Source organism: Aedes albopictus, chromosome 1 (genome assembly GCF_035046485.1).
Source record: "Aedes albopictus strain Foshan chromosome 1, AalbF5, whole genome shotgun sequence".
NCBI lineage: Eukaryota > Metazoa > Arthropoda > Insecta > Diptera > Culicidae > Aedes > Aedes albopictus.
In genome coordinates, this window is record NC_085136.1 from 128,836,544 (window position 1) to 128,908,632 (window position 72,089).

At 42.8% G+C, this 72,089-nt stretch overlaps 1 protein-coding gene across 1 annotated transcript; it reads right to left on the bottom strand.

Moving 5' to 3' along the window:
• Positions 1 to 25,504: 25,504 nt before the first annotated feature.
• LOC134291306 (uncharacterized) lies at positions 25,505 to 55,147 on the bottom strand. The gene is made up of 6 exons (XM_062859082.1): positions 55,068 to 55,147; positions 53,651 to 54,766; positions 28,246 to 28,579; positions 27,544 to 27,734; positions 25,589 to 25,750; positions 25,505 to 25,546 (listed from the first exon to the last, which is right to left on the bottom strand). Exons 2-6 carry the CDS (start codon positions 54,494 to 54,496, stop codon positions 25,505 to 25,507), a joined length of 1,575 nt encoding a protein of 524 aa, XP_062715066.1. The 5' UTR covers positions 54,497 to 54,766; positions 55,068 to 55,147.
• Between the last annotated feature and the right edge of the window lie 16,942 nt (positions 55,148 to 72,089).

The following is a 72,089-nucleotide window of genomic DNA, read 5'->3' on the forward strand; positions in this document are numbered from 1 at the left end:
TTCTCGGCACATGTCGGCTTGTGGCACAAAGCCTCTGCGCGAGCGGTTCAGCTTCTCGTACAACTTTCGTGTGTCCTTAGCGTGGTACAGCTCTTCCATCGCTTCGCGATCTCGTTCTTCCTGCTGGCGCTTCTTCATCCGAAAAACTGAGTTCTGTTCCGCGCCTGTCTGTAACGTGCCTCATTCGCTCTCGTACGGTGTTGCAGCATTCTCACCCATGCTGCATTCTTCTCGTTTTTCAACTGTTCACATTCGCCGTCGTACCAATCGTTTCTGTGATTCGGAGTCGCGAAGCCTAGTGCTGCAGCCGAGGAACTACCTATGGCGGATCGGTTGTTCCTCCAGCCATCTTCAAGTGTAGATGCGCCAAGCTGCTCTTCCGTTGGTAGGGCCACTGCTAGCTGCTGCGCGTAGTCTTGAGCAACTTCTACGTTACGCGATGTTGAGCCGCGGCGTTCGGCTTCGACGCGTGGTGATAACTGTCGAAAGTTTTGAGCGCATGCATACAGCGACTAAGTAGTGATCCGAATCTATATTCGCACTGCGGTATGTGCGGACATTGGTTATATCCGAGAAGAATTTACCGTCGATTAGAACGTGGTCGATTTGGTTTTCTGTTTGATGGTCGGGTGATCTGCAGGTGGCTTTGTGGATATCTTTGCGGGGGAAGAAGGTGCTTCGGACTACCATACCACGGGAGGTTGCAAAGTTTACGCATCGCTGGCCGGTATCATTCGATACGGCGTGCAGGCTGTTTCGCCCGATGCACCCGCGCCGTTCATGTCGCCGACAACGATTTTCATGTCATGTGGCGAGCAACCATCATATGTTTGCTGTAACTGCGCGTAGAACACTTCTTTCTCGTCATCAGGTTGTAACTCTCTAGCTCAGGGATTGGGGGATTTAGGGATTCTCAGGGACGTTTTATAGGATGGCTTGAACTTTCACACCTACACACTGATTTAAGGGCTATCCTGAAACAGGAAAACTGGACATTGACTTCACAGACAAAATATGAAAATAGCAGAGTAACGGTCAAATAAACATTCCTAGTGACGTGGAAACCATAAATTCCAGGATCTGATGGATCACACGAATAGCGAGGCTTGACGACTCCTTTGTGAGTCCGGACAAAGCGGATAACGAACGAAAATATGGTGAAACTATAATAACCAGGGCTGCGCTCTAAATAAATGGCTTTCACTGAGGCTATTTGGGTGGTGTACTTGCATGCTTTAAAACCGGGATCCGGATCCAGAATTAACGTTTCACTTATCGGAACTAGCTTACCGGGAGCCGGTGGACCGGTCTGATGTTCTTCGGAGAAAGTTCGTGGTGGACCGATAATAGTAGCGGTCAACGGATGCCAATGAGGGACACCGACGGAATCGGCGAAATGCTGAACAGCAATGACCGTCGTAGAATGGCCGTCGCTGATGGGAGCCGGCCTCGAACGATAACGGCGATTGTTCCCAGTCGGGATTTCTGATCGTTGACGATCGGTTTCGTCCGGGAAGTCCCCGTCCGGACGTTCATCTGGAGAGTAGTTTTAAAGATGGGAAGATAAAGGCCCATTCATCGGACCTAACCACTCGATTAATACCCCGACATCACTCTACATAATAGCCTCTTACAATTTGCCACATCTTGCACAAACTAACAATAGAATTTACCTTTTTCTTATATCTTCTTTTTAACTTGTGTTCTTGTCGTTTTTCACTAGGTTTTTTGTATGTTTCAATACTAATAGAAAAAGAATAACACATTAGCTTTAGGTCTATATTGCATGATTTTAACTACTAACCATACTAATTTTTGCATGCTAGCACGTTTACTAACTGTTTTACTAACACTTTTTGTAACATTTTACTTTAGACCTATTAAAGAGAACAACACTAAATTATTACAAATTCACCACACAAAAGGTCTTACAATAAACCTTACAGAACAATTTAAAATAACACGCGCGCACTACTACTCTATTCACAAATCACGATCAGAAAGAACATGGAGATTTCAGGTTTCCTCTTTTATAAGAATCGTCAGTCTTAGAAATGGAACTCGATCAATTACACAGAAACATGTAATATGCATGATTTGTTCTTTTAATGCCAGAAATTTGATCATATACCCTAATTTTACTAACTCCATCTGGAAGTCAATAATTCCTGGCTGCGTACTCTTTTGCCATGACAGCTCAACTGTTATACAGTAGACCGCCACTCAAACGGTATGCAGTGCGAGAGTGGGACAACGCTCTTACTCTCAGCAAGCCACTGAGAGCAGCCACTGTCCCATCATAATGTTAGTTGGTTCTTTCTTCATAAAGGGCGTATTAATGTGAAGCGGGAAATTTGGGAAAGGAATTGAAAAAATGCAAAATAGAAAAATACTAAACTTGTGGTGGAGCTACAAGCACAATTTGGAACCGACGGTTACAAGGTCTCCCTTCGTGTGGGCAGTGGACGTTAATGATGCTGTAGTTGAAGAAACGGACTTTAACTCTTAACATGTACATCCTTGCGTTGATCGGCTGCCACCCGACCACACGTTGTCGCATCATGCACAACACTATGAATATAAATCCTGTTCCCAGTTCATTGGTGGTGCCGCAGCTTTGGTAGAAGGTAGCCGCTCGATGCCCGCTTTTCCACACTTTCTGTCCAGTCCAACAAAGCTCCTGCAATGCCACGATGTCGAAATTGCGGGGATGTAATTCGTCGTAGATTATCCTGTCACATCCTGCGAAACCAAGTGACTTGCAATTCCATGTTCCAAGTTTCCAATCTTAGTCCTTATTTCGTCGCGTGGGTCTTTGCTGATTGTATCGAGTCGTATTTTCTCCTAAGTTATTCGCAATTGGGATTTTTACGGGTGGCTTATTGGGCCTACGCCAACACTCCTGTCTCGCCGGAGGACCATCGCGCCAGTTCTGTTTAACGTCCCAACCAACACTAGGACGACCACGCTGATGGGGCTACCACCTTGGATCTAGCTGGGCGTGGTGCAGCGTTTCTTATTCAGTCGCTGGATGCCAGAACAGACGCTGTTTGAGCCGCACCTCCTTGGTGAACAGACGCTCGGGTTGTACCTCCTCAATCTAGCTGAAGTCAGAAGGACAACAGTGCCCAGGCTGCACTACCAGCTAAGCACACAACTCTTAGCTGGCGGTCTTTGTCATCGTTTGGCCCGTGGAAGCATGAGGTAGGAACTTGTGAGGACCAGAGCTATGTTGGATGCTCTCCTTATCGACTCACCGTATTGCAGCCCACGCTCGCCAGATATCTTTCCACCTAATCCACCCACCTTGCATACTGTCTTGCAGGTTTTCTAATACCGCTAGGATCTTTTGTGTACACCAGTTTTGTAGGGTATCCTCCCAGCTTTTGCCACCTCTTGGATGCTAGGTTCACCGTAGAGTGCAGCATGCCCGTGGTTCGTCCTTCTCCGCCACGCAGGGGCAGCAGGAACAATAGTCCAGGGGCTTGATGAACCCAATTTCTGCGAGTCAGATGAGAGCTTAAGATTCTTTCCTAGGCGAACCATATCCACCCACCAGTGTGGACTTACCACCTTTGACACCGGGAGGTGACCGAGCTCCGGATACACGGGTAGTCCAAGCGAAGTAAGTCTAGGCGTGGCGAGGACCCAGCAGTGGGCTCTCCTGGGCCTCTTCAGAAATTCCACACATCCGAAAGCAACTCTGTACAAGCGGCATGGCACCGCTTCCAAAGTGTCACACCCCACAAAGGATGGCCCGAGCACATCAGGTACGACGCCAGTAAGTTCCTGATTATGGTGTACTGGTCATGTTTAGTCATTGGTAACTAAGATGGTACACGCTTAGGTAACTATGCACAAGTGAGCTGGTAGCGACGGCATTCTATCCTCTTAGTAAGGTCGGGTAACACTGACTTGAAACGGCGGATGGGCTAATGTCGGCGCTGTCTTCCGTCCCATAAGACTGTGGCGTAGCCTTAGAGTATGTTCCTGACCTGTGTCCACCTAAGGCAATGAACTGGGTAGAAGTAGGTTCAGATGAACAATCCTGATTAGCGTTGATCCGGCTCTGAGCTCAGTCCCCATAAGGGCCTGGGCCAACCCTAGAGTGGCCTCCCTGGTGGTGGTTGCATAGAAAACCACCAGGATCATTGGCAACTACTTAAATTGAAGTGAAGGATAACGGCTCAGGGAGTCCGAACAGAAATGACGACTTCTACTATGTAACTGCCGACTAGCTCAATAGGGGAGCATTCCTTAAACTCCCTGAAACAACGCCTCAGGGTTGGCATGCTTCCCGACCAGTTAATCGCAGGCAGGGAATCTTCGCACTTATTAGGTGGATTTCCAAACTCTCCGCTTTGATGACCTGCGGGATAGAAATGGTGACTTGCTCAGGCCCTGCTCAGGTGTTCGAGATACCAATTACGGCGACGGATTCGGTTGACGGTGGGACTTGTCCGAACTTCCTAATGCAGGGGGAGGAGGTTCCTTTAGCAGACAGAACCGAAATTCTGCCCAAAATAGCGGGTTTCTGCGAAAGTGCGGCATTAGCATCTCACTCGTTTACAAAGACATAGCAAGATTACCAGCTGTCATTCTAAACTTCACACTCTTTTTCTGCTCCATCTTTCACACTTTTTATGCGGGCACAACCTTCTGCACTACTCGTAACTACGACCTTTTAGGTTGGTGGTCCTTTTGCAATTCATCTCAAGCATTATGGAGGGAAGTTTACTTGGGTCACTGGGTCTTCAGTGTTCGGGCAGCGACCCGAGGTAGTGTGTTGCAGTTTTCATTAACCCGTTCTTGTGCAGACATCCTTCCATCTTGGTTCTGCATCTGCCACCCCTTTCAGGCTACCGAAAGGACTTCGTTTTCCCTGTGGGGGTGGGTTTTGAAAGTAGCGTGGACGGTGGCGTAGTACGGCAGACTACTAAACTATGGACTAACTGTAACTGACGCAGAAAACTGCACGTCACTTACGGATACTAACTGCACTATTTTATAACAAATCACGATTCAACTTCCAACAAAATCTCAAAAACACTCCACACTGAACTTCGAACACTTAGGGGCCATCCATTAAGTACGCCACGGTCCTAGGAGGCAGGAGGGTTTGTGAAAGTATGATAACCAATTAATTAAGTATACGAGAAACCCGTATGAAGGGGGAAGGGGGTGGGACTGAAAGTTCCCAATTTAAGCGTGACGTACTTAATGGATGCTCCATTACAAATCAATCCATGAACATCATAGTTCGAGTGCTCAAGATGACAATATTTTCAAGATCATTAGCATCAGTCTAAACCATGGCTCATACATCACAGGATATGAAGTTTGCAGATATTCCCTGCGTTATACACGTGTTATCAGCATCGAAATATATCTCTGAAACCTGCAACTTTTATCTGCACTCAATTTCCCAGCCCCTTTTTTGCTGTGTGATATAACGATCCCCAAAACAAAATCCAACAAATGACGCAGTGCAATGCAAATTTGCATCGTCGTCGTCTGATGGCGACGCACACACACCGCATCGGTGCGCAAAATGATGTTCATTTACCTTTTTACGTCCCTTTTACGACCTGTTGCTAACGTGCGCTATCTAAGCCACGAGATATTCGCGAACCAATCTATCGGTAGCAAATCATTTTCACTTGCCCTCCACCGGAGAAGATGCATCCGTAAAAACATGAGTCGTCGTATATTTGTGATGATGTTTACCATCGACAGTGTCCCCCGAAAATTGAAGGCGAGCAGTGCGACTCAGGGTGTATCCTCCCACCCACAATTTATGCGGCCACTTTCACTTCTGCGAATCTGATTACGTGGGTTTAGTGTCACTAAACGAGGTTACATCAAACACAGCACAGATTTCATCGTAAATCGAGTGAGAGTTTTGTGGTTGAGTGTCAGGTGTTTAAGCGAAATTTTGATTCGAGGGGTTAAACTTTTACACGTACAAAGTTCAGATTTGTTTGCCAAAATCTTACTAAAATATACTAGAAACTCACAGCTAAACAAATTATGATAGAACGTCATTTTATCTATACAGCAGTCATGCCGTGAAAATGGTGGATTGTGATATATGGCAGAAGCATCAGTTTTGGCCAGCCCGGAGTTTTGGCCATAGTGAGGTATTCAGCATGCTGCGATTTAACTCGGCATAAATTTGTTTTTTTACGAGTGGATCCTAATATAATATGATGACTGCAGCTGCGAAAATCATACATTTTGATCAATATTTTTTCTTCAGAAATCAGCTCTCACATATCTTTTTTTGCCAGGGTGCTTCTAATTTGGCCACTTCAATAAGAAATACACGTGATTGGCCAAAATAGAACTCGAAGTTGAGAATATGGCCAAAACGGGTATCAGAAAGCCGGTTCCACAGGCACGTTATACTCCATTTGGGACATTTGTGCCATCGCCTTACATATAGGCCTATTTCATCATTTACCTGAAGGAGAATAGGACAAGGAATGGGAATTAGGAAAGGGAAAGGTGATGAAATAGGAAGGGGTGCCCTAGAAGAGGGAATGAACGCATAAGCGCAACGACAGTTCATAGCCCATACCTCAACGGGTTTAATCAATGCCCTGAAAAGGACACTGTAAAACGCATAAGCGTAATGAGAGCCTATAGCTCATTGGAGGTAGCTTGTGACGTCATGCGACTTTCAATATGACATTGAAAGGCACGTCATCCCAAATTGGGAGGTATGTGAGTTTACTTCACATGAATAGGCATGTTAGCCAGACGAACATCACATATGTGATAATCGACAATGCGTTTCAAGCATTTCAGAAAGAACGAGGTAACCAGATAAATCTGGAACTCCTTCCTTCTTTATACAACGCACTCACCCTTTCGGGATGAAACTATGGAGTAATTTCACGCCATGAAAATATCCAATAGAAAATTACAAGAGTTCAAAACATTAAGGGTATGCGGTATACCGAAATATTTCGCCAAATACACCTCGAAACGAAATTCCGCGGAATTCCACGGAATTCAACTAGGCGAAATTTATGATTTTGAATTTCGTTTCGTTTTGTCAAATTCTAAAAATTTCGCCTTCAAAAAATATAATTTGACGGAATTCCGCGGAATGTCTAATAAATTTCGAAAACAATTTCATAACGTAAATGTCAAAATCATCTATCGGAGTTCTTACTAATCTGACTAATTGATGCAGTAGTTGTGCGGATACTACGGGGTCAGCTTCGAGCATCTCAGCTGGTATGCGATCGACCCCTGGGGCCCTGTTCAATTTCATGCTACGGATGGCTGTTTCTATCTCCTGCACTGAAAGAGATTCGGTGTTGACACGGGTTCATGTTGGCGGATCATGCCGAAGTGTTGATGGCGTGGCCGACACTTGAAAAAGGTTTAGGAAGTGCTCGAGCCAGCGTTTCAACTGGTCAGCCGGATCGGTCAGTAACTGTCCAGACGTGTATATCACGGGTATCGTAGCATTCATCTTAGTCCCACTAAGGTGACGTGAAACATCGTAGAGGAGACGTATGTCGCCGGTGTTTGCCGCTTTCTCGCCTTCGTTGGCTAGGGAGTCCGCCCACGCTCTTTTGTTCCGTCTACATGAGCGTTTCGCTTCTTTCTCGAGAGCCGGACGCTGACGGGCTACGGCTTTGGCTCCTCGTGTGTTCGATCGCTCTATCACGGCTTTGGCGTTCCTTCGCTCCTCTGTCTTCATCCAGGTATCAGATTCTGTGATCCACTGCTTTCTTGATGGCGGTCCATTGATCTTCTACGCTTCAACCTTCTGGAATATACGCAGTACGGTTCTCTAGCTCCTTGACGAAGGACCTTTTGACCACAGCGTCTTCCAGTGGGCGTGTGTTGAACCGGCGCCCGATTTTCTCCTCCTGACGCTGAATCCTGGCAATGCGCAGTCGGATCTAGCCGATTAGGAGATGATGATCGGAAGCAATGTCGGCGCTACGTTTGTTCCGCACATCAAGCAGGCTCCGTCTCCCCTAGATTCCTACTTCATGAGCAAAGCGTCAGCGTGAGCGGTGACGAAGAGCGTGTTCACCTCGTATCAGAGAAGATAATTGTCGACCAAAAAGGGTCAAAAGAAACACAAAACAAGCAACAAAGAAGGCGTGGTGATTACTCTTTATTCCAGCTTGAAGCAGATAAAGACATGATCTAGAAAATGTTTGTTGGTGCCAAACAGAAGCTGAACTTGTAGCGTACTTTTTCAATTCGTAAATAATCGATTATTGCCAACCCAACATCGAAACTTTTTGGTGGTAGATCTTCAACAGTATTGCAACTTGAAGAAACCCCTCGAAAATCGCAATGCACACCTTAAAAATCTCTAAACTCATGAAGCATTCCAACTAACAATCACTCATTTTACAAGCACCTTTACGACGAACTGATTCAGCATGATGCTGAATAACATTTGCATAATTTTCAGGTACAACCTTTGTTCGTGTTTTGTTCACACAAATTTGGAGAAACTATAAAGTATTGTGTTGTATATCAACTGAATTGATTGATTGATTTGTCTTTATTTGAGAGACTTTCAGCCCTTGGCTGGTTCGTCTTATATCAACTGAACTATTTGTTGTTAAATCGTTTAACAACTATCTACTAAAGCTGTTATTCAGCTTAAGCATAAATTATTTAAAATAAATAAAATGCAAAAAAAAAATTTTTTCAATTTCTACGAGAGTTTATGATTGGAACTTAATGCTGTGAACAAATATTGTGAAATAATAACTACACATGAATTTACCTAAATCCAGATTCGAACTTGAAACCCGTCGAGTACCAGAAGCATGCCCTATTACAGATCTTAATAAGTTTCGCTTAATAAAGATCAAATTCTCCCAATCTTCTCAACTCGCTTCATCCAATTAACAATTTCGGTACCACGCAATTAGGTGATTGAGATTTGTAACATTTGTATGTCCCTGCCCGGCTATGGCGCTCTTACAGTTTTGGAAATTCTCGCTCAGCCAATAGGTGGCCGTTAGAGGAGGAATGAATAAGCATAAGCATTTTCAACATTATCAATACAAAATCTATTTTGATCAGGATTTCTACATCTGCCCTATCTAACATAACAGGTACTACCCCTCTGTTATTCCTCTAGGTGTGCCGACGTCGGTCGACGGTGCTGGGACGTTGTTGCTGCCGATGAACGCTGCTGCTGGGGCCCCGCATCGATGCACTGATGATTCTCTTCCTTATCGCTGTTCAGAACGCGATTTTCTTCGAACGCTCAATAATCGAACAGTTTTAACTGGACATGCACTACCACCAGAGAACTACCACACTGTTACTGCCAGCAAGCTGTCGACGACCCTCGCTGTGGCTCACACCTCTTCGCCCCTCTACAGGAATGCACACTCACATACCATCTTACTTCTCACTACGTGAACCGATCTTCTGCCCAGACTCACCACACACACTATTTCCCACACTGACTGCATTCTTCATCAACGATCACTTTGATTATTCGCCACCGCGTGGCATGCACTGTCGTGCAGTTATCGCCTGCCAGCGACGTTATCTCCTTCTTCCTTGTACAGGGGATGGCCAAAATGTTTGGGATAGGCAACTTTTTTTCTCTCACAAAAAAGTTCAACAAGCTATAACTTTTCATAGAGCGCATCAAAAATTCTCAAATTTTGACTGTTTGTCAGCCTATTATGTGTGCATCATTGGTACAAATTTGGGCTCGATTGATTAATATTTCGCAAAGTTAGAACCGTTCAGGTAAAACACTATTTTTCAGACAACTCATTTTTGAGGTGTCATATGTCGGAAACCAGTAAACCGAATTGAATGAAATTTTGAACGAACACTAACAATATGTAAATGCTTCACAAACTATTAAAACATAGATACTTTTTGAACGTTGAAAAAAGTTATCATGGATTGACACTTTTTGGATTTTTCTTGAAAAAATGTATTTTTTTTACATCAATGTCAATAAATTTTAGTGTTGATATCCAGAAACTTTCCACTTCTGTTCTCAAGTTATCTCTAATCAGATATATTAGAGCCTATTTAGATTGAAGGAAGAACACATTTAGTAATTTTTGTGTGGTATTGTGAATTTGACTTATTTTCCTCTGTATGGGTAAAAATTTCAATCCGGTATAACTTAATTCGCCGTGAGAAAATATTTAATTTTATAACGTCGTATTAGGTATCAATATATTGTTGATAAACGTTAAAAAATTCATTCAATTCGGTTCACTGGTTTCCGAGATATGACAGTTTAAGAATGAGTTGTCTAAATAATAGTGTTTTACCCAAACGGTTCTAACTTCGCGAAAAATTAATCAATCGAGCCCAAATTTGTACCAATGATGCACATATAACAGATTGACAAACAGTCAAAATTTGAGATTTTTTTATGCATTCTATGAAAAGTTACAGCATGTTGAATTTTTTGTGGGAGAAAAAAAGTTGCCTATCCCAAACATTTTGGCCATCCCCTGTAGCTCGGCTGCCGCCTTGCAGCTCGAGGATCCCGCTCGGTTGCGGATTGAATGTATGCTTCGGTGGTGGGTCGCTAGGTCTACGTTGTGGCTGCTGATAGTGATTGCGTGATGGTGGTGGATCTCCCTCTCTCGCTCACTCTGGGTTGCGCATGGATTGGTCCACCACGGCGAGTACACACGACGGAAAGCTCCAAACAAAAGGCCCTACAGGACAAAGCGGGAATTAGAAATCAATCCTATTGGAATTTCTAGTGGGTTTTACCTCCGAGGAGAGCCTCTTGATTTTCCTTCCTCTTCCTTCGTGTTGAGCTGGATCGGACTTGGCTGCACCTCACTGCCCCAGCGAGATTCTCGTTTCTGCTGGCTAATTTGGAATTCAGATTTTAGTGGAATTCCATACATAAGCTGCAATTGCTGTTACATTGGGTTAACGACGTTCGACTTCGATTGATGATAGTGGCGAATTTGATGATCGTTGTGGCCTGCTCGTGGACGGGATCTAAAGGCAAAAGAGCATTATGGTCTGGTTTCCACTGTGCCGTGACGCCATTATACCTGGCAAGTGTCAAGACAATGGCAAGCGACGCTCCACGATGTTCCTTGTGGATTCCAATATGATCGTCTTTTCCTTGATGGTTGATTGACGAAGTCGTTCATTTGAACGTTGAGCTGGATTAGATGATGATTTTTAGCACTATGTATGATTTCCTGCACATGTAGCTCAAATTACCTGGCGACTTTAACTTGTAGACGGAATTTCTTTTGTCTACCCAAAGATGAGCAGGTCTTGCTGGTCGTTTTTCTCACGCACGTCCACGTTCGAAGCCGGCAGAAAACGAGTGATTCGCAACCTTCGGCAAACCGGTGCAACAGTCGAGGAGATTAAAATCTCTTTCAGAGCGCATGAGAGTGCGAGAGTTTTCGTGTAGTTTTATCAAATTGCTCCGAAAGCAACTTTATCTTTGTGGTAGTGTGCAGTGTTGCGTGATGCAATTATTGAAGTTCATGTTGCGAATAAATTGTAACAGCCTTCCTATCTAAGCCATCCTAGAGATGATGATTTGCAGCGCTCAAATCAAAACATAAACTTCCCGTGGTTTAATAATGATCAGACTTCGATTCATATTCAGCTGTGGTGAATTAGCACAGAACATTATGGTTAACGACTTTTGGGGTCCTTCGGATTCACGCTTGAGCGGGAGAAGATGCGTAACGCGTGTTCTATCTTCTGTGGTCGGTTTATTACTAAAGCATATGTACAGTTATTTACAGAAGGTTGCTCGGTGGCTTCACTAGTGTGTGGTGTGTTGGTGTGTACCTAACGATCTTGGATCGGTTGTGATTATGTGTGTGGTTCCGAGATCGGGTTGGAGTGTGGTACATAGAATGTGTTTAGGCAGAGAGTGAGTTACCTGACTGGTGATGATGATTGTTCCGTGTTGCCAGGGACCGCCACAGACTGAACAACAGATTAATCCAGCTGTTGTTCAGTAAAAACACGTGTCTTTCATCATGTACTCTGAATCGAAGTTTGATGAAACGAAAGCGCTTATTTGACTTGTGAAAAACACATTATACAGATACATGTGCTAAGTTTGACATGAACTTAACAAGAAGAAGAAAAAGTCTTGTTGAACTATGTTGTAAAGGAATTACTGCGAGTCGAATAAAAATCTTGTTAAACGTTAGAAAAGTATTTTAAATTTATCATTATTAATACCAATACGATAAGTTGAACATTGGTTACTTTTTCAATTGAAATAGCATTTGTACAGTAATGTGTACAGCATAATTTCAGTTCAGCTATAATTACTGTTATAAAGCAACAATTTAGCATGCATGCTTGTTGTATGTAAATGTATGTATGCTTGTGTGCGGCTGGCGATTGTTAGTTGGGATGATCTTTATTCCACTCTATTCAAGTCAGGACAAATCTATATCGCATTGGGTGAATTGTCGCAACAAATGCAGTCGCCGTTGAATTAGACCGTAATCTTTCATTTTCTCTTTCTGTAATAGTTTTTGAGTTCCGGGGACAGTAGGTTGTTGGTCCCCTATCCACCGTGGTGGGCTTGCCACCTTGGGTATAGCTTCCGGAGGAGGATCATTTCATACTCAAACGCTGTATGCCAGAACTGACGCTGTTTGAGCCGCACCTCCTTGGTGAACAGGCGCTCGAGACGTACCTCCTCAACCTAGCTGAAGTCAAAAGGACAACAGTGCCCAGGCTGGACTAGCAGCTAAGCACACAACTCTTAGCTGGCGGTCTTTGTCACGCGTCCAGCCGTGGAAGCATGAGCTAGGAACTTGTGAGATCCAGAGCTATGCTAGACGCTCTATCGACTCACCGTTTTGCAGCCAACAGGCTCATACCGAGCGTGTCTTAATGGACGAGCAGGCCTCATGGTAAGGTGAACTTTCACTCGAAACAATTTCTGTCGGGCCATGGGTTCTTCAGGTAGTATCTGCACAGATTCGGGCATACAGGTTCCCACGCATATCCGAAATGCGCAGACTGCGACCGGACCACGGAGTATGTGCTCTTTGGATGCCCACGGTTCCTGGAGCAAAGGTCGAGTATGCAGATGATATGCGGTAGAGATATCACTCCCATATAGCCGAGGCGGTAAACGCACGGGTATTCAGCATGACCATGCTGAGGGTGACGGGTTCGATTCCCGGTCGGTCCAGGATCTTTTCGTAAAGGAAATTTCCTTGACTTCCTTGGGCATAGAGTATCTTCGTGCCTGCCACACGATATACACATGCAAAATGGTCATTGGCAGAGGAAGCTCTCAGTTAAAAACTGTGGAAGTGCTCATAGAACCCTTAGCTGAGAAGCAGGCTTTGTCCCAGTGAGGACGTTACGCCAAGAAGAGGAGAGGATATCACTCTGGACAACATTGTTGAAAGGGTGTGTACTAGGCCTGTCCAGCTTTTCAAAAATGGTCTCTGATTCTCAAGTCCACCCCCATATTTTGATTGGCATCCTAAAAGAAGTAACTGGTCAAAATTTCAGCCAAATCCATTAAAATTAAGAGGTGCATCAAATCAATTTTGTGTTTTTCGACTATTTTTGAACTTCAAAAAATCATAACTACACTAAAACATGTCAAAACTTAATTCTTTTGGCAGAAATTGAAAGCTATACTTGTCTGCTACAACTTCTCCGAACAACGTGTGCCATTAAAATTGAAGGAAACATGTGTAATTATCACATTTGTAATCAGAAAAACCTTAAAAAGTTGATTTTTTGATAGATTTCGTTCTGGAACACTCTAATATACTCAATAAGTTGGATTTTTCAAAACGGCATCATATTCTCCAATGTTTTTTGGTTATTTGCTTCTTTGACACCAATGCTGTAGGAGTTGAGCAAAAATTACTAAAATTCGTGAAAGTCAAATGTGGCCTAAAAACTAGCTTTTTGGAGGCAATCACGTTGTGGCGCGAAATTGTACTGAACGTAGTAGCTTTGCTTCCTAGTAGTTTGCCTTGGCTACCCCCTACCACGAGTGATAACAAACAAGCGCGATGACAGGTGTTGGCTATCATATCAGTGCTGACGCGATGCCACTTTTTGCGCGCCAAAGCGTGATTGCACCCGAAAAGCTAGTTTTTAGGCCACATTTGGCTTTCACGAATTTTAGTAATTTTTGCTCAACTCCTACAGCATTGGTGCCAGAGAAGCAAATAACCAAAAAATATTGGAGAATATGATGCCGTTTTGAAAAATCCAACTTATTACGTATATTAGGGTGTTCCAGAACGAAATCTATCAAAAAATCAACTTTTTAAGGTTACACTGTGTACGGGGGCAAGTGGGATTCCGTTACTTCTACGGTTTCCCAAATCTTATTTGAATTACAGAGAAAATGGCAGGCCGACCAACAGAAAGGTGAGTTGGCCCTCTTCCCAAGCGGGAGCTTGAGTTCAACGGGTAGTCTATAGTACTAAATAGCCAGAACCTGATGGAACGCTAACCAATCAGTTGAGATTACTTATGTACATTCTTGTGTACGTCATATGTACGGGATGTCGAAGCCATCCCTAACGGGCGTACCGCGAAGGTAATGAAGAAAGACAATGAGTTTTCAGTTGGTGAAAACCCACACCTCTTGGGCATCTGATCAGCAGATTTTCTTATTCTTATATAGGTATATAAGTCTCGCTATAGACTACAAACCAACCGGAACAAGTCACCGAAGGCAGTCCCAGAGACTTCTGGCGGCGCAGAAGAATATAAGGCCGACTAGAATGTATATGGATTGTAGTCTTTACAAACCCAAATTTTCATATTTCAAAGCAGGTTGAACAATGGTTGCTCTGCCGTAATTCTGCAAAGTGACGTAAGCGCCATTCAAAATCTCCATATTTTTTGGTATATTATATATAATATCTGGAGTAAAAATAACACTGTGGTATGCCTGCTGTATTAGAATGCAAGATCTAGTCGTAATCTATCATCTACGGAAAGAAACTTAAAGCATGAGCAAGAGTGTTATCCATAATAACCAGAAAATGGGTCAAAACTATCAATGTCGCTTACGTCACTTTGCAGAATTACGGCAGTGCTGGGGTCACTAGTTTGTTCAAACATGGGCCATGTTTTGTCAAGTTCCACAATGAAACCAATTCCGTTGATATGGTTATAGCTAAATAGAACAAACGATATGGATTACCACTTGTCAAATAGATTTCTCCGGTCTTGTTCCACCGTAAAATCAATCGACTCCAATGTGCATCTCAACCTATGTTTCCCAATAACATTCTCACCCAATTGTGGAACACCGGTCGGTGTCTGAGTCAAACAGTCCCAGCCACAACATTAAGTGATCAGATCAATCCCGAACGGACGACGACGCCTTTTATCTTATTGACATTTATATGCTACTCGATTTCGATTTTCCGAATGGCTCCTAAATAATAGCCATCTGCCAACGTGTGGGTATATCGTGTCTCACAGTACCTACTCTTCCAGCTTCCTGCATCAGGACCGAGAGAGTCACGTGCACCTTGGTAAAGCTTTTCATCTTCATCATTGGGGCTCATTCCAGCCCAAGTAGGTATACAATACACAGCATCATGTCCCTCGCCATCCTGCCGAACCCGTTGAGCGTCGGTGTTGCACAGTGGGAGCGTCGGTGCTAAGAATTTCCCCAAGAACATAACACTTTCCCCGAGACTTCATCCCACTGTGCGTCACCATCGTCATCGTGTAGGATTGCAGGTCTCACGTTCACCATATTATGGCCAAATCCAACGTGACTGGCCTTGCACTCTGCAGAAGGAGGAGACAAACTTCAAAATCGACAGCATAAGGAAGGCCATTTGCTTGTGCTAGCACAACGAGCCCGTCGTCGTCCCATCGGTAAACGAATGCTACAACGACTACAACGAAATATGGTGACGATCGGAATCATCTCCTCCTTTTGTAGGCTGGGGGCAAACCAAACCAGCGGCGATGCATCAGCACAGGGCACTACTGTTCCCGGTTGGCAAAAGCAATCAATTATTCAAATTTAAGTTCGTTCCAACAAACTGGGTAGTTTCCGTTCTGTCTGGCTGACTGACTGGTGGGATGTGTGTTGTGACAATCGAATCGGAACGGACTTAGTGGTATCTATCCAGCAGTAGTGGCTAGAGGTGCGATAAGGTCAAGGATGAGGTTCTCTTAGGTTGGATTGTTGGAACGAAGCTCGTTGATAACATTGAGTGACAATGGTTGCGGTGTGAAAATCAATGCCAACGAAGAGGTGTAATATTTCAGATTTGTAGTCTATCGTTTCAGTTCATGACCAAGCATGGAGCTGAAAAGAAGTGTCTTTTCCGATGAAGCTCAGCGTGAAGAACTCTTCCATGCCGTAGGTCTGCTAATTTGGTATCGTGATAACACCTACGGATCGTCTGCACGTAGTGTGTATGTTTTAGGTAATAAAGAGACTATACGTTTACCGGTCGACTATATATTGTTAATCCATAGGACCCATCATCAATTTTTCGATAACCTTCACTGGTTCGTTCGATTACAAGTAGTATTCAGGAGTAGACATTACCTGTTGGCACAGAAGCTACCTACGTCAAGATAAAGTTTCCTGTAATCTGACTTCATTTTTTTTTCTATTAGCAGCCAGGAAGGCACGGCGTCAAATTAGATTTCTAAATGTTATTGCTACCGTATGAATACTGCGATGATTCAAAAAGAAGATGTTCATTGCCTTCATGCCCCACAAGCTTTTCTCTTCGAGCAATAAATTGCAGCCATGGTTGATCTCCACGCCAATCTCCCTCATTATTTCCCTTAAGTTAAATGGCCAGCGAATGCAATTGAAGTACGAATCTGGCTAATGACTATTAATCGCAACGTTGCCCATTCACCTGGAAGGAAACCATCCTCGAGTCCAAGTGCCTGCAGCCTGCAGCATAGCTTGGCGAAAATAAAAAAAAAGACGCAGAACAAACCACTTCTCGGATCTTTGTTCTCTCGTCCATGGTTCATCTCATTAGCAATCACAGAGTCCCTCCCGGGCGGAGGAGAGAACGATATTTACCTAGGGGCCATCCATTAAGTACGTCACGGTCTTAGGGGGGAGGGGGGGTTTGTGAAAGTGTGACAAGCAATGTTTTAAGTATAGGAAAAACCCGTACGAAGGGGGGAGGGGGGGTCGAAAATTCCTAATTTTAGCGTGACGTACTTAATGGATGCTCCCCTACCACATTTACCTATACCATCACCACCACCACCACCAGTTGCTTTGCTGCCGGAATGATTACCGTCTGGCGTTTGCTGCGGGGATCTATTTTCGCTCACTTTTTCACACTTAGCAGATTTAATCCATTATTCATCCCGACGACGCCACCACCCAGCGACTACTAGTAGAGAAACGCGCGCGCTCGGTCGTCCTGTGTCCCATTCGCCGTCGTCACCTTCATCGTCATCGTTGTCTTTTGCGTAATACATTTCACGAATTGATGCACTCATTTCCAAATTCATATGATCATGACCACCTATTGAAAGTTTAACAACAGATAACTTTCGATCTGATTGTAAGCGATCCCAAGCATCACACATGTCATATAATAGTTAGTCATATAAACTTCTATACAACCAAGACCTTCGCTGCCGTAACTCTTATATAACATGTGTGTTGCTTGTAGATAATGGGAGGGGCATCATGTAGTTTTTAAAGTTCTTTGCACAGTGATCCTAAAGTAGATAGAGGAGAAGAGTGAATTCAGGAAAACCATGAGGGGATAATCTTATTAACAGACTCCTGAACAGGGAGGTTCAGATAGTGTAGGATTAACCTTTCAGGACGCGTGTTGTCGTGCAGCTGATACTGCAACGCACTCGCGCTGTTTACGACGTACGAGGTTTTTTGGTAGTGCTGTACTTTTTTACAACGGCGCGCATCCCGAAGGGTTAAGACCGTCTTGTACAACAAAAGTAAAATCCGGGACTATTCTCTCCTCGACTCACTTAACAACATTCCCTTGGTCTCCAAATCCTCCGTCTCTCCGGAACCCCAAGAAGGCACTGCTTCAGAGAGGGCCTAGTGTATATCGCACCCTCAAAGTTAGCTGCGTAACCTGCAGCAAAGAACATCGATGATTCGCTTTGGGGAGTCCACCAAGGTAGCATGCTGGCGCTTAGTCAGTTTCTCGAATGGTCCTTGCCACTCCCTTTGTCCTTGAACCAACCATCAATGTCCTTGGGTCAACCATCATGCCCACGCCCAACTGTTCTTCCATAAGCTATCACCAGTAGGAGTTGCTGGTGACCCTTTTCCAACCACAGGCTCAGATCCAAGCTAGAAGGCCGACGCCACGATAGCAACGCTACCAGGATGTTCTTTTCGCGGCCACTCAATCGCTGTAAGGGTCGAATTCGACCGCATGTTACTTCTCCATGGCGCCTTTTAAACCAACTATTTACCCTCGGGATCAACCTGTGGATCCACTTTCCTTTGATGGGACTGTCCCACGTGCGTTGCTATATGACGCTATACTGTGGCAAAACCAGTAGTGGCAGTAATGTATTGATCTAAATTAGTATCGCTCTGATTTTCATTGCATGGTTTTGTAAACGCATCGATTTTTTTTTGAAGAATGACCCAGCATCATTCTTGAACAGTTGTTCATTAAGCAAAATAGAACGATCTGTGAACACTTATGATCTTTCGATATCTTTAACGAGATGTTCTACCAGTGTTCTAAAAAGAATGGTTTTCAACCCCGATGTCAATTTCAAACATTGTTTCAATTGTTTGACAAAAATATCTTTCATGCAAAAAGCATAACTCAGAAATATATTGGGGTGTTTGCAATTGTAGTCAGTTTTTCTCAGTAAAGAAAAGCGTGTGATCCAAACTGACAAGCTTCGTATGGAATGGAGTACTTCCTATATTATATTATTATTAAATAAGTAGACATGCAGCAGTCATTTGCAGCAGTTTTGAGGGAATTTAACAATGAATTTCTGGAAAGTTTTCAAACTTACTCTTAGTAATGCAAAGTTTGGAATTCATCCAGGAAGCTTCTCTGAAATATTTTCAAAGTATTATGACGAACTTCATCCGAAAAGTGTTCTGTAATTCGTCTGAAACTTCATGTTTTTGGTTGAAGATTTCATGAAGACCAATGAATTAAAAATAAAACTTTCTCGTTAAGTCAAGAAACCTATCTCCTTACATAATTTTGATGAAAATCAATCAAGAACAGTGAATCAAAATTCAACCATCGCGCAACAATAATGACAATGTCGCAACCTGTATTTGTTGCGACATTCCACTCAATGTGACATAAGATTGTCCCAACTTGTTAATAATAGGATAAACATCGTACACCAAGAGTTTAGAGATTTTTCAGCCTTGCGTTGCGATTTTCGAACGGTAACTTCGAGTAGGTAAACATTGTAACTCTGCTGAAGATCTATCATCAAACAGTTTCGACTTTGAGTTTGTAATAATTGATTATTCACGAGTTGAAAACTACGCAACAAATTCGGCTTCCGTTTTGTCTGCAACAAAAATTTTCGAGATCATGTCATTATCTGTTACCAGTAGGGATAAAGAGTAATCGTCGCGCCTTCTTTGTTGCTTGTTTTGTGCTTATTTTGTCTGACAATTCTCTTCACTGATTAAGAATGTTCGCCATAAAAGTTTTTTGATGTATGTTTGTTAGATTTCCAGAAACCATAAAATTTGCTTTGGAAATTCATGTAGTAGTCCCACTACTCTCACTTTACTTGTTTTCTAGGAATTTTTGCAAAAAGAGTCCACATGAACACCAAAAATTCTGTAAAATTCCAATCATTCCAATCATTTGAAAAATCGCCCCCCTTGTTAGTATTTTCGCCCCCCAATTTTGGTTTTTCAAATTTTCGCCCCCTTTGGTATGATTTTCGCCCCCTAGGGGGCGATTTCACCCACTTTGGGAATCACTGCTCTAAAGCAATGTTAAACAGCAAGCACGAAAGACCATCACCTTGCCGTAACCCTCTGCGAGAACCGAAGGGACTCGAGAGTGTCTCTGGTACTCGAACTACGCACATCACTCGATCCATCGCCGTCTTGATCAATCGTATTAGTTTATATCGGGGAATCCGTATTCGTGTATAATCTGCCATAGCAAGCTGGTCTCGATCGATAGTATTATACGCCGATTTAAAATCGATCATCAAGTGAGTTGTTGGCACGTTGAATTCGCGGCATTTCTGCAATACCTGGCGGATAGCGAACATCTGGTCCGTTGTAGCGCGTTCACCCATGAATCCAGCCTGATATTGCCCCACGAACTCTCTTGCAATCGACGATAGATTTAATTGATTGATTTATCTTTATTATAGAGACCGGGAGAGAAAAAATACAAGTTTCAATTGCTGCATAGTTTTAGGGCATGTCTCGCTGTCTGTTGCTGTCGATGTTGTTTGGCCCGTGGGCCTCGCTAGCTCGGTTGCCATGACTGGGTGTCTGCGACGGAGTGGAGTCTCTTCTTCCTCGTATCCGACCGGGCTGGTCGCAGATGTGCGCTGGTTGAGTGGCTGGGTCGCTTGGGGTGGGGCTTACCACTCGGGTCCCGGGGAGTCCGAGAGTCCGAGGTGCCCACGACCAGGGGTGGCTTCATCGCTTGAATGTTTGATTGATGAGGGCTCCGGAGAGTCCAACGGTTTGTCTCTTGTGTGGGGTTGGGGCCCAACCTCATAGTTTTTCGTCTGAGGGGGCCCCTAACCCGGGGGGGCTTGTGGGGTGGTGTTAGTTATGTGGGTACCCGTGGTGGGGGCACCCTCTCCTCCTTATTCGACCGGAGTAGTCGCGGTGACGTAATGGCTGGATGGGTCGTGTGGGCGCCCGAGGCGGAGCCACCCTTTCCTACTAGATCGGCCGGCTTGATCGCGATGACGTGGTGGTTGGGTGGGTGGGCCGCTTGGGGTGGGCCTTACCGCTCGGATCCCGAAAAGTCCGGGGGGTCCGAGGTGCCCACGGCCGGGGTGGTTTCGTCGGCTGGGTAATTAATCCTTGGGTAAGCCCGAGGCGCTCGATGGTTTGCGTTCTCGTGGAATGTTGGGACCCAAACCCAGAGTTTTTCGTCTGGGGGGGCTCCAACCCGGGGAGTTCTGAACGGTAGTGTTGTGTGAGTGCCCGTGACGGGGGCATTCTTTCCTCCTTGACGATCGGATTGATCGTGGTGTCGTGGTGGAGGGGTGGGTTGTTTGGAGTGGGACTTACCACTCGGATCCCGTGGAGTCCGAGAGGTCCGCGGTGCCCAGTCGACGATAGACGATAGAATTTGATAGTTCCGTAATAGTTCCCGCAATCCAACCTGTCGCCCTTTTCGTAGATGGGACACACGATACCTTCCATCCATTCCTCTGGAAATACTTCCTCCTCCCAAATCTTGATAATGACCCGGTGCTCTCACCAGTGTTTCTCTACCGTATTTTAAAAGCTCGTTTGGTAGTTGATCTGCTCCAGCGGCATTGTTGTTTTTCAACGGCTAACCTCCTCTTCAATCTCTTGGAAGTTAGGGGCTGAAAATCTTTCGTCCTGCGCACGTACTCCTAGATCTGTTACTACGCCACCTTCGGCTTCGGTGCTTGCAACGTCGCCATTGAGGTGTTCATTTGAAAGCTGCCGCCACCTCTCGACCACCTCACGCTCGCTCGTGAGAAGATTCCCGTGATTTTTTCGGCACATGTCGGCTTGTGGCTCAAAGCCTCTGCGCGAGCGGTTCAGCTTCTCGTAGAACTTCCGTATGTCCTTAGCGCGGTACAGCTCCTCCTGCTGGCGCTTCCTCCGGAAGACTGAGTCCAACCTGTTTCGCGCCTGTCTATAATGTGCCTTATTCGCTCTCGAACGGTGGTGCAGCATTCTCGCCCATGCTGCATTCTTCTCGTTTTTCAACTGTTCACATTCGCCGTCGTACCAGTCGCTTCTGTCATTCAGTCGCGAAGCCTAGTGCTGTAGCCGAGGTACTACCTATGGCGAATCGGATGTCATTCCAGCCATCTTCAAGTATAGCTGCGCCAAGCTGCTCTTCCATTGGTAGGGCCACTGCTAACTGCTGCGCGTAGTCTTGAGCCACTTCTACGTTACGCAGCTGCTCGATGTTGAGCCGCGGCGTTCGACTTCGACGCGTGGTGATAACTGTCGAAAGTTTTGAGCGCATGCATACAGCGACTAAGAAGTGATCCAAATCTATATTTGCACTGCGGTATATGCGGACATTGCATTGGTTACATCCGAGAAGAATTTACCATCGATTAGAACGTGGTCTAGATGTTTGATTCTTGTTGTTATTACTATACATGTTTGAACCCCATGAGTAGCGCCGGAAAAAAGGTTTACGCCAGAGCCCTGCATTAACGCGGTAAGGGACAAAATAGTGTGGGGGAGTGCCCAGGTACCCCACAGACTCCAGTATCGATCGATCATCTTTTTCACCCCATCGGTCACTGATTCCTCGGTACGGGTCGCTTGACTCATTAAATTGGGATTAGTAGCCCTATTCTTAGCCGGCAACTACACGGCTGACTCACAGAAGGGGGAGGGTGAATCGTCAGGCCCCTAGACTAACGTCCTTGCTGCTCTGCTGGCTCTAACTGTCATGTTCAGAATGACTATTTAGAGGAGCCTGGGCCGAAGCGAATTTCCGGAGAGGTGGAAAAGGCAAAGGTCGGTTCTGTTGCCTGTAAATTTCCGCACTACAGATTCGGCCGATTGCCGCAAAATTGCCTCCAGCCTGTTTTGGATGACACGTGCTTGCTGCCCGGTTGCTGCGATGCGAAAGGGGGCGATCGTCGGCGGCGCGGTCTCTCCTGACCGACCGGCTCGAGTCTTCGTGTCGCTGACGACCGACGACGTGCGCTTCGCGACGTCGCGAAGTCGCGATGTCTGATAGGGCGCGAATATTGTTGTCGCGGTTGGATCGCTGGGTTCGATGATGCGCGAATGCTGACGATTCGCATCTCTGCGCATAGGGTGCTAAACTGGTATGCCACATTGCCGAAACACGAGAAGACTCCTGGTGACCAGTCGGACCTGCTGGACACCACCGGCAAACAGTTGCAGTGCGTTACTTTGTCAAAGTTGACGGTTTATACCGAAAGGACAACCGGCCTTTAGACAAGCAGTTTGGTTTCCAGAAGGAACCGTTTACGGTTGACGTTATAAGGACGATGATCAAAATGTCCGAGATAGCGGACTCCCCGTTGCGTTGTTTCTTTTTCTTCTGGTGCGCTAACTCGTCGGTGATCCTCTGTACCATTATTACAAATACCATTAATAGAATTGTGTGCTGCATTTGTTGAGAAAGGGACAGATTAAGGACAAACTTGTTAGAATCCCAAAATGACCGCCACAATGGCCAACTTCGGCACCTACTAACGATTTCGAGCAGGAACAGAATAATAACATGAATTGTTGTTTGAAGCTTGCTTCTTGAGATTTGTGCGTCTGAATTCTTATGCACTGTTGAAGCGGGATGTGAAGGCGTTTGTCCTAAACACATAAAGATTTTCAGTCCGCAGTGGTCACAACGTAATGGAAACCAGTATAGTTGCAATCCCCACTATCCTGTCTCCCTAGTGTTCGTTTATTTGCTGTTCTGTGGTGACTGGATGATTGTCGAGACCCCATTCAACAGCAGAAAAAGAAGGAAGGAGGAGAGGAAAGATGAAGTTCTTAGTATGCACTTGTCACCTCATTATGAAAGTTGCGTCCCTCTGCCTGATGCAACACCGTTGCGCTGCGCTGGGGATCGTCTTCTGCTGGGTGTGGTGCCGTTTAAGCACTTTCCAGAGGTGTTTCCTAATCCCTTCCCATCGCCATCGCCATCGTTGCTGGTTGCATGAGTTGTTTGCTCAACTTGATACAGAGCTTCGTTGCTGTTTTCATTCCCGGAAAGGGATGGAATCGCAGTTGAAAGTTTAGCGGGGACGCTCTCCCGTGAATTGCTAATACCAGAGAGGGCAGATCGAGACTAAGGTCGCTCTGACGAACGTCAATTTTGCAGCAGACGTATTAGTTCGCTTGTCTATGATTTATGGCGATTTTTCAGCTGAGGTTGCAGAATTGGAAGCGCAAAGCGTGTTGAAAATAGGAAAGTAAACACTCGTTTTGAGGTGAAACGGCTGTTCTTTTGAGCACCACTTTTAATGAGCAGTCGTGCGCAAAACAAGCCATTAATTTATTTTAAGTTGCACTTTTCCTGGTAGAATGGCTGTCGAAGCAGCACCAATGTAGATTTTGATGTCGTCAGTTTCCGAACCGTAAACTTTACGAGTGCTTGGGCAATTAAAGTTCAGTGGAATAGCCTCTAAATGATGTGGCAATCATCGCAACAAGCATTTATCGCACCTAAAATATTTCAATTATTTTAGAGTTTCCCCGAGCTCGAGTTGACAGCGCAATGTTTTAATCATAAGCGGGAAATTCAGCGCCGAAAGGTTGTCCTATAAATGCATCTGAAATTCTTTTCGAAAATTGCCCGCAGACGAAATCAATGAAATGCTCGTTTGCATTCGCGCATTTAATGATTGCCTGACTAAAATTAAGGGTTTCGACGCAGGTACCGTATTGTGCTCTGATTGCGGAGCTAAATAATATGCAGTTTTAGTTCGAAATAAGACCTCTTTAGCATGGTGACAACATGTGAAATCAAAATGTTCTTCCAAATCAAAAATAAGTCAAAGTGTCCAAATAATGCTTCAAAACCGCTCGTTATCATATACTGCACACTTCGCAAAACTCCAGCATGTTCAACCAATTCTGATGTTAAAACAGGAAATGATTACCAAACAAATAGGCCCTCGATTAAATCGCAAATAAATGCATTGCCCTCTTCCGTCGAGTGTCGCCACCAAAGGCTCCCTCTGCTGCCAGCTGTGCGCATCATTGGCAGGCATCCAAAATGATTAATAATCTCTGCTGAATATTTAATCTTTCGCCGGCAAAACTGCCAATAAGCATTCATGAATTCACGTTTGTATTTTCGATGCGACAGCCTTGCCTACGGGATGCGAGAGAGACCTTCGTGAATTAATCAATGCATAAGGGTGCCTCCTCGCTGGCTCTGTCGCACGTGGATAATCAATCTTTTACTGATTTGAAACCGCAGCAATGCAATCAGACTCAATCATCTTGTTTTTTTTTTTTCAAAAATATTGATTCAATTAATTTCCCGAGACGGAAGAATACTTGGAATTTGTACTAGTTTCGCGAAAGTACGAATGGGAAAACTAATAAAAGGCACCTTCCATGAAAAATACAACAAAAATTCGTGCAACAAATTTTGGATGAGGTTGTGAGTTATCCATCAAATACTGCAAAACTTTTAGTTAAAAAGCACAAAATGGTACCTAATTGACAAATTAAGAGATGAAGAGATTTTTCCACAAAATCGCATTCTAGTGAGATTCAAACCCACGACTCCGAATTCGCTAGCCTGGCGCTTTAAACAACTGAGCCAAAGAATTATGAACACTGTCTTTTTCACAAATCTACCACTCTTTCGGTTTAGATGTCAATCCACAACACACTCGCGTTTGAGCCCATTAACTACAAATGAGAGCGAATTGTTTTTATGAAGCTGAGACTTACTCTCGCACTCCGCATACCTAGCCTAGCCACCAGCAGCATGTTTGCTGGTTTCTCATTTCGTATGCGCCGAGAGTTCGGCATAGCCGCAAGCTTGACGCAGATCGAGTACGGTATGGCTATCGACATCGGAGTCAAGGTGGCATAGTTCTGCTGGAGGATTTCCTCATAGGAATCGCAAAAGAAAACAATTTAAGTGGATGCTCGGATGAACTTGTTGGAGGATTCAAAAAAGGAATCGCTGTAGGATACTTCGGAAAAAATTGCCGGTGAATTCCCAGGAAGGGATAGCTGAAGATTCAACAGAAGGGTAACTCTCGCTGAGACCGGCCCACTATTTACACCTTGTCTTCAAAAATGTTTAAGGTGGCGATTTTCTGAAAGTCCTCGCTAAAAAAGTAAGGAAAATGCATTTGGTTACTCAAATTGATGGAGGGTCAAGTTAGAGCTACAACAATTTTTACAGACCCATCGATTTGGTCATTTAAACCGTTATAACTCGAAAGTTTCTCCAAAAACCACATCAAAACGAACTGCTGTTGAAAAAAATAGAAAGTTAGAGCTACTATTTACAATTATGAAAAAAATGGGTCGTCCATATTGATTTTGGCCGCCATCTTGGATTTTTATACCAAAACATTTTTTCACCACGATGGCAACCACCGATTTTCAAAATTTTGCATCAATTGAAAGCTGAGACATTTATACATAACCCATAACCCATCATAACCATATTTGTACTTTTAGGGTCCAACTTCTTTCTATGATGTTTACTGATATGAGCATATGCAACACACCCAAATACTTTCAACTTACTGACATCTGGCTTCTGATTGAACCACTTTTCATATGGAGTGTTATGATTGGGTAATGCATTGGTTGGACTTCTATTGGTCAAAAACATTGAAGCATACAATGCTTCGCCCTAAAATTCTTGTGGCATGTTTGAATCATACAACATTGTGCGTACTTTTTCTACTAATGTCCGATTTATTCTTTCGCTGACCCCGTTTTGTTCAGGAGTGTATGGGACTGTTGCTATCAATTGAATGCCTTTATGTCTACAAATATTCTTGAAATCTGTTCCCATATATTCTCCTTCATTATCTGAACGTAATCTTGAAATGCGACTTGAAAAATGGGCCAAAGCCATGGCTTCGAATTCTTTGAATTTTTCAAATACTTCACTCTTATTTCTTATTAAATATACCACTACAAAATGAGTAAAATCGTCAATGAAGCTTACAAAATATTTGAAGCCATCATATGAATCAACAGACATTTGGCCGCAAACATCAGTGGGAACTAACTCAAGGGGTCTTGTGGAGCGAAATTTAAAACTTTTGTCATAGTTATCACGGTTTTGTTTTCCCATAAGGGGCTGTCCATTTATTACGTAAGGGTTTATAGGGGGAGGGGGGGTTTGAGAAATCTTACGCGCCATACAAAAATATTTGGCTTTCCATACAAAAACATCTTACAAGGGGGGGAGGGGGTGTCGAAAAATCGCAAAAATTCCCTTACGTAATTAATGGACAGCCCCTAATGCATGATTCACAGATTGTTTCTTTGCCTGTGTCAGATTTGATATCAAAATCCAGACCTGGAACCATATCATTTAGTCATAACTTCAACAAATTGTCTTTCCCTAGATGACCGTATCTCTTATGCCATAGATCCATGGCATTGGACTTACATCCATAGTATGCGTATCCTTCATCTGGGTAAAGACTTACATGGAAAAGGCCATCGGATTTGGTGCCATTCAAAAGAATCTCACCAATTCCGTTTTTCACAATCACACAATCTTGCTCAAATGTTACATGTAGACCTTTTTCAACAATGCGAGTTACCGAAATAAGATTGCATGTGAGTTCAGGTATAAAAAGAACATTGTACAACAAAACATTATCTTTATTATCGTTGCACAGTTTGACATCTCCCATCTTTCGGCATACCCTTTCGCCGGACTTTGCCGTGGTGATGGTCAGCGGTTCAATATCCCACATCGTCTTGAAATGTAGTATTTCTCGACACATGTGATTGGTGGCGCCACTGTCGATTATGAAGTTTACTGGTGTACTCACTGGCATGGCGACCGGTAGCTCCCAGAAGGGATAACTGCGGATTAGTTGGTTGTTGTCCCGTTCTTTGTCATGTCGAATTTGGATGTGGTCCTTCAACTACTGTAGCCAGGGAAGACCGGCTCGTTGACGTAGCACTCCAACCCGATTCAGCGTGTCAGCAGTGTACGCAAAATATGGCACCGCAAGCGAAAAATAGGTAACAAAGAAGGCACGGCAACAACGCTTTGTTTTTTCGTTAGCAGATAATGACAAAATCGCTCCCGAGTTTGTTCACAACAAAAACGGTAGGAATATTTGTCTCGTTCTATTCACATCGTGATTTTCTCATTGTTTTACCACTAAAACTCGACTCTGAGGATGGCAAGAGTCTTAATTCGTCCAAATGCTCATGAATTTGATGATGTAAGTCGAAAATTTCAGCAGAAAAGTCGAAATATCGGCACACGCACGGCAAGCGATATTTGTTTAATTGCTCTCATCGCTTGACATGCGTTTGTTGTGGAGCGCTTTTGTTACCGACATGCACCGCTTAGGACAAAGCGTTTGTTTTTCGGCGTAATCCGTTTTTCGTACCCTGCGTGTCAGTGTTGACACGGCCGATTGGGACACGCACAATGCAATCACCACTCTCGTTGGTAATGAGGGCTACGTCGCGCTTCTGGCGCTGGGGAGGCTTCTGAATGTTGGACGTGACATTGGCTGGTTTCTGCATTTTATGCTTATATACAACGCAAAAACGGCGAATGTGGCCAAGTTTGCCACACTCATAACACCTCAGCATCTTGCGTTGTTGTAGATGCTGTTGCTTTGCATTCTTCCACCAAACTTTCGTCATGTTGTATGCCACAGGTTGCTGATCAATTGCTTTGGATTTACCGATTTCAGCGTCAATGAAAATACGTTGAACCTGTACCAAAGACATATTCATCAGGTCATCTTTTCTCATTACAGAAAGAGCCCCCAAAATATGACTGTATTTTTCGGGAATAGGAGGCAACCAGTGAAGTACTAGATTGAAAGTAGTGAGCTGAATTTTTGTATGGTGAGATGATCAATTCTCCATTTCTGCAATGAATTGGTGCAAACAGCGTGGGTTATATGATTTCTTGCCTTATTTGATGCTGTTTGAGCAAAAGTTTGGGTTACTGTGTTGTTAAAGTAGCAAGAAATAAATAATACAACAACACAGTTATCCAAACTTTTGCTCAACCAGCATCAAATTAGGCAAGAAATCATATAACCCACGCTGTTTGCACCAATTCATTTCAGAAATGGAGAATTGATCATCTCACCATACAAAAATTCAGCTCACTACTTTCAATCTAGTACTTCACTGATTGCCTCCTATTGCAGCCAAAAAGGTGCAAAGGTCGTGCTTCCTTCAAAGAGCAAATAGCTCACTGGAAGCATTAAACGTGTCTGTGTCTTAAAAAAAAAAAAAAAAAAAATGTTCTTGGTGAGAAACTTGTTTCCCCATAATATTAAGTTGTCGAATCAAGTCTTCGTGAGAAGTAAACAATTCCTTTAGAGTCTTGAATTTCCTGTTTTTGAGCAGGAAAAGCTTTGATCGCAGCCCAAGCATGGCATTTTCACCTTTGGGCACATTTTTGGCATATTCGCAGTCCAAAATATGTCCCATGGGTTCATCATCTAAGCACATCATCAAGTCGTTGACAACTTGAGAATCATCTTTAAGTCTTTTTGCCAATTTGGCTTTGCGCTGTATTTCTGCTTGAGGAGAAGCATCAATAGCAGGCAAAGCATATTCCTCCTCCAACGGAGTACTCTCAAATACATATAATATGCCATCTTGTCTGAAATAGGTTTCTATGCGCTTCTTCCAAAAAGGATAACTTTTGTCATCCCCTTTGAACGTTGGAGCACAGGTGGTTGGAGGAAATACTCTTCTCAATCTGCTGTCCATAGTGTAATAACTGATCAACAAAATTCAGTTCAGTAGTCCAAAGTACTTACAGATATCTCCGTGCGGTGCTATAAGCTCTTCAACTTTCAACTACTACAATAAATTACCATGCACTATGCAGGTTTCATGAGGAAATCTAAATACAAAAAAAAATGTTCATGCGGATATCTCCACCAGAGTAAATTGGTTAAAAATGAACACGCGGATAACTCCACCACAGTAAATTATTCAAAAATTTTCATGCGGATTACTCCACCAGATTCAACCTTTCAAAAAAAAAATGTTTTCCAGGAACGCGTTGCCTGGGCCCATAACCTGTTGAAAAATATGATGGTTAGTGGATGCCCGGACCGTCCGACCTAAACCTCTTGTAATTATTACTGTGGAAATCTCCACCAGACGTAATTATTACAAGTACCAAAGCGGACAACAACGATGCAATTGATGGAACAAATATTGTGGAAATCTCCACCTGAAATATTTGTCCCAGGACCCTTTAGTTGAAAAGGACAGTTCTTTCACAGAAAAACCCTCTGCAAAAATATTGTTCTCGATGTTTATTTAACTTACCAAATGTAAGCTGTCATAACAGCGTGAGCGCCTGACTGAATCTGAAAACTACAAGGATCATGCCCTGCCACTAAATGCAAGGCGACCTGACTACTCTAGTGATGGATATGCCTCGTCCTGCACCATTACATATGTGTGCGTGAGCACTCCTGACTCTCCCGCCACCTCTCTGACAGTTGGCTCTTTAACTCCTGTAAACAACCCGGGTCACGTGGCCACTGCCAGCATGGTACTGACAGCATATTCCTACACTGAGGAAAAAAGGGTTTTGAAATTAAGAAATGCAAATTTCAACAGGGACTCCTCCAGGAGTCTCCCCCGGGGGACTCCTCCAGGAGTCTCCACCTGGGGACTCCTCCAGGAGTCTCCCCCTGGGGACTCTTCCAGGAGTCTCCCCCTGGGGACTCTTCCAGGAGTCTCCCCCTGGGGACTCTTCCAGGAGTCTCCCCCTGGGGACTCTTCCAGGAGTCTCCCCCTGGGGACTCTTCCAGGAGTCTCCCCCTGGGGACTCTTCCAGGAGTCTCCCCCTGGGGACTCTTCCAGGAGTCTCCCCCTGGGGACTCTTCCAGGAGTCTCCCCCTGGGGACTCTTCCAGGAGTCTCCCCCTGGGGACTCCTCCAGGAGTCTCCCCCTGGGGACTCCTCCAGGAGTCTCCCCCTGGAGGAATCCCCATAGGAGATTCATGGAAGAAATCCCAAAATCTTCTCCAGGATCCCCAGAACAAAATCCTGAAGAGACCTCAAAATGGATCTACTGGGGAATTCTCATAACGAATTTCGGAAAGAATCCTATAGGGAACATATTGAGGAATCCCCAAAGGGAGCTCCTGAAGGAATCTTTAAAGGGAACTTTTAGGGAATTCTCCAATGAATCTCCTGAAAGAATCCCGCAGTTGCTTGAGCAAGTGATAGGCTTGCTCTGAGTAAAGCTCTCTTCTCTCTTGGTTTCAAGGTCAAATAGCCGAACGCCGTTTAGCCAAATACCACTTGGTCGAATGGATCGTTTGACCGAATTCCATTTGTTCAAACGAATTCAGAGCAATCTCTTGACATCTGCAAATATGATCATCAGTAATATTTCATTGGCTAGTTTTGCAATTCAATATTTTATCAGGGATTATTCCTTCCTCTGATTCTGGAGTTACACTGATGCGAAGAACAGTGGAACGATCACATGAGTTCATCATTCCTCTTTTCGGCTAAATGGCATTTGGTCAAACAAAGTTCGGCTCCACGACCCTTTCGGTCAAACGGCGATCGGTCAAATAACGCGGAACCGTTTCAGGAGCAATTGGGTTTATAAATTTCGAAAAATGTATTGATTTTTTGATTTTATACAAAAGAGAACCTTTTCATGAGCCACTATGATTTTTTTCAGATTTTTAGAACTTTGTTTTGGCACCTAAAATCAATTTCAAAAAGATTTTTCGAAATCACCTTTTGACAGCTGGGCAACTGCTTGACAGCTGCGCCCAGTACAAAATGCGACGAGGGGTGATTCGACAAATCGCTCCCATACAAACTTTAAATTGATTTTTAAATAGGTTCCCGGGCACCAAAATTCATGAAAATTTGGATTTCGGCTCAGTTTTGTTGGAAGTTAGGTAGCGTTGAACGCTCGGGTAGCGTCGAACCTTCAGGTACGTGAACGGCGGCAGTATTGTTGGTAGGTACAATTGTTGGAGAAATAGCAGAGGTATGAAGTTTGGAAGAAGTTTGTTGAATTGTAAATACCTGAATGGAATATAGAGTGTGGCGGTTGCAGATTGAGGTATCAGTCGGCAGCCGTCTATTTTGATGGAAGAGGTGTCTAGCGTTTTATTTTCATTGTAATTTAGAAACAGGCATCGACGGAGCTAGCAAATATACTATATTAACAATATAGGTCACTTCGTGTTTTTACATACAACGGCATGGAGACGCCGTTTACGAATGATTACAGCACACCCTATTGTCAGAAAAAGTCAATAATTGTATTTTGATCAATTTTAGTTTACCGTGCAAGGTGACATTTCTCGAAAAAAAGATGTTAGGGGTGTCGAAGTTTTTTGTTCCCAAATAATCGATTAATAAATAATCGATTTACAATATAGGTACACAAACAAAATCTGGAGCTCGATTTGAATAGGTCGTATTTACATTTGTCGATATAAAATTCGATCAGTTTATTTTAGTTATTGTAGCAATATGGAAAATATTTTGGAGACTTTTAATGATGGAACAGGAAGCCTGTTTTGTGATGATTGTGCTGTATGTATCAACTTTTTTCAATTCCAACGGTTTTTGCTATAATAAGCGAATCCAACTGATCGAATTTTTAATCGACAAAAGCACATACGACCTTTTCAAATCGAATAATATTTCATAAGATGAAATCCACGAATACATCTGTAGAAAAATTTGAATGCTTCCTCATTCTCCGTGCAGTTGAAACCCGGAATTTTCGACTAGCGAAGTTGGATTTTTCTCCAAATCCGTGCGTCGGACATAACTTCGGAAGTGATGCGCTGTATAGCGTATCAGGTTTACTATACAGCGCACCACTTCCTAAGTAAGGTCCAACGCACGGATTCGGAGAAAACCTCAACTTCGTTAGTCAAAAACTCCGATTTTCAACTAAATTGAGAATAATGTCACCGAAATCGTTTAACTTCAAATTGTAAACTTTTCACCCTCAAAATTAGCTTATATTTTACCCTGGTGGTTCCTATTTTCCTTTGACAATGACTTTTAAGGTGTCATGATGCATCACTGAGCTTTCATTCGAATTATCGACTTTTTGCTTTAGAATGATTGTTTGCCTCGCGTTTTTGAAGTGATAAAAAACTGAAAAACCCTAATTAATCCACCTAGCGGTGATGGTGCCTTTCTCGTGCTTTAAAATATCCTTTCAACAAAAATCAAGCGACGTGTTGACGACATTGACATAAATACAAAATGAAAACTGCTTGCTTAATCTACTCAATATGGATACATTTTATATTAGCATAACATCCAATATTTAGAAACTATAAAACAAAATTCAAACCATATAAGTGTCATGAAGCCGCAAAATTTTGCAACGTCATTTTAGATTTTCCGGTCATCATTTTATGACTCTGGATATCTACTCCAACTAAACTAACCGCCATCTTGAACATTGAGACACCATCTTGGATGTCCTGGTATTCATTTTTGGTCCTAAAATTACATATAATAGTCGCCGTATTGAATTTTGGCATGTCGTTTATGATTTTCTGGTTACCAGTTTTGGACGAAGACCGGCATTCTTCCCCATTCAAACTATAGTCATGTTGCAGACCTTGTGAAACAGCGGACAGCTTGGGTTTTCTGATTACAAATTTTGAATTCTGAACATATTTCCATACAAAATATGCCCATAATGCAAGAATTAAAAATCCTATAAAATAGGCACTTACTTGCATACTGGGCCATTATCTTGGATTTTGGACCGCTATCTTGGATACTCTGGTGGACTCCGAACATATTTCCCATACCAAACACACTTATTTTACATAGTTTTAGAGCTCAAAATTCCTTAAAACAGCCGCCATCTTCTGTTAACGCGATCAAATTCTTATTTTTCCATTCGACGTTGACCCATCCTGCTATAAATTTACATCTTAGGAATCTGAAATGGTACGATTTGGTGAGATTGCTTTAGTTTTGTCTATATTTTGTTCTCTTTCATATATGTGAACTTAGACCGATTCGTCACTGTTGTTCATACCTAACGTTTATCAGGTCATTAAACAAAGCCACGATTTAATGTTTCACATGATCGTTGGTTCTGCTACACAAAAGCTAGTCTCTAATGTGATCTAAGGCTATTTTCTTGCTAACCGTTCATTAGATTATCAAAAAATCTGCGATCTGATGTGTCGTATATATGGGTTTGGTTCATTTTTACATTTGGTAATATCCTGTGAGATAGCCGAATCTGATTCCATGAGTCATGGACCATGACACTACCGGTTGTCCCAATTATGGTCTGAGATTATTTTATTGCTTATTTTCCACCATTACCCAATCACCGCGATTTGATATATCGCATGTATGAGTTTGATTCACTTTTACTTTTAACCACTTTCGAAGCCACAGCTGAACCCGCAACACTACCGGGTCTGACCCTATTTTTCCATCAGGATGTCGATAAGTCGTGATCAGTCTTATTAGAGATCACAGTCATTTGAACCTTTCGCCGATATTCGGCCTCCTTTGTCTTCGGTATTAGCAACACAATCAATCAAACTACTGTTCGAAACAAAAATGTCAAATGAATGCACTTCACCACGATAGCGGCTTCGGAAGACGGTTCGGCATTTGTTATTCCTGTCTTCTTCCATAACAAGAGCTATATTGCCCATCTGTGTGCTGTATTCAATGCAACATGCAAGAATAAATTCATATTATCATTTATAATCGGAATTGGCTGAGAATCTATGCGTAATCCTAGAATTACACACGTGTCATCGTGTCAGATGACATTGATTTGACTCTTTCTCATGTTTATTGAGCTTCGTTCTACTGCTCGTGTTGTGTGTAGGTAAGAGGAATAGAAATACACTAGAACGCCAATGGCGCTGTACTGAGTTTTCCTATTTAATTATTTTAATAACCTTAGTTGTAATAATTGATGATTTTTAAGTGCCCATCTTGTAGAGGACCTTTTGTTTTGGTAAACAAAATTTATTTGACACTTATAGTACCGCTACTGACGTTGTAAGGGCGAGGCAAACTAGATGTTAGTCACACGAACAGTCGCGGCATTGGATTTCTGTGGCTGGTTATTCTAATGTAAGAGGTAACGGTAGCGCACGAATGTAACAAAGCAAGCTGACACCCGACTGCGGCAACGAAATGAAGGTAGTGAAAAGTGTCGAATGTTTACAAGACTGGTCGTGATTTGATACACCGCATCCATGGGTTTGGTTAAATTTTACATTTTACTACCCGGATTCTGGGTAACTACCGGCTAAACCAAATATGGTCTGACATTATTGTCTTGTTAACTGCTCATCGCACAGTGGCCGGAAGCCGGACAAAACCTCAAAAATCGACTTCGATATTTTATTTTTCTAATATTTTTCTTCCATTATAGATACTTCAACTAAGAAAACCCCAAATTTTCAGGAGATCAGGTCGAAAATTGAGTCTTGTAGATTTTTTCAAAGTTGAAGTTTTATGTGCTACAACATTAGTGTTTATTGTCTTTATTTTATGTGCTTCCTTCATGAGTTCGTTGTAAAAGTTAGGAAGACTTGAATAAGTTGACAATATTTTTTGTGTTTTTGGGTATAAATAGCCATTACATTTCAGGGATTGTTTGGAATTCAATCGCAAAATTATTATGTTTTTACAATATTCAAACATATTGACTTTTATGAAATTTTGAAGAAAAACTCTGTTTTAAAGAGATCCAGTACTTATTTGGGAAACATCAGAAAACGACGCCGTATCCCGGATCTGACGTGCAATTTTGTCTAGTTTATGGCTATATAGGTCACTGTTTGCGCATTTTTGCGCTAAGCGCGAAAAAAAAAATTTTTTTCCTATCAGGTCACAATGGAGCCGCATGGTCATGGAGAAAGTGATATTGTTTGAAATTTAAGTTTTATCTTCACATAGTTCAAATTGACTTACAATTCAATTTAGTGTAATTTTCATTATTGTAAGAGACTTTCACCAAGTCAGATGGTAATAGGGGGGGGGGGGGGGGGGGGGGTGCGGGTGTGTCTGTAAATGTAATAATGTAATGGCCACGATGTTTCAATATATAGTGACACAAATTCGTCGACATCTACGTGTTTCTTTTGTACACGCACATCGCTACAACAACAGTTCAAAGCAACAATCATGTATAAAATATAAACGGAATTCACTAAACGGCGATAAACGCTACGTTAAATATTTTTCTGCGTAAACGTCGCGATCACCAAGGCAATCTTTGAATATTTTAAAAGCAATTTTATGAAACGAGCGTTTTACGCTCTTTAGGTCAACCCCTTATATTGGTTTTTTAAACTTGAAGTTTTATTGTATGTAATTCATGCAGTTTCGTTAAACACATTTCTACTGTTCATAAATATGATTACCGATCTCTGATGATCGTTTATCAAAAACTCCCTTCAATATTGCGAATTGCCAATTCTTTATTGATAGGGTTGTTTCGGTTGCTTCGATAAGTTATAGCAGGGATCGATGCACCTTAAAACCCAAACTCGGAAGAGCATATATGAAGTTGTTGAAACAAGATTGATAAGAAGCAGTTCAGATTTTACGCAGTTCACTATATTAGACTATCTGACCCCATAACGATTGAATTAACACACCTCCGTGCACCCACCGTAAAATGTCACGTGGTCTATGGGCAGTCCCTGAGAATAGACTACGTCTTGTCAGCCAGCATTGGTGTGTATCTGAATTGATCCATTGAAAGAAAACGTAGGTAAACGATTTATTCTGATGATTTATGTAGTTTTGAAGATTTTGGACCGCCCTAACAGCAACAAATACACAATTATAGTTTATTTCAATACCAATACATGATTTAAGAACCCCCAAATTAAAAGGTTAATCAAAATCTACGTTAAAAAAGGCATCGTTATAGCTTATTATCGATTACTTTTTACATGCTTCCTATAATCAGCAGATTTCAAAATTTTGAACCACCCTAATATAGTAAAATCAAAATATATGATAAGTTTCATATCAGAAATAGATTTAGGGAACTAAAATCATCATAACCTGAGAATTTTAGCAATTTCGGTTAACATTGGAGGTTTTGTCCGACTTTTGTATGGAGGCCCGCCACTGTGCATCGGTTAACCAAAAACGCTGCAAATTGAAGGTGTCACATGCAGAGTTTGACAATTTCGACGGGACTCTCGGAACCCATTCCGGAACACAACCAGTTGTCTTTAGTGTGACCTAAGGCTATTTTCTAGCTAACTGTTCATCAGGTTATCGCAAAAGCCACGATTTGATGTGTCACATGCCTGGATTTGGTTTACTTTTACATTTGGCCTCTCCCGGCCACTCAAAACCGATTCCAAAACACTTGCTGGCCGTTCAATAGGTAATCTAAAAAGCCGCTATTTGATGTGACGCATGTACGCTTTTGTTTCTCTTTCAGATTTGACCACTTTGGCGGGAACCCCGGAACCGGTTCCGGAACACTGCTGGTTCAAATATGGTCTGAGATGATTTTCCTGCGCATTGTCCATCAGGTCATCGAAAATGCCGTGGTTTGATGTGTCGCATGTATGGGTTTGGTTCAATTGTATATTTGGCCACCTCCAGCGGGACGCCTAGAACCGGTTCCGGAACACTACCGGTTCAGATATGGTCTGGGATGATTTTCCTGCTCATTGTCCATCAGGTCATCGAAAATGCCGTGGTTTGATGTGTCGCATGCATGCGTTTGGTTCAATTGCATATTTGGCCACTTCCAGCGGGACACCCAGAACCGGTTCGGGAACACTACCGGTTCAGATATGGTCTGAGACTATTTTCCTGCTTACCGCTCATCAGGTTATTGAAAATGCCGTGGTTTGATGTGTCGCATGCATAGGTTTGATGCATTTTCATATCTGGTCCCTTCCTGGGGTACCGTTCCGGAACACCTAAATGGCCACATCTCCGGAACGGCTGGACCGATTCGAACCATTTTCAATAGGAAACAATGGGACCAGATTCCGCGTCGAATGAACCGTCGGTCATTGAAATCGGATGAAGTTTACTGCCAAAAAGTGATGTGAGTTTTTTGTACACACACATACACACATACATACACACACACATACATACACACAGACATCACCTCAATTCGTCGAGCTGAGTTGATTGGTATATGTGACTCGACCCTCCGGGCCTTCTATCGAAAAGTCATTTTTGGAGTGAACATATAGCCTTTCCAGTACACTTAGTGTACGAGAAAGGCAAAAAATAGCCGGGGCCCGTGGCGTAGTTGGTCACACGTTCGCTTCATATGCGGATGGTCATGGGTTTGATTCCCAGCCCCGGCACTTGCGATTTTTCGTCAGTTACTTTTCCCCCGAGAGCAACTGACACTGACCCTCTTCTGAGCCCCATGGCTCAAACGGACCCGGATACCTGGACATCGGCGAAATGCTACTCATAATGGACCCCCAATCGGACTGGAAAGGAACAACGGCCATCCATCATCATCCTTGTGCTCATCATTTTACTAGGTATAAAGTAGAAAAAGTGAAAGCAGCAGAAAGGCAACCAGTTCGATAAAGTAGAATAGAATTTTAGGCGTTGTACAAAATGTAAGTGCAGCTGTCAATTGAAATTGCTCACGTAGTGCCCCAGTGGACAATAGAGCTGTAAATTAGATTAAGTGATTAAGAATAAAAAAAAAACTGAAAATTCTGCAGTAACGCAGCTGAAAAAGTATCATCACAATCACTGCGAGTGAGCATATAGGATGATACGTTTTCACACGAATATTCGCTTTCGTGGCTGAGAATTATCACTTTGAAATTTTGAACCACATATACAACATGGCTGCCGATGCTGATGATGCCGTAAAAAGCCTTTCTTAATGTCCACGCTGACATACATACATCGGATTGGATAGCTTACAAAAAATCCGGCAGATCACCAACCAAGTGCACATCAAATTCCTTGTGGCAGAGTGCAATACATTGCATCCAAGGGTGCACAAGCTAATGGAGCGATGCACGAACTTGATGATAATTTCAACGTTTGAGCGTTCCGTGCTTACAAAAAATTAGCTCCGGGACCGGACGTGAGAATGGAACTCGTCAAATTTAATTTCGATTAATTTCGTTGTTCTTACGAAGTGAACTGTGAGTTTATTCGAATACTGATTGTTTTATTCCGGACTAATCGGTTTCCTTTGTTGTTGGATGTGTGAACATTGTGCTGTCAAAGATTGCACATTAACACGATCGTCGCGAAATCCTTGCAATATTTTATAAACATACAGTCATGGGCTTCTGGGTGAACTTCAGTTAGTAAAAATATTCTAGCAATTTCGCCTGCTGCAGAGTGATAATCCTCCATAAATTTAGTCAGGCATTCCTTCAGATGTTCCTTCTGAATTCCTTCTGATTTTCCAATGGAAGTTCCTTCTCATTATTATTATTATTACTTTATTATAGAGATTTCCAGCCCTAGGCTGGTTCATCTCTTTAAAGTTCCTTCTCAGTTTCCTCCAGGGGGAATAACATTTCCTTTGCTTACTGAAAAAATCTGCATTCATCCGTTGCTAACCGTCATTAACTGCGTTTAACTGCGCCTGTGGCGCTAACAGCGGTTAACGACGGTTGGGAACGGATAAATGCGGATTTTCCGATTAGAAGAGGATATGTCATTCCCAGTGAAGAGAATTGTCAGACAAAAGAGGCACAAAACAAGCAACAAAGAAGGCGCGACGATTACTCTTTATCCCTACTGGTAACAGATAATGACATGATCTCAAATTGTTTTGTTGCAGACAAAACGGAAGCAGAATTTGTTGCGTACTTTTCAACTCGTGAATAATCAATTATTACTAACCCAAAGTTGAACTGTTTGATGATAGGGCTTCACCAGAGTTACAGTGTTTACCGACTCGAAGTTACCGTTCAAAAATCGCAATGCAAGGCTTAAAAATCTCTCAACTCTTGGTGTACGATGTTTATCCTATTATTTCCAAGTTGGGACAAACTTATGTCGCATTGGATGGATTGTCGCAACAAATACAGGTTGCGACATTGTCATTATTGTTGCGCGATGGTTGAATTTTGATTCACTGCTTCTGCATAAATCTCTGAAAAAAAAACTCTAGGAGGAAACCAAAGGGAATGAGTCATTCCCTTTGGTTTCCTCCTAGAGTTTTTTTTTTTCAGAGATTTATGCAGCTCTTTTTGAAATTCATCCAGGAGTGCCTTCAGAGATGGATTTAAAGTTTTTTTTTCTAAAATTTCTCCAGAGGTTCCTTCGAGGGACCCCCAGGAGTACTGAAATTGCTCCAGCAATTTCTTCTGATGTTCCTTCAAGAATTCTCTTCTAGGATTCGTCAAGAAGTTCCTTATAGGATTTCTTTAAAGGAGTTTCTTGGAGTCTATCTTGAATTCCTGCAGAAGCTCCTTCAACGATTCCCTCAGAAGGTTATTTAACGAATACCTCTCGGAGTTCCTTCTGAAATTCCTCCAAAATTTTCCAAGAAAGACCAGGAGTTGTTTCAGAAATGGCCGGGGTTCTGCTAAACCGAACTAAGCACCAAAAAGTTTATTCCGAGATAATTAAGTTTAAAGTTCAACAACTCACAAATAAACAGCAGCTATGATAATTTGAAACTTTTCCGCATACATGTAACTCACAAGCCATTATTAACTATCAGAGATGAAGAATACATGAAAATTATTTGAAATCATTGATATAATTACATTTAATTTCTCAGTACTTTACACTCAGTTCACTCTGGCTGAACAAAAAAATTGGAATATGGTATATAGTTCAGTGTGGCTGACTGTGTTTCTTTGTTTCAGAGAAAACCAGTAGGATTGTGAAAAAAAATCTCGATTTTTTCATAGTCTCAAGTTGAAGTCGATATCACTCACATTCCTTAACATGAATCAGAGAGGACGCGTATAGTATAGTAGCACGGAGGTCTCAAAATAGTTTGAAATATGAACGGTGGAAGCCCTCCCAGCTCAGCAATTGCCACCCATGTTTTTCTTTTCATAGGCCATGCATTGTGCAGGCATAGAGCAAGAGTGCTTATGTCCATTGATGTCCTTGCATGTCCTGAAGTCCTGAGATGTGAAACTTGAGCAATTTGTGTACTTCAAATTTATGCTGGTCAAAGAAAACCATGAAAATGTTCTGCCAAAGTGAACCAAGACAAAACAAATTTCAAAAATACGAAAAAGATTCGAACTTGGATCATTCGAGTGATAACCAAGCGCGTTACCTCTAGGTCATTTTACCTACCTGAAGGTCAGTCGTTAAGTCAGAATCAAGTTCTAAACATTCTTCTCAAGGATGGTTTTCGTGAAAACGCCATTTTTCGATCAGCCAAAGCGAACCAAGTGTTTGATTTTTTTCAACCTTTGTTATTCTTATTATCCAACAACATCAATGACGGCTCCTGTGTTAAAGTATCAGTATAAGGTGTATCGACATAACGCAGGTATTCAAACCCAGTTGATTTTTGAATTGTTGAGAATAAATTGATTCTAAAATGCAGTGGATTTGGTTCGCTCTGGCTGAATGTGAATTGGAAAAACGGCGATCAGGTTCATCGACATATAATTGGGTCCTCCAACACCCGTATTTCTAATTACGTGTTCAATTCTCTCACAGATTGTTACTATGAGTCGGTTAGAAGCTAGAAATTTGACAGCAATGAAGAAAACTTGAAATGTCCATCATCTAGATCAATACTAAAACATTTTGCTGATTCTATGAAATGGTTTACAGTTCACTCTGGCTGGGTACTATTTCATTTTTTGTATGATCTGCCAAACAGAAATTTTGAATTAACTCCACGAAGAACTGTAAGAATTATTGGATTTTTACACTGAAGGTAGATCATCATATTCTTCATCCAATGGTTAAGAAAACTCATTTTTTCAAAAAGTGGTCTTTAGTTCGGTTTAGCAGAACCCCGACCAAATGTATCCAAGAGTTCCTTCAAAAACTCCTCCTTCTGGGAATTTCAACCGGGATTTATACCAGTATTCCTCCAAAAGTTCCTTCTGGAATTCACTCCGTCCTTTAAGGATTTCCACAAGGTCTTCTGAGATTTTTCAAGGAATTTCTTTTGAAATTCCGGAGAAATTCCGAAGTTACTCTGTTAATCTCCAACGCGAGTTTTTATTAACAATTTAATTAATATTTTTCGAGGGATCTTTCCAGGATTCCTTCAGAAAATTCCTCTTTGAAGTATCAGAAATCCTCCAGGAATTATTTTTGTGATTCCTTCCAAGAATTCTATAAATTTGAAATGTCTTCAGAAGTACTTTTTCCGGGATTCCCAGAAGGAATAAGTGAATACTAGATTTGTAGTAATGAGTTGGTTTTTTGTATGGTGAGATGCTAAACTCTCCGTTTCTGCATTGAAATGGTGCAAACTCATGGGTATTATGATTCCTAGCCTAGTTTGATGCTGCTTGAGCAAAACTTTGGAGAATTATCAAGGGAATTATGTTGTTTAAGTTGTAATAAATGAGAATATAACAACACAGTTACCCAAAGTTTAGCTCAAACAGCATCAAATCAGACAAGCAGTCATAAAACTCTTGCTTTGTTGTTACCATTATTGCAGTTACCATTTTATTGCAGTAACGGAGAATTTACTTTCTCATTATACAAAAAATTAGCTTATTACTACAAATCTAGAACTTCACTGATTGCGTTTTATTCATGGAGATATGTAATCAGAGAAGAAACTTTAAAAAAAAAACAGAACGAACATCTGGATGATTTTTTACAAAACTGCTGGAGACATTTGATAAAAAAAATGTTGTTGGAGGATGGAGGAGGAACGCTTTCCCTAAGCAATCCTGAAAGGAGTTCCTAAAATAATTCCAGAATTATTTCTAGGAGGAATCCCCCAAGAGCTTCTGAAGGAATCTTGAAGAAAAAAAATCCAGGGTGCAATTCTTAAACGAATCCCACAAGGAAATTCTTGTGTAATTTCCGGAGAAAATACCGTTCATAACTCGCTAACGGAATCGTCTGTGTTTTAGTATGTTATGAACGTTTATCAGTTCAAATTTACTTCGCACGTCGCGTGAGTCGAGACTTCGATTTGGTGCTGCGACGATAATATACGCCAAAAATTGTTTATTGCGGAGATGCCACCTGTTGAAACTCCTACACGAAAATAAGTTGCGTGAATTTTTCTTGCGTGGGCCCACAGATATAAAAACAGACCACACGCAGGGGAATATTTTACGCTGCGTTGTTGAGGGCACCTTTGGCAATAGGGTTAGATTGAAAGCAAACAATTATAATGTACCCAAGCTCACGCAGAAAAATGGCGCTTGTTTAAAACAATAAAACGCATGGTTGATTTTCAAACTGAGAATTTACTTATTCCAAAGTTATATTTAATTGTTTTCATTCAGAGTTTATTGATAAAAACAACCGATTACCATCATTTCATATAATGTCAAAAATTTTATTTGTTTCAACAAAATAAAAACCATAAACATGGTCCGAAAGCACTCACACATCTATAAAATGCTTACCCCAACATCGCCACAGCGAAGAAGGTGCAGCAAATCCATCACGCCAACTTCCAAGTGCAGCTTTGGCCGTGATAGATAACGCGCAGGTACTCACGACAGCATCCACAAAAAGTTGATCGGTTTCGCCTTTTTTGTCTTTTTCTAGTCGTTCTCCTCGCCATCCGCTTACCGACGATCTAAAAATAGATTTCCGAGCTGCCGCAGTTGCTGCCGTCACCAAAACAATCACATTCCGGGTTTGTTAGTGGCAAAAGTGCAGTCGTTTGAATCAATCAATAATTTCATGTTAAAAACCAAATCTCTGTTTATCTTAACAATCTGTCAAAAATTTCGACAAATGAAAATATTTGTATTATCAAACAAATGGAACAGTTCAGTTTATACTAGAAATCAGTTTGTCGCTATAGTAAACTGAAAAATCGGTTGATTTGAACTAGAATTTGATTGTGTTTACAATTTATTTTTCTGCGTGCTAAAAATAAGCCTAATCATTTTTTTGCGCCGGAATCTATATAGGTATCTCCGTAACAATCAATAAGAAGAAAGAATTAAATTTGTTCTCATTAAATTTCTAATCAAATTTTGAGTAGTTGGAAAAAAATCGATTAATGTTAATCGATTATTTCAGAAGAAATGGGCATCCCCACCTTGCAATGACAGTTCGACAGAATAAACGTCATTCGGATAGCGCATGCATTTAGTGTGTAGTAGTACCTCTTCTGACGCTTGGTGGCGCCACATTCACTAAAAAGGTGTCTCCAAAAAAACGTAAGAGTGACCTATATTGTTAATATAGTATATTTGGAGCTAGCCTCGCTATGGCCTGCGTGGCCATGGTGGACTAGCCTCCAACAAGTTTGACATGTAGATTCAGAATATGGAATTATCTCAACATCACTAAAGAAGCCAATTCAGGGAGGTTTCAGTTGGGTTGGTTGAAGAGGAATTTCCGGACGTCTTAGGAGGCTTCGCAGTGACTGATACCTTGATACCTTGTTGGCTACAAAGTTACTTTACTCCAACGCCGAGCGTATAGAAGAGCACCATCTTCGTTGGTCTTGGGCGATGTTCCTCCAGTTTCCCCGAACGTGTAGAGATCGTAGATCTTCTTCAACAGCGTGCAGCCAGCGAGTTCGCGGCCGCCCACAAATTTCTACAGGAAATTCTACACAAATTTCCATTCGTCACAAATTTCCACCAAATGTAATGAATAAATCTTAGGATCACTCATTTTATCCACCACGTGCAACGATAGAAACCAAGCCAGTGTTTTAAAACAATCCATTTAGTCACGAACTGGCATTTGTCCAAATTCGCGCGACTAATGAACCTTTTTTTCCTCGCCCTGTGTTCCCTTGTGCACAGTTTGCCCGAAGGCGTAGATAACTTCAAACATGCAAAATTACAACTTCGAAGAACAAATACTCGCGCTCGAATCGGGAACGAGAAACAACCGCCCAAGAAGCGTGTGCGTTTTTATCAGAAAATTGATCTCCGCCGTTGGAGGAGTCCGTTGTGCGTTTTGAGAACAAATAGACACCACCGCGTTGCGATGCCATGGAATAATATCTAATGGAAAACACACCGAATCAAAAGAATATTTGCTCCCGCTTTGGCAGCGCTAATGATTTCCGCTCTATTGTGTACTCCACTGGCTGGAGTGAGAATTAAAATATTCAATTAGTTGTAAATATTGATACTTTATCACTGGTGTGAAGATAAGAGCGGCGAAATGTGGATCTTTCCGTGCAGTGGCGTGAAAAATTAATGACAAAGATTGTTTCTTGGAAGACCGTTTATTGGGATTGGTTTTGTTCTTCTACAGAGCTTGCGAGAGTAGCTTATTAAACTGCGAGGTTAGTTATTTTGCTGGTTTTTGGAACGAACTTCGGTAAGATACAGAGGAAAAGACAAATGATCGAGATAGACAAAATTTGGGTAAAATCCGCATGAAGTTAAAGTGATTATACTAATTATGAATGGCATCCTTAACATCCCTCAGCGTGCGAGTTGGATCATTTCCATCCTCTGCTGCACTGGCATAGTGGCATAGCCGTTTCCTCCATTGCCGTGGACTCCAGTGCCTACGTTCTCGAATCCATTCAGGTGCTCATCGAAGTGCTACTTCCACCTCTCGATCTCCTCACGTCCATTAGTCAAAAGGCTCCTTATCCCTGTTTATTTCGGCTTGCAGCACGAAGTCGTTGCTGTATGCGTTGAGCTTCTGATAGAACTTCCGTGTGTCTTGGAAACGGCAGTAGCGCATACCTATTCTCTTACGATCGAGTGCTTTCTCGGCGGTTTTTATAACTGACACGATAGCATCTACGGTCGACCTCGCCTTCCGGAAACAGTACTGGCTACTCGAGAGACCATTCACTCCCTCGGTGTGCCTCAACATTCTATTGAGGATGATCTTTTCGAGTACCTTACCAGCCCTGTCGATCAAGCATATTGGTATATGTGGCAACGGGTCTCCGGGTGGTTTCCCCGCCTTTGGCAATAGAACCAGGCTCTGCCTCTTCCATACTTTTGGGAAACTCCCTCGTCCAGGCATTTCTGCATAGCAGACCTGAACATTTCGGAAGCCTCTGCAATAGCTACTTTTAAGGTCTAGTTCGGAAGTCCGTCTTGACCTGGGGCCTTACCTACGCTAAGGGACTTAGCTATCCCCGCAAGTTCCACATCGGTGACCCTCTCCTCATCGCCAGCCCCAGTCCCCGGCTGTCCTATGAAAGGAGGCCAAGGACTCTGATCTTGATACGGAGAAAGCTCCTCGATGATGCCCTCCAACATCTCTGGAAATTGCTTTGTAGGAGCCATTACACCTCTTGTCTTGGCCATCATGATCCTGTAGGCATCGCCCCACGGATTCGAATTGGCACTCTGATAGGGACCCTCAAAGCGAGCCGTTTTGCTTGCCCTTATCTCGGTCTTTAGCGCGGCTTTTGCAGCGACGAACACCACTCGCCGTTCGTTCCGATCTTCCTCAGATTGTGCTCGCTGCATCGTTGGAGTTCACCAGTAAGCCGGTGGCATCCCATTTCTTGGCCTAGGCGCCTCTTGCTCTACCCAATAATGTCTGCTGTTATTGTAGTCGATACTGTAGCGAATCGTCAGGTGATTGTTGTGAGTGTAGCTATCGTCTACTCTCCAGTTCGAACTACTTGTTCAGCCAGAACTACAAAAAGTAACGTTAATTATCGACTCCGTCACCGTTCCGACTAAAGGTACTCTTGGTATCGATATTAGCCAAGTCGACATCTAATATGGCCAGTGTCTCTAGCATGATCTGACCCCGCTGGTTCGTGAAACGGTTTCCCTATTCCACGGCCCAGGCATTGAAGTCACCCGCTATTACCACCGGCCTTCGCCCTGTTAGCACGGCCGCCATACGGCCGTGAACTGCTTAATCGATCACCGCGAAGGCGCATAACAGCTACAGAAGAAGACCCCGTTTGCTTTGGCGACCACGAAGCCCTCATAGGAAGAAGACACCAACTTCTGGACGGGGTATTTACCCGTCGTCCATATCGCCGCCCATCTGGACCCATCCGCGACCCAATTGCCGCTGCCGACGGGAACTCGGTATGGGTCCGCAATGATGGCGACATCCGTCCTCCATTCAGAAACCGCCTGACAAAGCAGTTGCTGAGCCGCGTCACAGTGGTCCAGGTTCCAGCTGCGTTACCTGCACTGTGGTTTGTTCGCTGCGGCTTTCTTGAAAGCCGGGCACCTTGGTCCACCCGTTGGATGCCTGTTGTTCACGGATTTTCCGGTACAGATCAGACAAATGGGTAAACTCGTGCCGCCCTATGCTTTATGGCCTTCGGCGCCGCATCTCATATGCTTCTGTCAGGGGCTTTTCAGTCCCATAACTTGTGTCCTGGTTCCAGACACCTGAAACAAACCTCTAGTGGATGGTGGAACGTCAGATGTCATACTAGGGCAGTTCAGATATTAAACACGTTAAAAATTCAAAGCTCCTGTATGTTCTTTACTATTCTTTGTGCAAAACTAGAGTCCTGTCAAATTTTCAGCCGTTTCGGTGGTGATTTAATGGTGGCCTAAAATCAAAATAGGTTTATATGGAAATTACTTTGGAGAATTTTCAAAAAATGTTCTCCGCGTTGTAGAGCATTCAAACATGGATGAAGTCTTAGGGTCAAACTCAAATTGAATTCTTCAGATCTTAATGGTAACATTCATACCGAAGATCGCAACCTGTTTCGACACACAAGATAAGAGTTATTAACCTCCACGTACCCGACACCCGACAACTGATTTTCAAAATGCTGGCATTTTGTCAATTTTCATCCATTTTTTTTTTAAGTCGCCCTCAATCGATCATAAAGTGGTGCAAGTTTATTATACGCAAGTGGCCATGCAATATCCGGAAACATTCTGGAGATATTCCGGATTGTCCTGGGGTCAGGGGGGTTGCCAAAATGGCTAAAAGTGATTATTTCGTGTGCTATTGTGTGCGAACCTTTGATTTCCAGCGAAATTTTTGTTGTGAAACACAACTGCGATAACCAGATTTGAATAAGTTGACCCAACTGGATCACCGTGACAGGTTCCGCGGGGCCTCATTGGGGACACTTCTGGTTTTCAACCTAAACATGCCGTGCGACATATTAATCTCTATGATTTCGAATGACTGAGTCAGAAACGATAGACTGAAGTCTGTATCAATTAATATAGCCACCCCGGCACATCTCGCATAGGTTCCACGGGGGTGTCATCGGGACATTTCTGATTTGCAACCAAAACATGCCGTGTAACGTATCAATCTTCATGATTTCGAAAGAATGGGGTCGAAAAAAAATGGCTGAAGTGCGAATCAACTAATGTGGCCGCTCCGGAACACCTGGAGCAGGTTCCGCGGGGGCCTCTCAAATACAATAATGCACAAAATAATCACTTTTAACCATTTGGCAAAACAGAACCCTCACCCACCCCCTGGCCCCAGTTCAATCCGGAATGTCTCCGGAATGGTTCCGGATATTAAATGGCCACTCCAGTATAATAAACTAGCACCAATTTATGATCGATTAGGGCAACTTAAAAAAAATCGGATGAAAATTGACGAAATGCAAGCATTTTGAAAATCAGTTGTCGGGGGTCGGGTACGTGAAGGTTAATCAATATTCACCATTTATGATTGAACAGAAGACTACAGCTCGATCGACATGCTCGACACGCAATCATAGTATGCGTGTTACCTTCTTGCACACCTTACCGGACATCGTGTATGAAGATGCGCATGCGATATTGAGAGTTTGTTCAATATCTTTCTTGCCGATTGAAGAAATCAGTTCCGGTCTTCGGCAGCATTCATCATTGAGCTCTGAAGAATCCCATTTGACATTGAGCCTAAGACTTCATCCATGTGTAAATGCTCTACAACGTGGAGACCTTTTCTTGAATATTCTTCATACTAATTCCCATATAAACCTATTTTGTTCTTGGGCCACCATTAAATCACCACCGAAACGGCTTAAATTTTGACAGGACTCTAGTTTTGTTCTAAGGATTGTAATGGACATTCGGGAGCTTGGAATTTTTAAGGTGTTTGAAATCTTGGCCTAGTCATACGCACCAGCTTACCTTAATCCTTAATTCAAAATAGATTGAAACCTTTCATTTGACACTTTGGTAGTTTTCATATAATTATTGGATGTCTTCATAAAATTGATTTTAAACTGGCCAAAACAGGTACCCGCACCAACTAGAGTTTTTTTTTTCTAGGAAAATGAAAACTTCTCTTGCATGTGCTGATTATTTTGCCTAACCACTGTAAAATTTTCAAATATATCGTCGCTCATAAGTTTACACAAGTAAGGGGCCATTCATAAACCACGTGGACTTCCTGGGGGGGGGGGCGGTCTAGCCAAAGTATACGCTCCATACAAATTTATTTTTTTTTTGTATGGACAAAAGTCTACGAGGGGGAGGGGGGGGGGTCTGAGATGGCCAAAATTTGGTCTACGTGGTTTATGAACAGCCACTAAGAGACTACGGTCAACTCAATGAGATCTATTACATTCCTTATCCTTAGGTGTCTACATTTGCCAATCTCTACCAACCTCGTAACATTTCCACTGCATACTTGAAAAAAGTCTTCGTATACCGTACTCCTTCACAGCTATAATGAACAGGTTGTAACTTCTCGCCTAACAATCATAAAACTTCACGCCCGAATCTCATAACACCAAATCTCAAGTGACAGACAGCTTTTGATGGTAAACATTTTTACGACCTTTCCCCACGGTCGGTGGTGGTATTGCTATCGCTATAATCATGATAGGTAAATGGCTTCTGTTAGAATCAGGTCGTTTACTTATGTCTTCGTCATGAGAAGCAACAACCCGCACCGTCAATCGCCAATGTGCCACATTAGCCTTTCGCCTAACCTTCGAAAAAATGCTGCTGTACATTCACCGCACCGCACAGCACCCTTTAGCTCCACGATGTTCGCTCCTTTTTGTAGCAAGGAGTAGGGAAAAAAAGCTACAGGAAAACTTTTCCCGCTCAGAATGATGAAAAACCACATCATTCGCTCTGGGAGGGCAAAACTTCTACCGTCCGAGATTGATGGGATTTGCCATGATTTTGTATGGAATCTTTTCGTACGCAAGCACACATACACAGTGCTGGTCATTGTGTGCACTGCGAACACATGGTGAAGTTTAGAACGCATGCTTGGCCTTTTAGTTCACGAAAGAATGTTAATCGATCGTGAAAGTTGAACGTTCTCTTTCAGTTTGATGTAGTCAGATATAGTTTCCAAAAATTAGAACTTCGAACTTTGAATCATTATGTAGAAAAATAATTTAAGTATCGGACAAATCCTGCAAAGCTTTTGTACGGTCATGTGAACATGTTCAGTGAAAAGGCGCTCATTCTACAACGATAGAACTAGCATTAGGGCTAAATATCGGTCCTCGGGTTTCCGTTTTGATTTCTTTTCATGGAATGTTTCGGTGCAGTGTTAAATCGCACGCCTTCCACCGCTGTACAAATACATAGCATGTCTTTCAAGTTCATATTACTTTTTTACTTATTCTCTTTTGTTTGTGCACCATCTTTTTACACTAAAGTTTAGCTGACTTTAAACAAGCGTTTTTCTTCTACTTTGGCGTTGCGTTCCAGCCTGGACAGAGCCTGCTAGTCAGCCAAGTGTTCGATTAGCTCTTTCATGATTATTAACTGTGTCTTTTATTTACCAATTGACCATTTTGCATTCATAGATCGTATGTAGGGTACGATAACACTCTATGAAGTCATGATTATTTCTGTTAGGAATAGATCCTACATTGACCAGGATGGTGTAGGGTTTTCTCTTGGGGGTTTCGGTATTGGTTTCGGTATTGGTTTCGGTATTGGTTTCGGTATTTGAAGCTTCCGCTCCGGCAATGGCTGATACACTTTTTGGCTAGGTGACGCACAAGGTTACACGCACGCGGACGCACAACGAACACACCGTTCACCACAATGGTCGCACAACTTCTGAGCTACGATTCTCACCCAACTGAATACCGTTCGCAGTCCAGTCGTCATCGCCGTCGTTCGTGCAGTTAAACAAGGTAAATATAGAACAAGGTTTTTACATTTCTCTCCAGACCCTACATCCCACCTCTTCTTTATTTGATCGCATAAGCAATTTCTTAACATCAATATGTAACATAATCTTTAAGTAACTTTGATTCCGTCCTGACTCTTTTTGAAGCCCTAGCTACCTCATCAGTTGAAGCACCCTCCCTAAGAAGTGGTCCTCCAGATTGCTCTACAGTTCCTTCAACATGTCCACTTGGCCTTGGAGACTGATCAACAGTATTGTTTGTATTCGCCGGTATGACTTTCAAATGAGCAGCACTTCTCCTATACTCCTTTCCCGACTCAGTCGACCGAATCACTACCTCAGTACCCTTCTTGTGAATTACACTAAATTCTTCAGGACTAAATTCAGAACTCAGTTTATGGTCCTTTTTCATCCGTTTTGATAGCACATGATCCCCCACTTCGATAGAACTAGGCTTCGCTCTACGTTGATTATCCGCATACACCCTACCTTTTTCTTTTTCCAACTTGTCTCGATCACTAACTTCATCTGCATCTGTTGTTGTCGCCGTAACATAGGGTAGTTTTGTTCGCATTTTGCGACCAAACATCAGATCCGCCGGAGCTTTTCCGGTAGTTGTATGGCTAGATGAGTGGTACATCATCAGATACTTCCGTAGTTCCTGTCTCCAATCCTGGCCAAGCTCTTGAGCTATGCGCAATTGCTTCAAAATAGATCGGTTTTGGCGTTCCACCTCTCCATTCATCTGCGGCCAGTAAGGAATAGTGTTCTCCAATTCATTTATTTAGTTAACATCAAATTCATGATAATACTGAATCAACAATTGCCGCCATAATACTCGATTTGTAGCTGCAGCTCTCCAACGTCGGGCACGCCCAACACTCGCCAGATCACGCACCACTTGGTCCGCCCATCGTGCTCTCTGCGCTCCACGCCTTCTTGTACCAACCGGATGGTTAGCAAACACCAACTTTGCAGGGTTGTTGTCCGGCATTCTTGCAACATGCCCTGCCCATCGTATCCTTCCGGCTTTGGCCGCATTCTGGATGCTGGGTTCGCCGTAAAGTGCAGCGTGCTCGTGGTTCATCCTTCTCCGCCACACACCGTTCTCCTGCACGCCGCCGAAGATCGTCCTTAGCACCCGTTGCTCGAAAACTTCGAGTGCTTGCAGGTCCTCCTCCAGCATCGTCCATGTCTCGTGTCCGTAGAGAACCACCGGTCTTATTAGCGTCTTGTACATGATACATTTGGTGCGGGGGTGAATCTTTTTTGACCGCAGTTTCTTCTAGAGCCCATAGTAGGCACGACTTCCACTGATGATGCGCCTTCGTATTTCACGGCTCACCTTATTGTCAGCCGTTAGCAAGGAACCGAGGTAGACGAATTCTTCTACCACCTCGAAAGTATCCCCGTCTAACGTAACATTGCTGCCAAGGCTTGTCCTATCTCGGTCAGTCCCACCTACCAGCATGTACTTTGTCTTAGCCGCATTCACCACCAGTCCGACCTTTGCTGCTTCACGTTTCAGGCGGGTGTACTGTTCTGCCACCGTTCCAAATGTTCGAGCAATAATATCCATGTCATCCGCAAAACAGACAAATTGGCTGGATTTCGTGAAGATCGTACCCCGGCTGTTGAGCCCGGCTCGTCGCATAACACCTTCCAGGGCGATGTTGAATAGTAGGCAGGAAAGTCCATCACCTTGTCGTAGTCCCCGTCGAGATTCAAATGAACTGGATAGTTCACCCGAAATCCTTACGCTGTTCTGCACACCGTCCATCGTTGCTCTTATCAGTCTAGTCAGCTTCCCGGGAAATCTGTTCTCGTCCATAATTTTCCATAGCTCTGTGCGGTCGATACTATCGTATGCCGCTTTGAAGTCGATGAACAGGTGATGCGTTGGAACCTGGTATTCACGGCATTTCTGAAGGATTTGCCGTACGGTGAAGATCTGGTCTGTTGTCGACGGAAGATGATCTGGGGTAGCACTTTGTAGGCGGCATTCAAAAAGGTGATAGCTCGAAAGTTCTCACACATTAACATGTCGCCTTTCTTGTGGATGGGACAGATTATCCCTTCCTTCCACTCCTCCGGTAGCTGTTCGGTTTCCCAGATCTTGACTACTAACTGGTGCAGACAGGTGGCCAACTTTTGCGGGCCCATCTTGATGAGTTCTGTTGCGATACCGTCCTTACCAGCCGCTTTGTTGTTTTTGAGCTGGTGGATGGCATCCTTAACTTCCCTCAGCGGGGGAGTTGGTTCATTCCCGTCCTCTGCTGCACCAACATAGTCATTTCCTCTGCTGCCTTGGTCCTCCGTGCCTACATTCTCTTCGCCATTCAGGTGCTCGTCGAAGTGCTGCTTCCACCTTTCGATCACCTCACGTTTGTCCGTCAGAAGGCTCCCGTCCTTATCCCTGCAGATTTCGGCTTGCGGCACGTAGCCTTTGCGGGATGCGTTGAGCTTCTGGTAGAACTTGCGTGTTTCCTGTGAACGGCACAGCAGTTCCATTTCCTCGCACTCCGCTTCTTCCAGGCGGCGCTTTTTCTCCCGGAAGAGACGGGTCTGCTGCTTCCGCTTCTGTCTGTATCGCTCCACATTCTGTCGGGTTCCATGCTTCAGCATTACACCCCGCGCTGCATCCTTCTCCTCCAGAACTGCTCTGCACCCAATCGTTTCGTCGACTCCGTTCTACGTACCCGATAGTGCTCTCGGCTGCGTTGTTGATGGCTGCTTTGACTGTACTCCAGGAGTCCTCTAGAGGGGCCACATCGAGCACACCCTCGTCCGGCAACGCTGCCTCGAGATTCTGCGCGTATGCGGTGGCGACATCCGGTTGCTTCAGTCGCTCTAGATCGTACCGGGGCGGCCGCCGGTACTGTACATTGTTAATAACGGAGAGTTTTGGGCACAGTTTAACCATCACCAGGTAGTGATCGGAGTCGATATTAGCGCCACGATAGGTCCTGACGTCGATAATGTCGGAGAAGTGCCGTCCATCAATCAGAACGTGGTCGATTTGCGATTCCGTTTGTTGTGGTAATCTCCAGGTGTAACGATACGGGAGGCTGTGCTGGAAGAAGGTGCTACGGATGGCCATGTTCTTGGAGGCGGCGAAATCGAAGAGGCGTAGGCCATTTTCGTTCGTCAGCTGGTGGGCGCTGAACTTTCCAATCGTCGGTCTGAATTCCTCCTCCTGGCCTACCTGAGCGTTTAGATCCCCTATGATGATCTTGACGTCGTGGTTTGGGCAGCGGTCGTACTCGCGTTCGAGCTGCGCGTAAAATGCGTCTTTGTCATCATCAGTGCTTCCGGAGTGAGGGCTGTGCACGTTTATTATGCTAACGTTGAAGAATCGGCCCTTGATCCTTAACCTGCACATTCTTTCGTCGATCGGCCACCAACCGATCACGCGCCTCTGCATGTCGCCCATCACAAGAAAAGCTGTTCCCAGCTCACGTGTGTTGCCGCAACTCTGGTAGATGGTATGATTACCTCTAAACGTTCGCACCATAGATCCTGTCCATCACACCTCCTGCAGCGCTACGATTCCGAACACGCGGTCCTTCAGTATATCGGCGAGTATGCGGGTGCTGCCGATGAAGTTGAGAGATCTGCAGTTCCACGTACCGAGCTTCCAATCGCAAGTCCCTTTTCGTCGCTGTGGTCGTCGCCATTGGTATCGGTTCGCATTCTTCTCTTGTTGATTTTCCGGTGCTAGTCTTTTTTACGGCTGGCTCGCAGGGCCTGACACCAACCCACTAACCCAGGGAGCTGGGCTTACCTTCCCAGGGCCCATATAGCCGAGGCGGTAAACGCACGGGTATTCAGCATGACCATGCTGAGGGTGACGGGTTCGATTCCCGGTCGGTCCAGGATCTTTTCGTAAAGGAAATTTCCTTGACTTCCTTGGGCATAGAGTATCTTCGTGCCTGCCACACGATATACGCATGCAAAATGGTCATTGGCAGAGGAAGCTCTCAGTTAATAACTGTGGAAGTGCTCACAGAACACTAAGCTGAGAAGCAGGCTTTGTCCCAGTGAGGACGTTACGCCAAGAAGAGGAGAGGAGGAGGAGGGCTTACCTTCCCGGAAGCTACGGGTTCTGCATTGGCATTTCCTACAACTACAGTGCTAAATAGCTAGACTCGAGCGCCAGTCTTCGTCAGTGTTCTCCAAGTGAATACCAAACTCATCGCAAAAATATAAGAAGACAGTCATTAGTTGTAAAAATCATTCTTTATTTCACGCCTTCGTTAAACAAATACCTTCTTGAGTCGCAAATCATGCTCTGCAACAGAGTTTCCTTCTACGCCGACATCGTCCAAATACAAATAGGGTAGAAGCTTCAGTTTTGGCCAGTCCGGTGAGTCTGTTGCGATCTAAATCGGCGTAAATTTATTTTTTACTAGTAGATCCTAATACAATATGATGATTAAAGCTGTGAAAACCACACATTTTGACTAAAAACAGGAAGAAAAAAATATATTTCCTTAAATAATCTGCTCCCATATATCTATTTTGGCCAGGGTGCTTCTAATTTGGCCACTCCCATAAGAAATACACGTGATTGGCCAAAATAGAAACCAAACTTAAGAATATGGCCAAAACTGCGGCAGAGCTTCTATTTTGGCCAGTGCCACTTTTAATACAAAAATCAAGAAATGGCATGATTTCTGCATTTTTCTTTCAAAATATAGATTGAAACCTTTCTTTTGACGCATTGGTTGTTTTCATAGGATTATTAATTATTTTTATGAAAGTGATTTCCCTTAGACTGGCCAAAACCGGTGCCCGCACCCTATGTGCCCTCGCAATCAACCAGAATCTCATCCGTCTTTCGCTGAAATATTTCCGGAGCCGTTACGAGACCCAACGGTAGACGTTTGAATCGATACAGCCCACGATGCGTAATAAACGTTACAATGTCTCTCGATTCTTCTTCTAATTCCTATAAAAAGAAAGCATCCTTAATGTCAAGGACACTCCAGACCATTCTTTTACCGATTTTGGCCAAAACATCATCAATAACTGGCATAGGATGTCTTTCGCGGATACCAGCTTGGTTGACCCGACGTAGATCAACACACAATCGAATTGTCCCGTTCGTTTTGTTCGCCACCACCAAAGGTGACACCCACGTTGCCGGTCCGCATTTTGGTTCGATGATGTCTCTGCGCAGCAGTTCATCTAGTTTATCATTAACTGCTCCCTCCAGAGCACAGAAAAAAAATGTAATTAAAATTCAGCGAGAAATCATGCACATAAAGGGAATGCTAGAGTTAGTGCACTTTTACATGAGATATCATGTAAAATTACGTTACGTTCGTGTAAATTTCCGCCAACAGTCGCGTAACCGGTTGGAGTCCATGATGGTTTACGCGATGGTTGGCGGAAATTTACACGATGGTAATGTAATTTTACATGATATCTCATGTAAAAGTGCACTAACTCTAGCATTCCCTTTATGTGCATGATTTCTCGCTGAATTTTAATTACATTTTTTTTTCTGTGAGGGATTGGTATGCGTCGTAGTGGCTGGAACACTGGAGTAATCGTTGGGTCCATAGACATGCGAACTTTTGTACCGGATATCTTGGAATTTCCCTTCATCATCTGTTACTCGGTTTGTCTCTAGTCCAATCTTCAAAATCCCCAGCTGCTTCGAAGTCGTATCGCCTAGCAAGTTCCGCTGTCCATTGAGAATCACCAGAAACTCTGCTTCGATGGATCGTTGGCCGAGCTCAATCAGCGCTTGGGAGGTCCCCAAAATTGATAGAGGTTGGCTTGACGCATACGCCTTTAAAATCTTGCTGCTTCCTCTTTCGCATTTCGTTACGTCAACTTTTTCGGCCTTAAGTTTCTCCCAGGTCTCCGATTTTATTAAGTTGACATCCGATCCGGAATCGATGAATACCTCGGTCTTCACTCCCCCAATCGTACAACCAAAAACATTCGTTTCGCTTCCAGCATAAAAGGTATAGTACACCTTCCTTTCAGCTGCAGTGCGATGGGGTACCGGTTGCGATGCTGGTTGCGATGCTGGTTGTGGTACTGGTTGAGGTTCCAGCTGCATAGGATCGGAAATGCCATTGTGCATGTCTTCTACTATTTGCACTTTCCTCGGAGGAATTGAAGAACTCGAATGGGAAGGATGTTTACGACAGACATTCTCAGCGATCTTGACAAGTGACCCTGTCGACCACAAGCAAAACACATCCTCATGTCCTTGCTCACATTCGCAGCAACTGACGGAAATCGGTTAACGATTTGCTCCTCTCGACGCGCGCTCCTTTCTTGATTTCATCATGTTTTGCACTTTAGAAACTTTGCCATATCCTGATTCATTTCCTTTCCTCTCAATCTTGAACTCCTGCTCTTGAACACGAACGCTCTCAATATATTCTCCGAGTGCTTCGATATCGCACAACGATTGATCCTTTTCAAGAATCTTTCGATGCAGCTCATGGGAAATACAGCCTTCTACAATAACGTCAACCAACATTATTTCCTCCAACACACTCCTAACTTCCTGAGCGTACTTCTCCAGTCCACAGTCCTTTAATTGCTGGCGCAAACGAAGCACATAATGCGCAAAACCGTTCGGTAGGCCCCTGTTTCATGTTTCTAAGCCGATGTCTTTCTAGAACGTCTTGTTTGCGTGGTTTGAAATATGCATCCAAACGCTCCACTGCAACATCGTACTAACGCTTCTCCAGCAATACTAATGGGAAATCTTCGGTGCCCTCGAGTGTACTGAAAACCTTCTGTAGCTGTGGCCCACCCAGATGCAGCATCTTGGAACGCATCATTCTCTGATCACGTACTTGGCACGCCTCAAAGTAATACTCCAATGAGGTCTTCCACTCTTGCCATTCTTTGGTAAGTTTGCCACCTTCGATTTGTTCACATCTGAACATAGGGATTGGCCGGCTTTCTTCCATCTAAAAAGATAAAAGAATAACGCGGAATCCACATTACTGTTGATAATCAACTTTTACAATTTCAAAATGCATCTTGTGGTGACAATAAATCACCATTAAAATAGATTTCTCTCTTCTCTTACTTTGAAGCAGTCGTCATTAAAAGTCTTACTATTCTTTGACCGTTCGTTGCAAAACAAACATCATACAGTCATCAGAATCATTCCCAGCCCAAATCTCAGATATTCCTCCCCTAAATCCTCGTAGGCATTCCCGAATTTATAATCAGTCACTTTTAGCATATACATTCAACTTGCGATCTTAGTTCGCTTCTCCAATTGACTCGCATCAGCTGATCCCCTGAGTACACTGCCGCAATAACCTTCTCAAGCTTCTTGATATTAACCGGTCAAACTGGGAACCCTTCCACAGTTTACTTCTAGGCCCTTCTGGTGCAAGGCTTCGTGGAACTAATAACTTCAATCGAACACCCTGCCACGAATAATTTCCTCAGCAATTAGGACATTAGAAGCTCAAGCTGGCATTTTAGCTCAGCGCTCTATTCTAGACCCAATACTATCGTCTTGATTCTTAGAACTAAACTGGGAACCCTTCCACAGTCCATTTCTCAGGCCCTCTGACGCTAGTTTTATTAACCGGGCACCCTACCGCGGCTCACATCTTCAGGCCCCCTGGCACTGATGACTCCAATCGAGCACCCTGCTGCGATTAATTTTCTTACCTCTTAAAACACTAGAAGCTCAAGCTGGTATTATACCTAAGCGCTCAATTCTAGGCCTACTCCGGGCATTCCGCCATGCCAACGATCCAGATCCCATGATACTAGAAGCTTCAGTTAGTCACACTACAACCCTGTTCTAGGTCCCCTAGAACTAGCAACATGAACTCGAAATTCGTCACAGTTTGCTCTTGATAAGGCCTCATAGTCGCCCGGTAGTCAGTCACAGATATTTTCACAACTTTCACCATCATTGTATTGATCGTGCAGTTGAAAATCGGAATTTTTGACACGCGAAAATCGATTTTTCTCCTGAACCGTGTGTCGGACGTACGTCGGGCACGGTGCGCTGGATAGAGGGCCAGGTCCGCTGTCCAGCGCACTAGGTCCGATGTTAGGTTTCACGTATGGATTATGTAAACATTTGATTATCGGGTGTGGGGAAACTTCGGGTTTCAACCGCGACGACAATATATCTTCCTGTGCAGCTTCAACAATTGCACCAAATATAGTCCATCTGCAACGCGAATTGCACAGAAAAATCATGTTCTTTTCACACAAAAGAACCAGGCATTCTGCTTCATGCAACGTAGAAAAAAAAGCTGCATAAAATCTTAAGAGAAATTGCCCATATATTATCCCACTTTTTATTTTCTTTCAAGATTTTATACTTAACAATGGTCGACCTCGTGGCCGACACCCAACACGGTCCGAAACAATGACGCAATCACTGCACGCGGTAATTCAGCCATCTTGTTTTCCAGATAAAAAAACCTTTTATCCCCGACATTTGCCAATCATACATATGTTTTAAATATTCTCACTATATCATGATATATATCTTATAAATACCTTCTTTTCGCTCACCGCCAAATGTAGGGTTTTCTCTTGGGGGTTTCGGTATTGGTTTCGGTAGTTGAAGCTTCCGCTCCGGCAATGGCTGATACACTTTTCGGCTAGGTGACACACAAGATTACACGCACGCGAGCTATGGTTCTCACGCAACTGAATACCGTTCGCAGTCCAGTCGTCGTCGCCGTCATTCGTGCAGTTAAACAAGGTACATATAGAACAAGATTTTTACATTTCTCTCCAGACCCTACAGATGGAAGCCCGCCACCTTCTATACTATCATATTCTCCATGTAAGCTAGTTCATTTGTTTTCCATTCGAGATGCACGTGCCATGTCTTTGAACATGGCATTCCATCCATCCATGTTATTAAATTTGCACAGATGAAAAAAGTTTCGTGGTACAATCCCTTCGAAAAATCACAATAAAAGTTAGATACACGAGCATAATACAAAGCAAAACAATTTCACCAGATTATACGTCCAGCACTTTTCTTTAAACTCACCGCAAACCCCCTCTCAATGAAAGGTGTGTGTCCATCTGCATGGTGTACCACCACCGTACAAGTTTCGCCATTGTTGCTCAACATTTCTCCGCAACATAACAAAAACCCATCACCATCTTTCCCAGAATGCACTACTACCTATATCTACCGGAGAAGCACAGCCAGCCCACCCGGTCAAAGCAGAAACAATTACGGAAGAAAGCATTTCAACTGAACCCAAACGATATAGTTTTCCCTATGAGAAAACTTAAATTGCTCGGAATCTTTGGGCTGTGTGGCATGGATTTCACCTTCCGCATCTGAGAGCTCTGGATGTCTTCTACAGGCATAACCGCAGCAGCAAAAACAACAACACAGCAATCTCGGTGCGAAAGCGCTTCCGATGTACAGCACACGGAAGTTACTATCCATCCCGAAGTTCCAATTTAAATACGGGTTCAACTTGTATAAGCCTTTTTGCTTGTAGTTCATTTGAACCGAGGACGGTTTGGGGAGGAATTCCATCATCAGAAATCATATTAGAGATTAAATTAGAAATATCGATTGCTCGTCACCATCATGGGCAATCTGGTCTCAAATTACTTACTGTTAGCTAAGCTAACTGGTTGATGGCCATCCCTTTTGCAACTTTGCAAATTGATGGGTCGATTGATTTGCTTCTAGCCTTGTTTCAAATATCGAATGGAAGCTGTCTGTATTTTACGCCGGGTATGGATCGATAACTATTGTAATTCGATTTATTTGGGTCTCAAATAAAGTGCTATTTATTTCGTGATCACTACTTCCATGATCAGGGTCATTCAGAGCACCTTTTTCTAGCACACCCTCCCTTATCGTTACACGTGGTTACACCTAGAGGTCACCGCAGCAGATGGAACCACAAATTGACAACGTTCTGGCTGATGGATGGAACTTCTTCGACATTATTGGCATCAGGATCTATCGTGGCGCTTACATCTGCTCTGTCTGACTTACCCGGTGATAGTCAAACGGCGCCCAATATTTACCCTCGTTGATCTTTTTCGGTTTCTGCTAGGATGTGGCACATGATTGATTTTGAACTCATATATTTCCTCCAACATATTCTGCATACGTCATCATAAAGTCTATAGGTGTTATAGTAACTGCTCACACCATGTACAGCTGCAATATTTACTCTACCACGTCTAGTGAATCCATTGAAAGTTGTGCAAACATATTAATACTAGTAAGGATGTCCTAGATCATCCAAACTATTACTCGATTTAGTATATACAGTAGGATCTACTGCTACTGACTACTTCTTGGCGAAACTTCCCAACTCAACTTTAAGTGTTCTGTGAGCTCTGACGCGAACAGGAAAGAGCGGTCCACCCAAACGGGCAGCTTCTTCTTAGTTGGCAGCGCGATGATGGCGCACGAAACCATGCAGCTCGCCGGAGAAGTCAAACCGCCCTACGACTTGAGCTACATGGCTGCAACCTGTTAAGGAGATGCGGTCCCCGGGGGCAAGAAGCGCTCGGCAGACACGGGCGAAATCTCGAAGGGGAAGATGGGGACGGCGAACACGAGCACCTAGGGTCCCAAGACGGTTGCGAAACGCGAAAGGGACAGGGAAACCAAGTCTCAGGATGCCAACCCATAATGAAGCGGAGGCCAGCCGTACCAAGGGGAAGAGATATCCTGGATTACGGTTGGGAAAAAGAAGACGTTGAGAAACGTGAACGGAGGGACGCTGGTATTTAAAACCGAGGCGGATACATACGCCGAGGTGCTGAGGGCTAAGCGAGACAAAAATCGCCTCTCACCGCTCGGCGCGATTGCAAAAAACTATCCAGCGCACCCGAATCGAAGAGATAATGCTAGTGCTGAAGAAGGATGCGGCCAAGAAGGGCATCTCCTACAAGGCACTATCTCAGTACGTAGAAGTGCAGGTGGGTACCCTAACGGTAGAGGCGACTCTCCAGTGTAAACACCTGGACGAGATCACCGACGAAGAGGAGCTCGCAGACGCACTCAAGCAGCAGTGAAGGTAGATGCACCAAGTACATCGATCCGTCTGAGGAAGTGCCCGACAGGCGCGCAGATCGCCACGATCAAGCTCCCAGTAGGGGAAGTGACAAGGGAGGTGAACAAGTCGACTGCAGTCGGCAAGATCAGAGTAGGCTGGTTGGTGTCCGTGCAGCATCTACGAGCCGCCAGAGGCGTGCTTCAAATGCTAGGACACAGGCCAAGTAACCACGGTGCTGCATCCTTCCCAAGTAACCAGAAGTTCGAAAAGGAGGGTACTTTATAAGCTAAGCAGCTTGTTGGAGGTTGCTTTTTAGCCTTCTAAGCAGCTTCATTTTTAAGTAATTTCGGAACTTGAAAGTTCACATAAGGAAGTCGGATAGTCTTCCAAGCAGCTTCTGACGGATTTCATCAAAATGAATGTAAAAACAAAATTGTACTTTTCAGATCCATCACAACTTGTTGTTGCTTGTATTATTAAGAATACATGCTCGAACTTACTTTAAATACTCATTTACTTACGCACTCCTATGTAGATTTGAACCGGGACCTTCTACGTGATAAGCTGCAGTCATACCGCTGCACTGCTACTTCGCTACTGCACAAGTGTGCAAACCTAGATATCGACAGAGGATTGATTCGAGTCAGATTTCATCCGCTCTGCACTCCATCGTATTTGTGGAGTCGGGGTAGAGTGTAGGGCCTAACGCAGCGACTACCGGTTTGTATTTGGTGGGCGTCATGTTTTTTTATTGGCACTTCATATTCATTGATTTGGTGAATTTAATTTAGTTGTATATGTAAATTGGCTTATAATGATGTTTTTGCTAAAATGACAAAAATAAATCTTTAGAACATCAAGCTACTGAAATGAACTTCAAGGAACTAGAAAGTTCCAACAAAGCTCCGAGTAACATCTTGAGCAGCTTTAAAATTCCATGAAATTCAGATAAAGTTCCGAATGGAACTTTCTGGCTGCTTAAGAGGCTAACAATGAGCCTTGCTGGAACTTATGTGCGAACTTATGTTAACCTCTTAAGTAGTTAGAAAGTTCCGTTCGGAACTTTATCTGAAGTTTGTGGAACTTGATAGTGCATTTTGTCATGGGAAGCGGAACTTTTGGTTACATGAGATATTGCATGCAGAAATACGGTGTATTTAGAGCTATCATTGCTTTGCATGTGAACATAAGGTTGATTTAAAGTGGAAATGGTCAATTATAGAATCGAGTGAAGATTATACTGGTATAATCTTTGTTCAATCGCATAATTATCCATTCAAATCAACCTTAAGTTTTCATGTAAAGTAATGATTGCTCTTAATACACCGTATATCTGCATGCAATAAGGCTTCAGCACCTTGTTACTTTGGAAGCCGTGGGCATGTAAAGATCCCAACAGAAGCAAACGCTACAGGACGTGCGTGCGGAAAGGAAGTCCAGACAACCAAAAGTTCGGATTCCACATGAAGAACGAACACAGAAGTAAAAGTTTGGTTCGATTCCGGTTTCGTTGAACTTAATTCCCCAAAAAGTTACTCATGTATCTATATATATAAAAATGCAGTGGCATACGTGGGACCGCGCATAACTTGCGAACGGATGGTCCGATTCGGGTCGTCTGAGTATTGTTCTGTTAGTTTTCACCCAAGGAAGGTTTATGAGGCAAAAAAACATGGAAAAATTGAGACTTTTTGAAAATCGATATTTCATACATTTTGACCGGGGACTTGTTCTTGGCTAGAAACTTGAAACGCCAAAAAACGCAGTAGGCAAGACAAAGTTTGCCCGGTACAGCTAGTTGTTTATAAACTTGGAAGTACATGTACAAGCTTTTGACTTCTCTTCAAAACGACCTTAAAGTCGAAAAGAGGTTCAGATAAAACTTACTTTGAACTTTAGAGCAGAGTCCAATCAAAATTTAACCGAACTCATGTTGAACTTTCGCGTACCTCTAAAGCACAAATAAAGTTCAGTTGGACATATTCCAACAACATGAAAAGTTCCGTTTCGAACTTGTTTCGTACTTGTTTTGAACTTACTACTCAAAGTCCAGATAAAAATTAACCGTACCAAAAGTGAACTTCACATGAACTTCGGCGACAGCGGAGCTCGGGAGAAGTTTTAATTCGATTAAATCGCTCGGAAATCGAGCTCAGCAGCCACAGCTTTTGATCACAAGTACACTTTGTTTCACTATAATAGTTTAAAGTGTGTATTTCATCATTTATTTAGTTCAACATTAAATTCATGATAACACTGAATCAACAATTTGCCGCCATAAAACTCGATTTGCAGCTGCAGTTCTCCAACGTCGGTCACGCCCAACGCTCACCAGATCACGCTCCACCTGGTCCGCCCATCGTGCTCTCTGCGCCCCACGCCTTCTTGTACCAACCGGATGGTTAGCAAACACCAACTTTGCAGGGTTATTGTCCGACATTCTTGCAACATGCCCTGCCCACCGTATCGGTCCAGCTTTAGCCATTTTCAGGATGTTGGGTTCATCGTAGAGTGCAGCGAGCTCATGGTTCATCCTTCTCCGCCACACACCGTTCTCCTGCACGCCGCCGAAGATCGTCCTTAGCACGCGTCGCTCGAAAACTCTGAGTGCATGCAGGTCCCCCTCAAGCATCGTCGATGTCTGGTGTCCGTAGAGAACCACCGGTCTTGTTAGCGCCTTGTACATGGTACATTTGGTGCGGGGGTGAATCTTTTTTGACTGCAGTTTCTTCTGGAGCCCATAGTAGGCACGACTTCCACTGATGATGCGCCTTCGTATTTCACGGCTCACGTTATTGTCAGCCGTTAGCAAGGAACCGAGGTAGACGAATTCTCCTACCACCTCGAAAGTATCCCCGTCTATCGTAACATTGCTGCCAAGGCTTGGCCTGTCTCGCTCAGTCCCACCTACCAGCATGTACTTTGTCTTTGCCGCATTCACCACCAGTCCGACCCTTGCTGCTTCGCGTTTCAGACGGGTACTGTACAGTTCTGCCACCGTTTCAAATGTTCTAGCATTAATATTCATGTCATCCGCAAAACAGGCAAATTGGCCGGATTTCGTGAAGATCGTACCCCGGCTGTTGAGCCCGACTCGTCGCATAACACCTTCCAGGGTGATGTTGAATAGTAGGCAGGAAAGTTCATCACCTTGTCGTAGTCCCCGTCGAGATTCGAATGAACTGGATAGTTCACCCGAAATCCTTACGCTGTTCTGCACACCGTTCATCGTTGCTCTTATAAGTCTGGTAAGCTTCCCGGGAAAGCTGTTCTCGTCCATGATTTTCCATAGCTCTGTGCGGTCGATCTTGTCGTATGCCGCCTTGAAGTCGATGAACAGGTGGTGCATTGGGACCTGGTATTCACGACATTTCTGGAGGATTTCCCGTACGGTGAAGATCTGGTCCATTGCCGACGGGCCGTCGTTGAAACCGGCTTGGTAACTTCCCACGAACTTATTTACTTTAGGTTAAAGACGATGGAAGATGGTATGGGATAGCACATTGTAGGCGGCATTCAAAATGGTGATCGCTCGAAAGTTCTCACACATTAACTTATCGCCTTTCTTGTGGATGGGACAGATTATCCCTTCCTTCCACTCCTCCGGTAGCTGTTCGGTTTCCCAGATCTTGACTACTCAGGAGGCTCCCATCTTTATCCCTGCAGATTTCTACTTGCGGCACGTAGCCTTTGCGGGATGCGTTGAGCTTCTGGTAGAACTTACGTGTTTCTTGTGAACGGCACAGCAGTTCCATTTCTTCGCACTCCGCTTCTTCCAGGTGGCGCTTTCTCTTCCGGAAAAGACGGGTCTGCTGCATCCGCTTCTGTTGTAACCCTTCGGAATGCAACGCACCTCCTTCTACATCAACCTTGCTTTCGAACAGTAAGTAGCTCCGGCCCTGACCCCTGAACTATCATCTACGGATTGACTGACGGGAGACTGACGGATGATTGACTGACAGACCGCAAGCTGACTGACAGACAAACCGCGTGAGTAGGCAGAGCAAAACAAAAGGCAAGTCTGTAAAAGTTAAAGTGTGATCGATTAGGTGAGGTTGAAAAAAGAAAATTAAATTCGTAGTATTAAGATTTTATATTGATTATTCTATCAAAAGTTAGCCACAAACTATTAAGTGCTGTGTCGTGTCTACTTAAACTATTGATTTTCTTAAAACTATCTACAAACAAGAGGTAAAGTTGTATTGTAGAATCGACAGAATAGTTTGACCAAAACCACATGCATTTAAAGTAATAACTACTAGTACGTATACAAAACGGACCGTTGTGGCTAGGACAGACAGACAGTAACAGTAGAAGCAAACTAAACGTAAGTAGTCAGCATCCAGTCTTTACTGTTTGACAATTCTGTTACATTCCAAACAAAATGCAACACAAACTTCCGTAGCAGACACCTTCATATGTAAAATCAACTAAACTAACCTAGAAACATGAATTTCTTCCAAAGGGATTTTATAACTCCATCACGAAATATACGAGTTACGAAACCGGAACCAATTTTTCCAATCTGTCTGGTTGCTAGCGCAACAGCTTCTGGAAGGTTCCACACTGCAGCATTACCGCCCTTGCTGTGTTCTTCTCTTTCAAAATCGTTCTGCACTCTTCGTCGAACCATTCGTTCCGTCGATTCCGTTCCACGTACCCGATGGTGCTCTCAGCTACGTTGTTGATGGCTGCGTTCACTGTTCTCCAGCAGCCCTCTAGAGGGGCCTCATCGAGCTCGCCCTCATCTGGCAACGCGGCCTCGAGATTCTGCACGTATGCTGAGGCGACATCTTGTTGTTTCAGTATCTCTAGGTTGTACTGTGGTGGTCGCCGGTACCATACATTGTTGAAAACGGAGAATTTTGGGCGCAGTTTGACCATCACCAGATAGTGGTCGGAGTCGATGTGGGCGCCACGATAGGTCCTGACGTCGATAATGTCGGAAAAGTGCCGTCCGTCAACCAGAACGTGATCGATTTGAGATTCCGTCTGCTGTGGTGATCTCCAGATGTAACGGTAAGGGAGGCTGTGTTGAAAAAAGGTGAGTGGTAGGCCGTTTTCGTTCGTCCGCAGGTGGGCGTGAACTTACCAGTTGTCGGTCTGAGTTCCTCCTCCTGGCCTACCTGAGCGTTTAAATCTCCTATGATGCAGTGGCGTAGCTAGGAATTTGGGGGCCCGGTGCGGAAGCAAATTGGTAGGCCCCCATGAAAATTGCATAACATGTACATATTTTACAATGATAAATCTATACATTTAACTGTCGAATAATCTCACTGTTATATTTTGTACAAAACTTTGAAAAAATCTCGCTTTTTGTACTCAGTATTCTAGTGATGCTGGCAGTGATGGCCAACGGAAGGGTAAAAAATATCTATCTTATCTCCTATCTAAAATCTCCTTATCTAAAATCCTTTATGATTTTTTTCGGGAGCGCGAGATTTTTTTTATTAGAATTATGCTGAAAATGTTTTAACAATTTATTTAGAAATAGCGCCAAATAATCATTTATAAACGCTTTTACTTTTTCTTTAAGAAATTTTTCTTGAAGAATAATTTGTATTCAAGAAACTTTTAAGTTGTAAATGCAAGGATATCATTCAGTATTCCTCTAAAAGAACTCCTTCAGCTTCAGGAATGATATTATTATAATTAGCCTTATTAATGAGGCTTTCAGTCCCTTGGCTGGTTCACCTCAGACATGCAGGAATGTTTTCAAAATACTACAGAGTAATTCAAAAGATTCTTGCAAAGGCTTCATCGAGTATTTCTCGAAATATTAGTTCAAGAATCTATCAATTATATTCTGAGGATTCATCTAGAAGATCATCTAAAGAATTCTTTCAAAATTCCAGAAAAAAATGCTACAAAAAATCATCAATGATTCATTTAGAACCAGATGTTCTTCCAAGAAATTACTTCGGGATTCCCTCAGAGGAAGAGAAGCCCTTCTAGGGTTTCTTTAAACATTCTTCCGTTTCTTTCAGAGAATCCTCTTAATATTCCTTTGGTGATTTTCCATAGATTCTTCAAGTATTTCTCAATTCTTCCTTCAAATAACTCTTTTAGATATTTCTCCAATAATTAAACTTGGAATTTCCTCAAGCATTCATCACTTATCTTAGTGTCCTTTTAAAGATTTCTTAAGAATTACTTCCTAACATTACTTCAGAAATCCCACCAAAAATTCCCTTTTCCAAAGAAAATCTTCAAGGATTCTTCAAGAAGTTTCTCTAAGGTTTTACTAAGAGATTCATCATAGGATTTCTCAATTAATTAAACAAAATTTCCAAGGATTCCTACTGAAGAAATTGAATTAATGAAATTAAAATAATTAAATTAAATTTTTAGATGGACTTCTGCAGGAGTTCTGTAGGAATTCTTTCGAAAAATAATTCTGGACTTCCTCTAACGAATTTTTCAATATCCATCAACTCTAGGAGTTTTCTCAAGAGTTCCTTCAGGAATTTTTGCAAGTATTCCTCTGGGCACTTTTCAAAACAAATCTATTTCTCCAGAATTTATGATTGATTCCTCCAGAATTATTACGTTTTTTTTTATATAATCCGTGCTCACTTCTAACAAATATACAAAAATAAGAAACAGAACAAAAACGCTTCATTCCATTGTTTTGAGTGGGATAAAAATGGCAGCGTAAATGGCTAAATAGTAAAGAAACAGATATCACAGACAAACAGACGTAACTCTTAGAGGAAATTCATCAAAAACTTTTGCCCGGTGTCATTTTCATGAGCACACTGCCACCTGTTGGTAGAACCGCGCGCGACACTGTCGGCCATGATGGATTTCGATTTGACGTTTTGTTGACACGCACACTACTACACAAATTGCCTGTAATTTTCGTTTGCATCATTCAGCAACGTGTACACTGGCAAACGTCAAAGCGATCGGACACTAGCGCATCTGGTGGAACGATCGCGCAAATCAAATGAAATTTGAATTGATCGTTAAATGCATGTACCAAGCCGTTTTGAAGAGTGTTACGTCTGTTTGTCTGTGCAGATATCCTATCTTATCAAAACAAATAATTTCTCCAGAAGTCTATCCAAGCCTTTAGAAATTGCTCCCAAAATTTCTTCAGGATTTGTCCAGAGATTTCTTTACTAATTCTCTTGCGATTTTCCCGAAGATTCGTTCAGATTTTATTCAAGTATTCTCTTAGAGTTTCTTCAATTGATTTCATTCATTCTTTCCTAAACTGATTTTTCCATGTATTTTACAAATAATTTTGTACAAGAAATCTATTGGGGTCTTTTTATGCAAGGATTTCTTCATGTATTTATTTAATTACTACTGCAAGGGTTTTCCGGAGATTCTTACACAAATTCCTCCAAGAAATTCCATAGGAATTCCTCCAGGGGATGCATTGAGTGTTTTTGCTAGATTTTTTTTTTAGAAATTCCTCTAATAAGCCTATTCAAGGATTCATAAATTCCTCCAATGAATACTTTAGAAACTCAAAAAAAAAGAATTCTTTCAATTCTCACAGAAATTCCTCCAAGAAATTCTATAGAAATTTCTTCATACATTTTTAGGAAATTGTTTGTGATCTCTTCTGGTAATTGAGATTTTTCTCGGTCGTTCCGTTGTAAATTCGTGGATTTATTTTTAATTTGCAAAGATGTATCTCATAGAACATCAAAAGTAATAACAGACGGAATTTAATAAAGAATTATCAGAAGAAATTTACAGAGGAATTGCCAAAGAAGCTTTTAAAGGTTGCCACTTAAACGAATCGACTAATTAATTTTCCAAGTACCTGTATGTGTCTCTGACAGGTTTTGGGTCGCTGAATCCGAATCCGGGCTCAGATTTGTTTCAGGACGCCACAATTTTGAGCTATACCTCAATTTATAGGGCAAAATATGCGATTTTGGGCTATTTTGATTGCAAGCCGTTAAGCATGGAAATATTTTTTTAAGCAATTAAAAGGTAAAATGGTCAATTGACATCTAAATTTACGACTCACGCAAAATATTTCGTTTTATCAAACCAAATTTGAAAGATTTAAGCATTTAATGTAATATGTAAACTTGCATGCAATTTTTGGAGGGTGGTTTGTATCGTACCTAACATAACCTGGGCCCAAAATCTGTCAGAGACACATTAGTTTGCTCTTGAGACAGACCAAAAGTTAATTTTTGTTGCGCTGTGCTATTGAAAGAATTACAATAGTAATTGTCAGGTATATGAGCAAAGGGACTGCTGGTAGAACTTTTAGAGAAATTGCTGAATCCCGTAATAAATTTCCAAACCCAAAGAATTTCAAAAAGTTCTGTCAAAGATATTTTCAAAAATAATAACGTAATTCAACTTTGAACATTATTGCCGAGAAATTCCAAAAGAGTTATGCCGAAATAGTTTTCAAAAACATTTGCAGAGAAAATTCCAAGAATACTCTTATAGGAACTTTCGGATCAAATCCAATCAAAGCATTTCCCAAGAATTTGCTAAAAATAACGCCAAAAGATATTTGAAAGTTTTTTTCAGGTAACTCACAGAAAACTCGCCGAATAAATTACCAAAAAAAATTGCCAAATGAATCACCCAATCAATTCCCGTAGGGATTGGCATAGAAGTCTCCAGAATTAACACTTTTCCGAAAGTTATTACCAGAGGTTTTCTCAAACGAATTGTCAAAAAAAGTCAGTGAAAAGTTGCAGACGGAATTCCCAACAAAATTTTCGTAGAAATAGAAATCTAAATAAGTTCGTAGAAATAAAAATCAGATGCCATTTTTGTAGCATTTCTGAGAATAAGTTGAAGAAGTTTCCAAAGGAAATGCCTAACAATTAATCAAATATATCGTCAAAGGAAATTTTCAGAGCAATAGCCAAATTGATTCTCAAATTAATGTTTAAAGATACTCCTTAACGAATCTGTACACGGGTTTCCGAATTAATTACTGAAAAAGATAAAAAAAACCGAAGAAATAGTTCAAAAGTTGTAATAAATGATGTAAAAATTCTCACAGGAATTGCTCCAAGAGATTCTACTGGAATTCCTCAATGAATCCTTTAGGAATTCTTCCAAGGTTTTTATCAGCTTTTTTTTCTATTGATACCTTTAACGGTTTCATTACCCAAGTAACATTTTAGGTTTTGTTCGGCTCTACAAGAGGTCTTCATGACCAATTTTATAAAACTTGCAATAAAACTGAATCATGCATCAAAACCTCTTGACAACCTCTTTAAGAGCATCTTCCGGCTAAGTGGACCACTTTCGGAGAGGTTTTGCAAACCGCATTAAGAGTAGCAATAAACCCGTTTTAAAACCTCTCGATTGTTGTTGTTTTTTTTTTCAACAAAAACTATGAAAGCTAAAATGCAGAGAAGCTTCTTCGATGGCACGTTAAGTTCAGGAGGATACATCATTCGTAAATAGAAAGCGATCATTTTAAAGTTATATTTTAGTAGTTATTATGCTGGTAGGCTTATGCGCATTCAAATTTATCGTGAATATTGGGGTTGCAGAATCATAAAATTAATGCGCTTCGGAAATAGTGAATATTATCATCTTGGAATGAAATAAACCAATTTGTGAATTTAGTAAAACTATCTCGAACCTCAAGAAAACTCAGCAGAGAGAGTTTATTTATGTGAGCATGTTATGAAAATGGTGGCAAACTTTTTAATTCATTGCTAATTTAAGCAAAATTAACTATTTTCCATCATGTATTCAGCATGACCATGCTGAGGGTGACGGGTTCGATTCCCGGTCGGTCGAGGATCTTTTCGTAAAGCAAATTTCCTTGACTTCCTTGGACATAGAGTATCTTCGTGCCTGCCACACGATATACACATGCAAAATGGTCATTGGCAGAGGAAGCTCTCAGTTAAAAACTGTGGAAGTGCTCATAGAACACTAAGCTGAGAAGCAGGCTTTGTCCCAGTGAGGACGTTACGCCAAGAAGAAGAAGAAGAAGAAGAAGAAGAAGAAGAATCAAGCTAATTCTTCAATATGGCGACGACCATAATCAGCGAAAATAAAACGAAAGCCCATAGCCCATATAGCCGAGGCGGTAAACGCACGGGTATTCAGCATGACCATGCTGAGGGTGACGGGTTCGATTCCCGG

What these genes read in the sequence shown, in the direction of transcription:
- LOC134291306 (XM_062859082.1), bottom strand. Translation starts at nt 54,496, where the DNA reads ATGGTGCGAACGTTTAGAGGTAATCATACCATCTACCAGAGTTGCGGC. An exon ending in GGAGTCGACGAAACGATTGG is followed by an intron (nt 28,580 to 53,650) that starts GTGCAGAGCAGT and finishes TCTTTGGTACAG; the next exon opens with GTTCAACGTATTTTCATTGA. An exon ending in CGGCAAAGTCCGGCGAAAGG is followed by an intron (nt 25,751 to 27,543) that starts GTATGCCGAAAG and finishes GATTCCTATGAG; the next exon opens with GAAATCCTCCAGCAGAACTA.